Below are 72,089 nucleotides of genomic sequence, written 5' to 3' on the forward strand. Positions count from 1 at the left end.
GGTAACTCGGGCGGAATCACGTCCTTGTTTTCCTATAGGACTTCACGGATGATCAATGGTAGGTCATCTGTTTTCTCGATCTCGTCATCTTCCTTTAGTATGGCCAAGTATGTAATGTCCCCTTTCTTGATGCCTTTACCAAGTTGTATGGCCGAGAGTTGTGTGGCATCTCGACCTTTCTCTTTCGGTGCCTCGACCGTGGGGATCATGCAAGGAGATCCTTTCTCCAAGATACAAACAGAACTAAAGGAAGGCATAGGGATAGCGGTTACCTGTCGGAGAAAGTCTAACCCCAAAATGACTTTAAAGTCATCCATGGGAATGACAGAAAAGTTCACTTGGCCCTTCCAAGTGCCTAAGCGTAGCTCGACCCCTCGTGCCACGCCATGGAGTGGTACAGCTTGTGTGTTTACCGTCTTGAGCCATCCTGTGCTCCCAGTGTATTTTAGGCCCAAACGGTTGGCTTCGTCTTTAGACACGAAATTATGGGTAGCTCCCGTGTCCACCATGGCTCTTGTCGACTTCTCGTTGATCACCGCTTCCACATACATGAGCCCATTACTCGATGTTGGTGTCAATGGCTTGGCCTTCAAGGCGTTTAGAACTTGGAGTGACCCCATCTCGGCTTGAGACTCTGTGTCTTGACGATCGACGATGGCAGACAATGAACCAAGTTTGGGACAACTACTCATCGGATGTGGTCCTTTACACAAGAAGCATCCTCCTTTGGGAACGAAGGCCTTTTTCTTCTCTTCATAGTCCCTTCGGCCCGGACGTCGATCACGATCTCCCTCTTTAGTTTGTGGCCTTCGGTGATCTCGGTCTCGGTTGCCTTGGTAATTCTCCCGCCGTTCTCCCCCACCTTTGGCTAGATACTTATCTTTATTTTTTGTTGCATTGGTGTGGGAGTAGGGTTGGAAGTCGACAAGTGACTCGGCGATGGCAATGGCCTCATCAACCGTTTTAATGTCCCGACGGTGCATCTCTTGCTTGGCCCATCCTTGTAGTCCGTCAATGAAGTAGAACAAGAGATCTTCTTCGGACATATTGGGAATTTGAAGCATAAGGGTTGTGAATTCTTTCACATAGTCCCGCATGATACCCCGTTGCTTCAACTCCCGCAATTTTTTGCGAGCCTCGTAGACCACATTCTCGGGATAGAAGTGCTTCTTGAGTTCTTTCTTGAACTCATCCCACGTATCTACCCGACAAGCTCCTCGCTCAATGTCGGCATGTTTCCTACGCCACCATAACATAGCAGTATCGAAAAGATATAAGGCAGCGGTCTTTACCTTGGCGGCCTCGTCGTTAAGGCCGATTCCCTCAAAGTATTGCTCCATCCGCCATAGGTAGTTTTCGACTTCCTTGGCGTCCCTTGCCCCGTTGAACCCTTGTGGCTTGGGGTACTCGACCCTCGGGGTGGAGACATGGTTAGTGCTCCCGCTAACGGCGGCTCTCTTGCAGAGCGTCAAGTCCTCCCGCATCCCCTCGATGCTTTCACGGACGGCTTGGATCATATCCTCTAGCTGTATGAACCGAGCTTCCACCTCGTTGTTGGTCTCTTCGGCATTTCCTTTGAGTGTGTCAACTTGCTCCAAGACATGGTCCTCCAACGTCTTGAAGTCGTACTGGACCCTTTCCAGCTTCTCGCCAAACTCTGCCACCATCGGTTCTATGGAAGTGCTCTCGCGGGCCTTACTTTGGTCCCTCTTCTTATTCTTGTTGGTGGGTGCAGCTTCTCTTCCACGTTCCTCAGCAACAATCGACTCGTTCGAATTTTCGGCCATTCCTACAATACACGTGCACGATATTGACGCCTTTACTGGCTCTGATACCAACTGTCACGGACTTAATCGCTCAATAAGCCTCGTGCGGCCTTAGCTCCTTTTCGCCCCTTGCGATAGCTAAGTCAGCCTCACTCGAACTCGTGCTAGAGAAAGGATTGGCAAGGAAACAAAGAAGAAAGGAAAGAACTTAGAGAGAAAGCTTGTTGAATGCTTGAATGCTTACAACTCTTGGATGATTTACAAATGAGGATTCTACACCTATTTATAGCATCCCACCTCCTCAATGGACGGTGGAGATTGATTTGATCCTACGGTAGGGAGAGATTCTCTAGAATTCTCCATTATTTCCTACCTAACATGGAAGACTCTAGAATGCTTCTAGAATATGTATAAGTCTTGAGTGTTCTAGAATAATCTACACTATTCTATCAACCTCCAAGACCAAATGTGGCCCAACATAGCCAAAATAGCCCAAAGTGTGGGGAAAAGGCCCAATTTCGTGACACTTGGCACGATTGATCACCTCTTGGAATGAGGACAAATTCAATACTATCAGCATCTCTTTCAATCTAGGTCGCAAACTCTCCACAAACCATTAACAAGCCTCTTTTTCAGTAGGCACAAGCTCGGATGCAAACCTACTCAACTTGTTGAACTCACATTCATACTCATATACAGAGCGGTTCATCTGTTTCAAATTCAAAAACTCCTGTTTCATCTGTCGAATAAATTGATCTCCAATGTACTTGTTTTTAAATTCATCTAAGAATAAAGACCAAGTCAATTGGTCACTGGGCATCCTCATGGTGACGTTCGTCCACCATATTCTATCCTGGCCCCTCAACAACGAGACAACTCCATCTAACTTCTCTACTTCAGAACAGTGGAGACCATCCAATATGATTTTAAGTCATTTAACCAAAGATCCGCCGCAACCGGACCTTCTTCGGTTTCTCCCTTAAATTCGGGAGCTCCCAAACCTCTCAACTCTTTTGCTACATTCATCCTTTGAGTTGGTGGAGCAGGAGGTTGAAGACGCGTTAGAATAGTGTCTAACGTTCTGAAGAACATATCTTGATCTTGCACAGGCACTCCTCGAGATGCCTGTTCTTCACCTTGCCTGGCCAGGGCAGGTGAATTACTGCTTTCAGCAGGCCTATCTTCTCCCGCTTCACTTCGGGAGCTATTATGTCTGGACATCTAATAAGAATAAACACATTGTTCTATTAGCAAAACAACATACTCATACTATACCATATCAGAAGTTCTCACTATTTGTTGGCATGTATTCCATTTAAAGACTCTATAGACTCTGGTTTATGCCTAGAATCGGCTAAACCATAGCTCTGATACCATTAAATGTAACATCCCCAATTTGTATCAAAACCGGATACGAGTCAGAGATATTATATTGACTTTTAAAACACAACTCTTACAAATAATAGCAAAATACTTGAACTTATATTAAGAAAAATACAATAATATACATATATTAATACAAGTTTATCAAAATACTCAGAGCATACACAACTTAACCCATTAGTTACATACCAACACCCCTTTTCATAACAAAATGACCTACTGATTAAATTGCTTCTGATCTGATAGTTGCATGAGTAATGTTGTCCAACTGCTTAACCTCGATCGTCTACTTTATCGGATCCTACGTGTGAAACACTCACACGCTAAGTCGTCGACTTAGTGAGGCAATATAATAATAATATCAATAAATATAAAGTAATTGCCAAATTGGGATGGGTTGCAATGATAAGATGTATGTAAACAATGCAATAACCAGAACCATGTTTCTTACACATATACTTATCAAATTCACATTCATAAGTTCACCTTAGTAAGTTCATTAGCCCATGGTACCATACAGAGAACCTAATGTATGCGAGTATTGTGAGGTTGTGCACTATGATGTCACCACAACTCATATAATTACACCAAAGTACCACATAGAATTGCACCAGAGTACCGCGTAGAATTGCACCGTAGTGCCATATAATAATGTCCATAAGGACCACATATCATTCCTTAAGAATCATATACATATACTAGGGATCAAGTATGTGTCTCACCAGACTTCACTCATGTTCCAAAGAATACATATATGTCCCGAAGGACCACATATCATTCCTTAAGAATCATATACATATGCCAAGGCTCAAGTATGTGTCTAACCAGACTTCACACATGTTCCAAAGAATACATATATGTCCCGAAGGACCACATAGACCCTCTACCCTTGGCATGCCAACTATACCTATAGTTCTCATTTACATAACATGGGCTTTCACAATTTATCTTATTTGTATCACGTAGACATATTATTTTCATACCTTTATCACATAACTCATATAACTTTTTCTTGCATATTCATGTCCCATAATGAATATGGTATGGATTCATGTCATATATCATAATATGAAATACTATCAAGTATCAAAATATTGAATCTAAACTTATCACAAGTCTAGAACTGAATAAAATACATATTCATGCTATGCATATGCACTCACCTAGATTTCTTTGTCTTTCCCTCGATTGATCCTACTTGTTGATGGTTCCGGAACTCTTTTAGGCTCGTTATCTACATAGTAATTCATTGATACTTATCAGTATACTAATTAATATATTCTAAACTATCATTTCTTAGGCTAAAAGAAAAGCCATTTTCATCTTTTAATGGAGGTATGCATCGATGCACTAGACCATGCATCGATGCATAAATCCTATTCGATGTTTGTATTTAATGGGGATGAATCGATGCACTCCTTATGCATCGATGCCTAAATCCTATTCGATGTTTTCTTTTAAATTAATGCATCGATGCACTGCATGTGCATCGATGCACCTTAAACATTTTCTGGGATTTATCATCGATGCATCGGTGCACAATGAATGTGCATCGATGCACATTGCCCAGAATTGTCATTTTAGCACGAAAATCTCTTCTTAGTCTACTTAACACTTTATATTTCCCCTCTTTATATATCCTTAACTTGCATACTCTTACTTAAACTAATTATTATCCATTCCATACTTTTGAAACTTAAAAATCCAATTCTCCATGTAGAATTTAAGAATCTAACCCAAATTCCAACATGTTCTAATTTGAATTCTAACACCTCATACTTCTTAGTTAGCTTTATGACAAGTCAAATCCCACTTCTAATTCTTATTAGGAACTCTAATCCAAGATTTCACTTTTCTACTTCATTTCTTTGATTCTTCATATTCTCCTCATCTTATGGTTTTAAGATAATCTAAGCTTTCCTTAAGCTTAGTTATCAACTAAGTATCAATAAGAATCCTTAAATTCGTCAAGAATTTAAGCAACAAGAAAACTCACCTTTAGCTTGGTCTCTCGATGGAGAAGAAGAAGTGAAGAAGAAGAGAAATCTGGAAACTTTTGTTCTCTTCATTTGCCTTCCACGTGGATTTAAATATCCTCATCTAATATTTAATTATTTCCCCTATTAAAAGACTCCTTTACCCCTTTAGTTCCTCCTTCTTTGTTAATTGATCCTACACAAAACATTCCCATTAAATCTTTCAACTATTCAATTTATCTACTTTGGTCACTGAATTTTATAATTTCACAATTTGATCACTAACCCGGTATAGAGGATGTTACACCAACTGTCTAAAAGTGATCTTCGAAACATGAGTCCCCAAAGCTTTAAAGTGAGACTCTATGATAGCGAACCATATGTCCATTATCTCCATGAAAATATGAAAGTAAGGAGGAGTTGCACTCACATCCTTATTACTGACTCGAGGGGGATCAACATGAATACAATTCAGTGGATTATCGACATTACGTATCGGATCATCATCTTGAGGTTGAGGTGCACTAGAGGTAGACCCAATTGCTTGCTTCCCTTTTATTGTTCAAGTTGTCCCAAGCTTCTCCTATCTCGATTTGTGAAGAGATTTAAGATCGATAAAGGATGATAAGAGAATAGCGGGGTCTAGTTCAACCTATATATCGACTTTGACAAAGATATGGATAATTTAACCCCTAAACTCAACTTAGGAGTTATATAAACTTAGGTATCAAATTTCTTAGATTGAAAGTTATTTATGGTATCGACAAGCCCACCAAAGATAATTTGGAGAAATTTAATTTATTTGTTATTTTGGAAATAATGAATCCACCAAAGGTCTATGGTATGAAGGAAAGAAAACTTACCTCCGGATGGTCGAAACCACCAAGAGATAATAAGATGGAAGAATCACTTATGAATGTCTAAGGTATTGACACTATTTCTGACCATATAAGGGGAATCAACATGATTTTTCTCATTATCAGTACCCTTAACCTATAGACCTAAATATTGGGCTATGAAAGCGACATCGATGTGAATATATCGCCCCATGATATAATTATGAATACCTACAATGCAACTTTGAGCTTTATCAAAGACACAAATAACATTGGAATAGAAAATTTGAACAAGCTTTTGAATGACAATCGTTTTAATCTTAAAAGTGTATTCTAATTCCAAGATTTGATTAGTGGAAGACATTTAAAATTGAGTTCAGTAATGGTAGAAAGGGAGGGCATACGCTTACCCCTAAGGGGTAGTGTCTCAAAGTGTTATGTGTACCATGCCAAAGGTTTTGGTGACCAGGTTCATTAAAGTAAGAATTTTGGATTGTGAGCTCATTTGGATTTTGAATGGGATTAGGAATTGGATTTGAAGGTGTATTTTGAGGAGGAGGTGGCCGGGGAGGAGGATAGGATCAGGAATTTGGAGGTCGTTTTGATAATTTAAAGATAAAAATCAAGATAGGATAACTTGCAAAAAGAAACAATATATATGTACACTAACATCAATTCCCAAAACTCAAAATGAGTCTGCAATATTCAAGGTATTTAAGTTCAAATTAAAAACGAAAAACAATGGGCTTAATGAAAAAAAATATAAATGTGTATATATAAATGTGTGTGTGACAAGCGTCATGTATTGTCAAATAATTTATCCTTAATATCAAAAAAATAAACAAATAAGCATAATATAGAGAGGAAGGATTAACCCGTAGGGACTTTGGAAATTATGATATAGAAGGTTCTTGATTCTGATTTGGCAAGAAAATAAAGAAAATGGGGGTATTTTTGTTGAATGATAAAAAAGAATAATAAAAATAATTAAATGAATAAAATAAAAGAGAACAAGAGTTTAAAGAAAACAAGATTTGGAAGTAAAAGAAATAAAGTTGTGTAAATTGTTTAGAAGAAAGATTAATTAAGTAAAACATCCTACGACCTCCTTTTGCCTCAATTTCGATTCATCATCAAAGATGATTTTTACTCTGGGTAAATGTCGGTTATAATCTACAAGGCCTAACCCTTGTAATTTAATTTTTCTCTCTCTCCAGTAAACCGACAATCCAAAATTAATCTTTGAAATTCAGTCATTCTTTGGACTAACTACAATTATTGTCGCCAACACCAATACAATTTCAGTTTTAGAAAAGCCCAAATCGAATTTTGTTGTCTCAATGAGAATTGAACCTGATCTTAATTTCCCTTAGCGGACCACTGCTAAGTGTGATCCCAGGAAGTCGAACTTGCTACCAGCCGATTCTTCCTCCTAACTTTAAATCAGAACAACATCCAGACTAATGTCGACTTTTTGAAATAAAAGTGTTTTGATTATATAGGAAAGCCCTATTGTCAATCGAATTTTGTATAAAATTGAGAATTTAACCTTAAGGTAGTATGTGCTTTTCAACTCTCATGATTGGAATTGAGTCATTGCTTAATCCTTTGTCTTATAAGAAAATTAGCTAAGCATGATAAAAAATCATACTTAGCATATTTTAAAGAAAGTAAAAATAAAAACTTGTAATGTAAAAATGAAACGAAAGAAAAGAAAGAAACTTTATAAAATAGAAAACAAGAACAAAGCTAAATTGTATATATGTTTCAAGCTTTACCCTGAGAGTGTATTTATAGATTTCTAAAACCCTAAAAGCGAAGTACAAATGGCTAAAGATATATCTTGAAAATATTCAAGTAAAATCCTAAAAACAAATGATAATTCTAAATTCAAATTTAAATTGATCCTAAGTAACCCGCCCATCCTTCTAGAATGCTGTCTGGACCACCTTCTTGAAGCTATTGGCTGGACCTTCTAGAAACTGCCATGTAGAACATCTTCATGCCCTAAGTTATGCCCATTAATCCATCATTGACTCAAAAATAAAAATGCAGAACTTTACCTTTTTAGTGTTGTTTCTAAAAGTTAAAGTCCTGCATAGAAAACCAATAAAAATACCCAAATCAGCAATATCAAGTAATCAACAAGGAGTAATTAACGACAAAAAAAAAAAAAACTAAATAAATAACTCATCAATATGTAATTAAAACAGTGTATATATATATGTATGTATGTATATGTATAAGTATGTAAAGTGTATATATAAGTTCAAAATAAAAGTGTATGTATAAATGTTATATATTTATATATATATACACACACAAAAGAAATTTTAAAACAAACATATAGTATATATATAAATATGCATTTGAATATCACAAAAAATCAATTTTTTAAATTCAGAATTATATAAAATAAATTTTTTTTTGAAAATTTGTAGTGAAAAACGGTAGATTAAGGTGAGAAAATCATATAAACAATGACCATTGACTAATTTAATTCAAACTAAAAAGAAATTAAACCTAAAATAGAAAATAGGGTTTTGAAAAAGTTTTACGTTGAATCACTATTTGAGATAGAATGATGATGAATGCAAGAATTTGATGAAGTTTACAGGAATGAAACTTGAAAAACGATGTGATTTAGACCCAAAACCGAGCGATTTGATGAGATTTTAGAGAAGAGACAATGGGTTTTTGATCGACTATTGTTGTTAGGGTTTGATAAAATGAAAAAAATTGGGAATTTTGACCTTTAAAATGCAAATCTGACCTCGAGTATCGGTACTCATTTAAATGATTATCGATACTTTTACACATAAAAAGATGGTATCTATACAGGGTATTGATACTCCTAACGATGCTATAAGAACAATATTGGTATTTGATGAATAATATCAATACTAAGGAAGAACAATATTGGTACTGTAAGAATAATATCAATACTAAATGCACAAAATGGTTTTAAAAAGTTAGCTAATAAGTCACAAGAAGTCATTTTTATCACAAATTAAGCAAATACAATATATATGACCATATGAGACATAGAATTATGACTAAGATACCATAATTCATTTATTTATATAATGTTTAACAAACAAACACTTATGAAATCTAAAGTTGCATGAATTTCTAGTTAGAGTGCACCAAAATATCAAAAATATAATGAATATTTTAGGGCATCAATAATGGTGTAGGTAACTCTAAATTAACAAGGAAAACATGTTCAAACAAATAAACACACATTTAAGCATACTTTGAATATTTTATCAATTTTAATGTAAAATCCTAAAGCTAAACTCCTTTTTCGGTATTGGACCTCATAAATCTCTTAAACCGTTTGGCAAACATTACCATCTCTTCATTTTCATCATCTTAATTAGAATCACTCCCATCTTTGGAAGATTTGAGAGAAATGCCAATTTTCTTATTTTTCTTTGTCTCTTTTTTTTTTTACCTTCTTCTTCCTTTACTACCATCTCATGAGTAAGTAAAGACCCATTAAGCTCATCTAGGTTGAGGGTCTTTAGATTCTTAGCTTCAACTATAGTGGTATTCTTGGATTGCCATTAATTGGGAAGAAATGACTTCTCCAAAGCCTTTGAGACTTTTGAAAATATTTAAAAATAGATCGATCATGCTTTTAATATCCTCATCCAGTCTCATCTTGAAGTTTTCATAACTATGATTGAAAAGACTAATCTTTGTTTCTCTTACCTCATTTATTCTTTCATAAGTAACTTCAAGTTTGTCTCAGATTTCCTTGGCATTGAAATAAGATGAAACTCTTCCATATTCATCGGGGCTAAGTGCACACAATATAATGTGCATGGCGTTAACATTAAGTTGGAACAATTTTCTTTCTTCTTCATTCCACTCCTCTATATCCCTAGTTGGAGTAATGTGACATATCATCATGATTCTCCATGCTTCCAATTTACTTTCTTGAATGAAAACCATCATCTTATTCTTGCAATAGGTATACTTGAATCCATTGAAGTAAAGAGGCTTGTTAATAGGTTAGGAATCATTGACAATGTCGAAACTTGATGTAGAGGTCATCAATGACATAGATCACTTGACACTTCTATGATCTTCTCAACAGGTGGCTAAACCTTCTAATGGATCTAACTCTGATACCAATTATTGAGTCATTCAAACCAATGGAATGGCCACGAGGGGTGAATTGACAATTAAAAGATTGATGAAAGCGTTTTGCAAGAAAATGAAAAATTGACACAAGCAATTTTAGAGTGGTTAAGCTTCTCTAATGAAGTATATATCCACTATCTTAGGTTCCACACTAAGGATTTCAACAAATTCACTAATTTGTTCAAATGTTTTAGGACAAGGTTTAACCTTATAACACACTTGAAGAAATGAAACAAAGTACAAAAGTGTTCTTTAAAAGAAAAATGAATGCTTGAAAATATTGACTTGAATTTTTTTACTCTTTTTGATTTCTTTGGGTTTCTTTTTTTATATATTATCTTCACATATAACTTGGATAAAATTTCCTACAATAAATACTGCCCAAATGCCTTGAGTACCGTACTCGAACATGGAGTATCGATATTACCTACATTAAATACAAAATCTAGTCGTTGGTGAGAGGGGAGTATCATTTCTCCAACTAGAGTATTGATACCAGTATCAATACTTAGAGAATATCAGTACCAAAATTTCCTATTGAAATTTGCATTTTTCAAAAACTTAAAGGGAGTATCGACACTCCTATTAGAGTATCAGTACCACTATGCATTTTTACACAGTTAGTATCGATAGCAGTATCAGTACCACACGAACAATATATGTACTTTATTGCAGTATCAATAATGCAGGGTCAAAAATTGGTTTTTGACTCAATTAAAATATGAAACCATTTGTACAAATGTTTGAAAAATTAATTCTAGTATACGACTTGAATATTCGAAAGAGTAAGGAGTAAAAATAGAGATTTTAACCTTTCAAACAATTTCCATATTCGAATGATTGAATTGAATATAACTTGAAAAACGAATAAAATATAATCTTAAAATTTCTTTAAAAATATTTATTTTTGGTATATTAAAATATCAAAGCATGGTTCAATATTATTAAAACTTTCATTTTTTAATGTATCAACTTGGACAAGTTAACATTACAACGCTATACAAATTTCCATATCTGAATATAACAACTTGGATAAATTAAACATTAAAATGTTATTCAAACTTCCATCTTTGAATGTAACAAATTGGAGAAGTTAAACATTCAAACATTATTCAAAATTCAATATTTGAATGTAACAACTTGGATAAGTTAAATTCTACAACGCTATTGAAAATATAGACAATATTTTGTAAATTAAAAATATAACATGTAAATTATATTTATATTAGAACTAAATCATAATAAATATAAAATTAACCAGGATCTAATCATGCCAAATCATCAAGAATAAAATAAATACTAGATACAGAAGTGTACTTGAATTAATTGATATATTGAAATCCTTGAATTTTTCTTTGGTTGTGTTCTTCCAAGAAGATACAATTCCCTTAAGTATAAACTCTTTGACAAGAATAAGGGTAAATACGATATTGTCTATTTATTGGGGATTATAATCCCTTTATATAGTTGATTTAATAATCATTTATTTTCTATATTTATAACTCTGCCCCTCATCGAAATATAAATACAAATTTAATAGTATCTACACTTTTTTCCATGAAACTTCTAATACCTTATGATTTTATAACATAATTGGTCACTTAATTTATTTCATATTTTATGATAACAATATACATTATAAATATGTACCCATAATTATGGATTTTAATCCAATAATCTCCCACTTGGGCAACATATGTTTCCTGATAAATGCATAATTGTACGAGCACAAATTTTTTTATCATACAATAGGTATTCTATAATAATCTCATCTATCAGCTGTATCCATATAGGGTCAAAGCGGTCTTCGTCATATCAATCATGACTAAACCCATCAATGATTACGTCTACAAAAACAAACAAATGACATAGATCAATCTTAGAGTGTAGCATGGAAATTACGTGCAATGTGAACCGCACATATGTATTTCCAACTGGTCCTCTTTAATCATTAGTGAGATCAAATTATACCAAAGCCATAGTGGATAAACCAAAACAAATTTTATTTATGTAGAAAATAACTTTAAAATAAATATCCTTAAACTAAAGTTGTGTTTATAATAAATGAGCATTAAAATTACAAGCTCCAACTAAAACTAAATATCCTTAAATGATATTACACCCACATGATTAGCGTGCTCATGAAAGACATTGAGTGATAGTTATTTAGTAAGTGTGAATTTATGAGTTTGTACCAACATGCTCTATAAACACATAATCACTCTGAATTTTCTTTAAAAACCAGAAACATAATGTCTATGTGCTTAGACTGAAGATGGTTTTTTTACATAGGGAAAAAAGATTGCAACTTAGTTGTTACAAAATAACTCAAGTGGTCTTTCTTATCAATCCATAATTAGCAGTTAATGTGAAAATTTTTTGCATTAATATTCCAATAAGCTGGATTCCATAATTCTAGTGATCTCTTACTTACTAGACCTTTGATATGTGAGCATGTAACATTTTTGTTCTTAAATATATTGTATGAATCAATTTGGTTGCTATCTAATGATCCATATCCAAATTACTTAAGTATCTTCTTAATATACTAAAATTATATGCTATGTCTTAATGCGTATAAACATGAGTATAAATTAATTTTTTATTTATTTTGAAGAAGATGTAAACTTTTGCATTTCCTTAGTTTCAAAATCATCCTTAGGGAACTGATCAAGACTAAACTTAGTTCCTTTAGAAATAAGGGGTATTATTTGGTTTACTCCCACTGGACTTATAATATATACAATTATCAACCAAATTCACTCAAAACCAAATGAGATAATCACTTGGTAAAGTTTGTTATACAATTAACGAGAGTAATACTTGAACTTATAAATGGGTTTCCATAATTTGCATATTATTAATTTTGTATAATTAGATACAATTTTCTAATTAAATCGTATAAAATATTTCATCAATGTTACCATTGAGAAAAACAATTTCAAAATTCAACTTATGTAAATCAAAATTAAATGTGAGTAGCAAGTATCATAATTATTATGAAAGATTCTTTCAATAAAATCAAAGAGAAAGTTTCAACAAAATTAATGCCTCCTTTCTGACTATATTTTTTATACACAAGACATGTCTTATACTTATCAACTTCGCCATTTGTATCCATCTTGATTATAATATTGGGAAGTTATGCTGTGAGGTGGTTAAAGTATGGCTAAAAAACGGTGTGACTGGTTAAACAAGTGACCGGTTAAAATCGATACCGAAAATGTTATATGATTTCACCAGAAATATTATTTGAGATGGTAATAATAATGGTAATAATCGGTTATGTTATCGTCCTATGTAAAATGTGCCAGAAAATATTGACGATAACATAACCGGTTAATTACTGGAAACATTATCAAGCATAATAACATATTAGGCAGCGCTTATGTAACGTAATAGGTAGCGCCTTTTTAAAGCTGACGGGCCTTAGAAATTCTACGATAAAAAAATAGGTTAATTACTTAATTTACCATTAGTATTATCAACATATTAGGTAATGCCTAAAATGTTACCAAAGTTTAAGCTGATAGAGCCTTAGAAATCCGAAGATAACATAACTAGTTAATTACTGGAAACATTATTAAGCATAATAACATATTACATAGCGCTTATGTAACGTAATAGGAAGCACAATATTAAAGCTGATGGGGCCTTAGAAATCCACAATAACAAAATAGGTTAATTACTTAATTTTTTTATCAGTATTATCAACATATTAGGTAACACCTAAAATGTTACCAAAGTTTAAGCTGATTGAGCCTTAGAACTCCGACGATAACATAACCTGTTAATTACTGGAAACATTATCAAGCATAATAACATATTAGGTAGCGCTTTTGTAACATATTAGGTAGCACATTATTAAAGCTGATGAGGCCTTATAAATCCCATGATAACAAAATAGGTTAATTAATTAATTTCTTATCAGTATTATCAACATATTAGGTTATGCCTAAAATGTTACCAAAGTTTAAGCTGATGAAGCCTTAGAAATTCGAAAATAAAATAACCGGTTAATTACTTGAAACATTATCAAGCTTTATCAAAATATTACCATGTACATTGTTTACGCATATTATCATTATACCGATTGACTTTAACCGTTTTCATTGGAAATTAATCTATTACTTTAAAGTAATAGGTTTCCAAATTATAAGTATGGAATATATACACATATATATATATATATTGATACATTTTACGTGCAGATTGTTTAAGCCTTTATGTGGAATTAACCAAAGTTAAAGATGACGGAGGCTTATAACCGACGATAACATAACCAGTTAATTACTTGATTTGTTATCAAGCTTTATCAACATATTACCGTATACATTGTTTACGCATATTATCATGATACCGATTGAATTTAACCATTTTTATTGGAAATTAACCTATTACTTTAAAGTAATAGGTTTCAAAATTATAAGTATGGAATATATATATATATATATATATATATATATATATATATATATATATATATATGTGTGTGTGTGTGTGTGTGTGTGTGTTTCTATACATTTTACGTGTAGATTGTTTGAGCCTTTATGTGGAATTAAAGTATCGAGAACGATATAACAAAGTATTGATACATATATAAAAGTTTACGCTATTATCATTACACCGATATACTTTTACCGTGTACATTGTAAATTTACATATTACTTCTACAATGCTCTTTATATATGGGTTATCAGAATGTTGGATTTACACATAAAGACATCTACAATGATCTTGAAAGAGGTAAAGCAAAGGAAATCGTCAATGGGGGTGTCAATACACTAATTGCTTACTTTAAACCAGTACTTGGAGTATCGATACTTGAAATTTTGAAACCTATTTCTTTAACGTAATAGGTAAATTAACAATGTAAATGGATAAGTCCATTCTTTCTCAGAATCCCTCCATGTTTTATACAACTACGAGCCCTTTCCATATGTTCCCTTTTATCCTGTACTTGAACATTGCCAAACAGTCTATAGAATAGAGCCTCCCGTAAGTCGTGGCCGGAATAAGTTCTGTAGTTGAGATTATCTAGGTTAATCATGTTGACTGCATAGCCAATAAAACCCCCTTGTATGATCCAAATAGTAAGCTAGGAATTGGTAAGACAAGCTTTCTTTAAGGGTTTAGGGACTCAACCTCTCCCAAGTAAAGACTGCATGATTGAACATTACATACAATAGTTGTATTTAGTTCTTGAAGAATTATTCTTCATTGTATATAAGGATAGTTTTAATGATATCTGTTCACATTTCGAAGCCAATAAGTATCATGCATGTAGTATCCTATATCCTCGAGGCAGAGGACAAGAAATCTGGCACTTAAAGATTACCAAGATCGGTAGCTTCTGCTTTGTTTGAAGACCGAACCTAGAATCAACTTCTCCATTATGCCTATAATACTCAAGAGAACCTACCGAATGAAGGGATTTGCACACATCCTCGAGCATTTTATGGAAAACCCCAAGTATGGGTTACCCTGAACATCTCTGTTGTAAGATTTTAGTGGAGTACTTGGGGTTTCCCATAAAATGCTCGTAGTTGTGTGCAAATCCTATCATTCAACAGGTTCTCTTTAGCATTATAGGCATAATGACAAAGTTGATTCTAGGTTCGATCTTCATGCAGAGAAGAAGCTACTGCTCTTGGTAAATCTTTAAATGTCAAATTTTTGATCCTCTACCGCGAGGATATAGGGTACTTCATGCATGATACTTATTGGTTTCGAAACATGAACAAATATCATTACAACTATCCTTATATACAATGAAGAACGATTCAAGAACTGAATACAACTATTGTATGTAATGTTCAACCAAGCAGTCCTTACCTGGGAGGGGTTGAGTCCCTAAACCCTCAAAGGAAGCTTATCTTACCAATTGTTGGCTTACCATTTGGACCCTACCCTCTGGGTTTTATTGGCTATACAGTCAACAATATTACCAACTTCCTGCATTCTTTGGCATTCAGTCATACTATCAAGATTTGAAATTTGTAATCAATTAAAAGTTCTTAAATACTTTAATCCAATTACCATTTCAATAACAATTACAGAAATACTTTGATACTTACCAGAAGTACATATATCCAATTTTCTTCAATGTTGATACTATCGGGCTCCATTTCGACGTCATCATCTTCGCGAACAAATATTGAAATTTCTACCTATAATAGGTCCCAAATGCTTCTTTACTTTGAAAACCCCAAACTCAAAAACCTAACCCCTATTTTTGAATACCGTAATACTAAAAAAGTAAGGTTTCAACAACATACCTAATCACATTTCAACCAACAAAGTCATGGAATATCACAAAAACACCAACTTATCACAATTCATGCTATTCGCTATCAAGAACATCCTAACCTAAACAATTATGTGTTCCCAAGCAAGCATAGCATTCCACAAATATTCAACAACACAAAGAAATTCAATGAAATTTCCGACAAATCCAACCAACACATACTAGCATCGAAACATAAAGATAAGCAAAGGGAAATTCAATCCTACACTCTACTCCCCCTCACTTAAAGCATTTTGCCTCAAAACGTAAAACTAAAGTGCAATAGAAGGGATAGAGTACTCCCCAGATTTCATGTCAGTTTTGCTAACGTGCACCGGTCTCCATTTGAGTGTGCTAACGTGCGCCGTTTAATGAAACAGTGAGCATGGCTGGGGTATTATTTTTTCTACTTTGTTTGACCGTTCACTACTCAGTAGTCTCCAAAATTAGCACTGTTCGAATCATAATTTTGTAAATCTTCGTCGTTCAAGTTTGAATAAAAAAATTATGTTCCAGCAAAATAAAAATTAAATAAAACATGCTCGATTGAAATAAAAAATAAAACAAAAATAAAAAATAAAAATGTAATTAAAAAAAATGGGTTACCTCCCATGAAGCGCTCTTGTTTAACTTCGTTAGCTCGACGACCTTATTTAGACTACAAGTTCTTCTAAGTCGAGATCTTCAATTAAGCAAGCTTCACTATTCGCATAATACTGTTTAATCCTGTGTCCATTGACTTTAAATCGAGAGCCCGGATCATCTTTCGACTGCGCCATGAGGAAATATTTCAGTTATCGTATAAGGTCCGCTCCACTTCGATCGAAGTTTTCCTGTAAAAAGTTTTAATTTTGAATTAAAAAGAAGAACTTTTTATCTATAGAAAAATATTTAAAAACAATATTTCGATCATGGAATTCTTTTGTTTTTTCCTTATATATTTTGGTGTTGTCGCAAGCATCTCTCTGGATTTCCTCAAGCTCTTGTTTATGTAACTTTCATGTTTCGCCAACCGCTTCTAACTCCATTTTGCATTGTTTTACGGCTCAATATGCCTTGTGTTCTAGCTCAACAGGTAAATGGCATGGCTTACCGATCACAAAGCGATATGGCGACATACCGATAAGTCCTTTATATGCAGTTCAATAAGCCCATAAAGTGTCAATTAACTTTAAGCTTCAATCCTTGCGATTTGGCTTAACTATTTTCTCAAGAATCGTCTTTACTTCACGGTTTGAAATTTCTGCTTGTCCGTTCTTTTGCGGATGATAAGCCGTGGCAATTATGTGATTCACTCTATGTTTTTTCATAAGTACATCAATTACTCGATTGATGAAGTGTGTGCCGCGGTCGCTTATTATCGCTCTTGGTGTACCAAACCTAAAAAAAATACAATTCTTTAGAAATTGAACAGTAGTTTTAGCATCTTTGTTTCGAGTGGGTTTAGGTTCTACCCACTTCGAAACATAATCAACCGTAAAAATTATAAAACAATTGCCAAAAGAAGAAACAAATGGACTCATATAGTCAAGTCCCCAAACATAAAATATTTTGCATATATGTATAGGATTAAGGGGCATTTCATTTCTTCGACTCAAATTACCTGCACGTTGACAATTATCACAAGACTTGCAAAACAAGTAAGCATCACAGAAAATATGAGGCCAAAAGAATCCGCATTCCTAAATTTTATGAGCAGTTCGCTTTGGTCCAAAGTGTTCACCACACAAATAAGAAGGAAAGAAATTTAAAATTGAGCTTACCTCTCTTTCAGGAACACCTCGTCGAATTACCTGGTCTGAACAATGTTTCCAAAGATATGGATCATCCCAAATGAAGAAACGAAATTCTCTCTTAATACGGTTTACTTCGGCTCTCATTAAATGAGATGGTAATTTATATGTAGTTAAGTAATTGACTATATATGCGAACCAAGGTATTGACGTTTGTGCCATCATCAAGCTTTCCTCCGGGAATTCTTCACGAATGGGGGGATTAACTGTAGTGATTAGAAGTCGGCTTAAGTGATCGGCTACTATGTTCTCACATCCTTTTTTATCCTTGATTTCCAAATCGAACTCTTGGAGGAGTAAGATCCAACGGATTAGTCATGGTTTCACCTCTTTTTTGCTGAGCAAGTACTTCAAGGCTGCATGATCAGAGAAAACAATAACTTTAGTACCAAGAAGATATGATCTAAATTTATCTAATGCAAAAATAATAACGAATAATTCTTTTTCGGTTGTTGAATAATTCCGTTGTGCGGAATCTAAGGTACGGGATGCATAAGCGATAACGTGAGGCTCTTTCCCGATCTTTTGTTCGAGCACGGCTCCAACACTTCCATCCGAAGCATCACACATAACTTCGAAAGGAAAGTCCCAATTTGGCGGTTGGACTATGGGTGCAGAAACCAACTTTTCCTTACGTCGAATGATTCTTGGCATTATTGGTTGAAATTGAATGCTTTATCCTTCTATAATAACTCGCACAATGGTTGCGCCACCTTAGAGAAATCCTTAATGAATCTACGATAAAAACCTGTATTACCAAGGAAAATACGAATCTCCCTCATCGTAGTGGGGTAAGGAAGTGAACATATTATATTAGTTTTTGCCTTATCTACCGCAGTTCCTTTAGATGAAACAATATGTTTTAGAATTAAACCTTTATCAACCATAAAGTGATACTTTTCATAATTCAAAACAAGATTAAATTCTAGGCACCGACACAACACATTTTTTAGGTTTAATAGAAACTCATTGAATGAATTACTATAAACAGTGAAGTCGTCCATGAAGACTTCAATACCTTTTTCAATAAAATCATAAAAAAATACTAATCATACATCTTTGGAATGTGGCAGGTGCATTGCAAAGTCCGAAAGGCATACGTCGGTAAGAGAAGATGCCGAAGGGGCATGTAAATGTCGTATTTGCTTGATCTTCAGGTGTTACTGGAATCTGGAAGAAACCTGAAAATCCATCAAGACAACAATAGTGAGATTTACCAACTAATTGTTCTATCATTTGATCTATGAATGGAAGAGGAAAATGGTCTTTTCGAGTTAAAGAATTCAACTTCATGTAATCAATGCAGACTCTCCATCCATTCTGAACTCGTGTTGGTACAAGTTCTCCTTCAGAATTTTCGATCACAGTAACTCCTATTTTTTTAGGAACTATATGTATCATAGTTACCCATTTGCTATCCAAAATTGGATATATAATATCTGCATCTAGAAGTTTTTATATCTCCTTTTTTACCACTTCCATCATTGGTGGATTTAGCTGGAGTTGACCTTCATGTATTAGTTTTGCGCCTTCTTGGGTTTTAATTTTATGCATACAAGTAGATGAACTCAACCCTTTTATATCAGCGATGGTCCATCCTATAGCCTCCTTGTATTGGCACAAAACCATGATCAAGTCCTTTTCCTCCTCCTAAGATAATCTTTTTGATATGGTTACTGGCAGAGTGTTGTTTGGTCTGAGGAAGGCATATTTTAAGTGATCCATCAACTGTTTTAGCTCAACTTCGGGTGCTTGCAAAATAGAAGGTAAGACTTTAGGCTTAGAAGAAATCAAATTCAGTTCGGTATGGTCAGAATTCACATTTTTATCTTGATCCTCTAGCTCCCTGCATGGATCAAAGGAAAAATTAGTCCTTAAAAATTCATCATCCAAAGGATCAATTAAATCGACAGAATTTAAACTTTCTACTTTATCAGGATATCTCATTGCCTTATATATGTCAAATTTAACAATCTCACAGTCAAATTACATAGTTAGGATTCCACTTCTCACGTTAATTTTTGTGCGTACAGTGCTTAGAAAAGGGTGCCCCAGTAGGATATTAGAGGGCGTGCTTGTATGATCATTCTCCATGTCGATTATATAAAAATCGGTGGGAAATATCAAGTCGTTTACCTCTACGAATACATTCTCTAAGAGTCCTTTTGGATAGACCACCGACCTGTCGGCAAGCTGTATTGAGATCTTTTTATTCTTCAAAGGATCATTAGTAATCATTTTATAAATAGATAGAGGCATTACATTAATTGATGCACCAAGATCGCACATTGCTCGTTTTATCTCAAACTTACCAATTTTACAAGGGATTGCAAACATACCTTGGTCTTTTAGTTTAGGTGGTAACTTTCGTTGGAAAACGGCTGAGACATGCTCTCCTAAGTTTACTTTCTCGATTCTGGTAAGCTTCTTTTTAGTCATACATAAATCCTTAAAAAACCAGGCATACCTTGGAACCTTCCGGATAACCTCAAAGAGAGGTATGTTAACTTCCACATTCCAAAGTATGTATAATATTTCCTTTTCCTCGGTCTTTTTAAACTTTTTATCTAATCTCGATTGAAAAAGTAGTGGCACGTCATAGGGAGATGGTGTCGGGCCATTTATTTGTTCTTCGTTATTCTCTTTCTAGGACCCTGAATCATCATTCTTCTTCTCTTTTTGGGTTACTTTATTTGATGGAACACGTGGCGCCACTACTATACCGCTCCGAAGAGTGATGGTGCTGACGTTCTCCCTCGGGTTTACTTCAGTTTGAGACGGAAGCTTACCTTGTGATTCCAAGCGGTCTACGGTTTGAGCTAGTTGGCTCATCTTCTTGTCTATCTCTTGTAAGTGGGCTTCAGTACAATTCTGGAATTTTTCCTGGGAAAGTGCTAACCTCTGGAAAATCGTCTCTAATGATGTCTTCTGTGGCTGTTGTGGTGGTGGAGGTGGTCTCGCTTGATAACCTTGATTCCATCTTGAGTTCTGAGCATAACTGAAGTTAGGATGATCCCTTTATCATGGGTTGTATGTATTGCCGTAAGGATTGTAATCTCTTTGGGGTGGTCCCGAAAAATTCCCAAATGCATTGATTTGAGCTGTTGTGTATCTTGAATCAGTGGACAACTGTCTATCGGATGATCATGTAATGCACATATTCCACATAATCGGTTTTGTCCTGTATTTCCTCCAACAAGAGAGTTTACGACTTCAGTTAACTTATCTATTTTATTTTCTAAGGAATATGAACTTATCTCATGAACCCTTCGTGAAGGTTCATTATTTACGCGGAATTGTTGGGAATTTTTTACCATCGTGGATATTAAGTCCCTTGCCTCAGTGGGAGTCATATTCACCAAGGCTCTGCCGCTGGCAGCGTCGATCATCTTCATTTCCAGGGGAGATAATCCTTCATAAAAGTATTGAAGGAGTGTTTGTTCCATTAACCCATGCTGTGGGCAACTAGAACATAACTTCTTAAACCGCTCCCAGTAGTCGTAAAGTGATTCTCCATCAAGCTACTTGATTCCAAGTATTCTCCTTCGTAGTTCACTTACCTTTGCCACAGGGAAAAACCTATCAAGAAAAAGACGAGTCATTAGAGCCCATGTAGTTACAAAATTAGGGGAAAGATAAAATAACCACTCCTTAGCCGAATCGGCTAGGGAAAAAGGAAAAGCTCTAAGTTTGATTTGGTCCTCGGTTACTCCCTGTGGTCTCATGTTGGAGCAGACCATATGAAATTCCTTGAGATGTTTGTCTGGATCTTTGTTTGGCAATCCGTGGAATGTATGGAGGAGATGAATAAAGCCGGTTTTAAACTGGTACGGAGTTTCTCCTTGGGGAAAACTAATGCACAAAAGCACTTGTTCAGTGGGTGCCGTGGCTAACTCCTGGATAGTAGGATCGGCCATCGGAATTGGTTCTTTATCAATGGATTCACCTGAATTTGATTCTTGTTCTGGATTTGTTTATTGTCTCCTTCTTTTCCTAAGCGTCTGTACGTGGAGTCTCCTAGCTTTGGCTTCGATCTCTGGGTCGTACTCCACTAATGCTCCCGAATTAGTCCTGGTCATAAATCAAAAGCAAACAAAAATTAGTAACTTTGGCGAAGTCCCCGACAACGGCACTAATTTGACAACTATCATTTTTTATGTCAAATAAATTCCTTTTTCTTGATTAATAAATAAGGAAATACATAGTATAGAAAAATAAGGGTCGAATCCTCAAGGACTTAGAAAATCACAAATTTATGTTTGAATGGTTTTAACCAGGCGAAAAATAGTAAAATGGGGGGGGGTTTGTAATATGAGATTTAAATAGTAAAAAACGATTAAATAAATTAAAGCAATTAAAGTAAAATTAAGAGGATGAAGATTGTGAATAAATACGGTAAAAATAGCCACAAGCCTTGCTTTAACTCAATTTCCTTTAGATCATCGAATAAAATTTTTCCTTCGGCATTCACATCGGTTACTTTGTCTACAAGGGCTATCCTTGTGACTCTATCTTGTATACCGAATACACAAGACAATCTTTGATTCCGACTTCGAAAATTGATTCTATCAACATCAATTGTCGTAGATCAATTACCGTTTAAGTTCGTGGCGACCGACTCGAATTGTCCATAACCGTCAATTCCAATCTCAATTCCCTCTTGGTGAAGCCATCTCGCCAAGTGTGTTCCCATCAAGTCGAATTGCTTTCTATAAGCTGAATTTTCCTCCCGCACATTTAATCGCAACAACCTCTTGACCAAAGTCAATCTTTAATTTTGAAAACTGTTTTGATTTTGAAAAATAAGCGCTGAGATTGAGAGAGATATTTTGAAGATATTAAGGGTCTGTTTCAATTCTCCTGTTGGAATTAAGTCATCGCGTCAGCTCTCGGCTGATGAAAAATTTAGCTAAGCATGACAAAAGTTATACTTAGCATATTGAAAACAAAACTTGAAAATAAAAGAAAAATGAAAAGAACTTGAAAAGTAAAAAGAGAAATCTTTAATAAAACCATATAGAAAAGAAGATTGTAATTTGAGTGATGAGTTTAGGCTTACCCCAAGTGGGTATTTATAGCCTCTCAAAGCATAAGGATAAACAAGAAAATAAAATAAAATAATCCTAAGATAATTGTTTTCTAATTTTAATTCAAACTTAAACTAGTCTCCTAATGCAACTCTGTTCGTCAATCTTCCAGAAGGCGTGTGAAGGAAGTCTTCTAGAAACCGTTGTTGACTAGACCTTCTAGAAACTGTCACGTCAGACCACGTTTTGCCCAGAGTCGTATCCATGTCTCCAGCCGTGACCAAATAATAAAAAATACGGAATGCGCCATTTTTGTCACTAATTCTGGAAAGTAAGGACCTGAACGAAAACAAGCATAACATGACCAATTTAGCAGTAATAATTCAACAAAATCGAAGAAATAATGAGCAAAGATTAACGATTTTGAACACTCATCAGTTAAGATCTATAGCGATATTTTTTTACAAACGCCGCTAATTACCTTGTCTTTAGTGACGTTTATTTTGTCAAACTCTAGTATATGTTATGATATTTAGTAACTCTTTTCTGTACAAACGCCGGAAATGTTTACACCATTAATGGCATTTCCTTCACAAAACGCTGCAAAAAAACTAATTCTGGTGGCTTATTTACAAACGCTGCTATGGTTAAGTGATTTCGCATATATCATTTTATACTTTATATTGCCCAAATTTAATATCATGTAACATTATATAATAAATAAACTTAAAATTTACAAACACCAATAAAACCGCCCCTACAAATCTGTTTTACTGTAGTGATCACTAAAGACACCCACTTTTTACTCCAGTAGAAAAATCAAATAACATATTAAAATTGATCAAGAAACCCCGACTGATTGACCCGGAGCTACTTCATAAGTATTCAATACGCCACTCACAAATTCCTGCAAGAGAAAATTAAATTCGACCTCTAAAACAAAAAAGAGGAGCATGACACCACTTTGGACCCCATTAGTGCCACCACCATAGTCACTCATACGATGCGAACCGGAGGGAATGATGAACTCAAATTCGTAGTTCTCTCATCGTATCTTACGACTAAATAATACTTTATTGACCTTAAGTCCACGAGTTTTACATTCAAAGGTCACATCATTCGTCAAGAGTGGATGGTTCCCCTCTACCTTCTCCCTTTAATTTATTAACAGTTTTTGCGACTCCTCGTCATCGTTGTAAGCTAAAAGAAAGCTAACTAAGAGAATGCATCAATACATAATTATATGAAATAACGCGCCTCCAACAATTAAAATTTTCGAGACGTTTCTCTATCCGGCGACGGAGAGTGTAAATAGTACACCTCAAGGGGTGTAACTAATTTCGAAAAAGTAAGTGTTTATCTTCCTTGAATCATATGAAATACCAAATTGTAGAATCGCCACCAATATTTTAATTTGGTGAGATTGGTCACCAAAATGTCATATTATTCTAATAATATTTATAAGAATAATATTAAAATAATAAAACTCGGGTTTGCTTACCAGAAAAATGAGTTCGGGAGTCGGTTACATATGGGGAAGGATTAGCACCCTCACAACACCCAAAATTGGTATCGATATTTATTAATTAGTGTCTTTGCAATAAATTATAAATTTGTTCTTTAAATTTACATAACTTAATATAAATAATTACTAAATGATATTAAAAAAATCTATTATTAATAATATTATTATAATTAAATTATAAATTATGTAAAATAGTAATAATTCTAAAGTATAAATACTTATAATAATTAATCATATAATAATGATTAATGATTAAAAAATAAGATAATAAAAATTAATTAATCTAATTCGAAATAATACTAAAATAATGTACTAATTATGTAATTTACCCTAATTCACTAATACGAGACTAAAATAGAAACTATTAATATTTAAGGGACTAAACGTGATATTTAGCTTAGATATACGTATATATATATTAGTGACTAAAATACAAATAACTAAAATTAAAAAAATGAATTAAAAGGAATAAAAAAACATGGTTTCGTTACCATAACTGAAGTTTACAAAACTTGAGGCACTGCGGACTTAGTTTGACCATGTCTAAATTACACAAAAGCACCTCTCCCAAAACGATGTCGTATGGGAGAGAGTATAAATGCCCAATATTCGACCCAAAGGGCCAAGCTTCTTCATTTTCTCTTCTTTCTTCTCTCACTAAATGAGAGAACTCTCTCAGTTCTCTCTAAAAACCTCACCGGAGGTAAAACTGGCCACCGACCAGTAGCAGGTTGCTGTCGTGTTTTTCCATCGCCGGCCACCACCCATGGTGGCCGAAAAACATTAAACCTACCCAAAATGTAGATAGAGACTCCCTCTACCCTAATCCGAGTTTCTTCTTTACTTAAAACTAGTAAATCAGGCTAAATCTTTGATTTTACCTTTGGTAAAATAGCTTTCCGGACGACGTTTAGGCTTCGATGAGGGTAAGATCTCCTTTCTTCTCTTCGTTATTCTTGCTACTATGTTCAATATTTGATTTTATCAACATTTAAGCCTGCAAATCATATAAAAAAGAATCATTATGATGTTTCATAAAAAAATCTATTAAATGTTAATAACGTTTAAACAGACAAGTCTCGGATCACGACACTTTATAATAATCCATCGACTAAGAGGAAAAATATTGTACCATTTCCAAATCTCCTCTACAAGACCAATTTCTGCATAACAACACATCCACTAAACTTCTTCATACTAGAAGTTCCAGAAGAACACCTATGGAGGTAGGATATCACACACCTGACACCCCTTGAGAAGTCACAGTCTCTTGACATGACATCTAATAGGAACATGTGACCTACTAGGGACAAATATACTATCATTTGACCATGTCCACTAAACTTGTCAACGTGCGAATAATCATAATAACCCTACATTTGACAATAACACTCAGGGTCGTTATAAAACCCCTTGATCAAGACTCAGAGAGTGAACTAAAACTTTTCCTTCATTCATCTCTCTTCTACTTCCTTATAGAAGAAACAAAAGACTCGAATAGCTACCAACGAAAAATCAACCACTGACTGCAACTCTATGCTCAAATCAAATAGATTAAACCACCAACGATTGACATAATATATTTTTTTCCATCAACAAATATTATTTCAATAAAATATTTCATAATAATATAAATTTTTACAACAACTACCCCACTGCTATGCTATCCGCATCTCCCGTCTAATTTGTCTAGAAGAGTTGATGTAATGATGAACAACAAATGTTTGTCTTGTGCAAAAGAGGTTAAAAGATGTTGACATATTGGTAATTATGGACATTTGGCTTCGATCACCATATCATACTTCTAAGAATTTGGCAGAAAGATTTATATACCGGCAGCGTTCAAATGATTTCAATTTTGAGTTCAGATTTTAGTCCTACAGTTAACTTCATTAAAAGGTGATAATCGAAGTTTATTAAGAAACTGAAAACGCGAGTGATAATACCAAGAAATGGAGTTTGAAGTGGTTTATTCTGCACAAACCCAATGCGCTGAGAAAGGGATGTATCGGCGAGTAGTAAGTGAATGAAGTTTGTTTGCAAACGATGAGTGGAAGACCGAGTCTGCCATTAATCCGTACAGGCCATGCTGTTGCACTGAAAAACATGGCGTTTTTGCATTTATGAAATAATGGGACCATCACATTCCTCTCTCTCCCTCATGCGCTCTGATTGCTTATAATGAGGGGTTTTTTTTTAATGGCTTAGTGTTATCCAGACCCTCAAAGTTTTTTTTTTTTTTTTTTTGAAAATCAATGTTTATACAATGACCTTGAAAAAAAATTCAAAGTTGGTATTTTAGAGCTGAACTTGACTTGCACTTAACTCAAAGACAACCTGAACCCAAATTGAACTTGATAATGTGATAATTCAATATGACCTACATCTTACATGATATAAACTCAAATTTAAAATTAACTTGATAAATAACTAATATTACCTGATATGTTGTCAATCTGATCTGTAATTGAATCAACCTATAAATGATCCAAGCACTATGATATTTATCTAAATTTGTATTTATCTGACTTGTAAGTTATAATTAATAAAGAGATTATAAAATTATGCTATTATAGTACGAAAAATTAATTCTTTACTATTTAAGATACATAATTAACTATAATCATTAAATTAATATCTTTATTTTTTTACCTATAAACTATAATGTACAAATATATTCAAAAGTTCTATTAAATTAAAATTATATATTTTTTATTTAAATTAACCCATAATTATTTCTATTTTTTAATTTACTCTCCTACACAAACACAAGTTACAATTTAATATTCATGAAAGACGAAAAATAATTCACTTGAAAATGATCCGACCTGATACCCGTTCGTACTCATTAAGATTTGATCTAAATTTTATCCGTTAATGACATGAACCAGTCTGAACGAAGACTCGACCTGAAGTCCATCTGAACCTAAATTAACATGATATTTAATTGATTTATACCTAAACCATTTTGACCTGAACAAATATTGAACATATTTGAAATTAACTTGACCTAAACTCGAATTAAATATTATTTCAAATCAACTAAAAATGATCTGAATCTGAGTAGATCTGAACTTAACCTGATCTGATTTAAACCATTGGATTAACCTGATTTAATCCGTATTTGATTTAACCATACCTAATATTATTTGATCTAAGACCTAAATGATTATCTGATTTCACATCCCTATATAGAGCCATCCAACCAACACTCAAGAGCATGAATTGAGCAAAATAGCTATTAGATAATGACCCAAGCTAGATCCCTTCCCTTCACCGGCGGCTCTCCATCCAAACTAAAATAAATGAACTTTCCATCTCAAGTAAATGTTCACTTGTTCGAACCACCGAAAATCACTACCTTACCTGTTGCACATCAACAATAGCATTTGTTAACTATTTATAACAAATTTTATAAATTACTTAATATAAAAAGTTCTCAACTATATCTATTTTTCTAATTGAGTGCTTAAACTTTATTTCGGTCGTATAGGTTTCTAACATTACCAATGTTATCATTTTAAGTGTTTAATCTATGACGACTGTTAAAAAAATCTTTAATCTAACATGTGTCGTGTTTATATTTTTTAATTTTTTAAAAAACTTTAATATTATTGTTACTATTTTTAAAAAACTTAAACCTTTTTTAATGTAAAAAAAATCTTAAAAGCCCTAATTCCAATCCCTTTACTCCTATTGTCGACTATCTTCGGCCATCCATCCGTCGTCGCCTACCCACTGACCGACCATCATGCTTGTCGTCATCTAAAACCCCTAAATTTCTAAATTTTTAAACTTAAATCCCTAAAATCTCAAATACTTAATTCCTAAATCTTAATCAATAATAGCCACCCGTCGACGAAATATTAGACGGAAACAACAACCATGTTGCCTCCACATTCATTTACACCGTTGATGGTGGTCAATTGATTGGTGGCACGATAATAAGCGATTGATGTGAAATAGTAGTTTTTTAACATCTGTTATGATCGAGACATTTAAAATGATAATATTTATAATATTAGATATCTACACCAGTCGAAAAAAGTTCTGGCACTTAAGTAAGAAAAGATGTATAATTGAAATAATTTTTTACTTTAAGCCTTAATAAATTACTATCCTATTGATGTGAATAATAATTTGTTTTTTGGAATAATGTGAATTACAAGCGGTAATATTTGTTCTAATAACTCTCAATCATTTGATAATAAAAACTTAAATACCTTGTAGTCGCTATTGCTCTAACCTAAAACCTTCCAAAAATAACATTCATCCCTTTAATCATTGAAATAATTTGATTCGTACACGTGAATAGTATTTTTGTAACTCCATATATAAGAGTAAAATTTCATTTCTTGTTAATCCATCTTACTTTTGTTTACCTCTTGAACAAGTGACAACCGATAAGAAATTATATAGATTTTATTATATATTTTTCTCACAACTACATGTTACTTTTACCGGTTTACAATTTACATCATAGTTAGAAGTTTGAATAAGTTGTATTTTAATTTTCTCTAGGTTTCCGATATGCAATTTCTAATTTATATATATTTTTTGCTTTCTAGAATTACATTATTCTTTAAGAGAGGATTGTTATTTTGGAGGTCTAAGATTTGAGTATTAGAGATTATTGTCAAATAGTTAAAAGTTTTAAAATAAATATTATCACCTGTAAATACTCTAGATTAGCCCCAAAAATTACATTATTCTTACCAATTATTTTCCTATATAATGTCTATGAATCATTCAAATCTTCCAACCCCTAAATGAAAAAATAACACGTGTTTAAATACGTTTAAATTTATATTTTTCAAACATTATAATATAATAATAACAACAATAATAATTAGATAATGTAACTAACATATTACTTGAACAATATATCACAGAAACAACGAATTTTATTAATTAAATTTTATCTGTCTTGAGTGAAATGAATTGAATTATTTAAATGAAAAACTATATAAAAGAATCTCACATTATTATGATAGAGAGTTGTTAATAAGATTGTGTAATACTATAGCACCCTTAATCTTAAATTTCATAAATCAAAGGTTTAGGTTGATCCAATAATGCAGTCGGAAAAAAATTGTTCGAATAATATACTCGAGAGATTATTTGTTCGAATGTGGTGAATATTACAGTACTCATTAGGCTCCCCGCGTCTCCCCAAGGTCGCATGAAACACCATGCGACTCCCCCTTCCCGGACCACCATGCGTCTTTCCCCATGTGATTTTTTGCAATAATATAGGCTTTTACTTTGTTATATATATATATTATATAATATAGGCTTATATTTTACTTTGCTATATATATATATTTCTAAAATTATTATTGGGGAAAGACGCATGGTGGTCCAGGGGAGGGGAGGGGAGAGTCGCATGGTGTTCGATGCGACCTTGGGGAGACGTGGAGAGCTCAATGCAACTCCGATGTGTACTGTAGCATTCAATCCATTCGAGTAAATAAATTCTCAGGTGCACTATTCAAACAAATTTTTTTTTTGACTACATTATTGAAAAAAAATCACCCCAAAGGTTTAAGATATATTAAATACAAACTTGATTAAAGATATTTGTTTAGGTGAAAGATGATAGGGTAATTTAATTAACCTCAGGTCTATAAAGAGAATGAGAGATTTTAGGTTAAAAACTAGAGATCGGTAAATACAAAAATGGTTTAATGCAGAAAGGGAAGGGCAACCCCACCATCATTTCCTGGCCTCTTCATCATTCCAAATAGTCCAAACACAAAATCCAAATGAAAATTCGTTTTTAAGTGTTTGTCTTGTAACAGGAAAACCTAACAACATTTTCTGTACAAGATGAACACTTGATAAGAACACAGACCATCATTAGTATTAAATGCTCAACAAACTCGATCATTTTATCTCCCCATTGAACCAAATTAAAGAACAAATTACATCACACAAATTGCAGGATACAACACTTACCAAAAAACAATCATTTTTTGTATATATATATATATATATTGGTTTATATGTTAGTGTTCTTTGTTAGATTTGTTCGGATATCAATTTCAACTTCACCTTGGGTTATAGCTGATGAAATGTAACTCACAACAAGGTAGTTCTCCTCAGCTTGACACCGCTGCTTGCAGGCATGGCATGTAATTTGAAGAATGGTGGATTTGATTCGATTTACTGCATGCTTCTTTAAAGATTGAGCCTTTGCCAATTCAGATTGTGATTGTTGCCTGATTCTCATTGCCCTGGCAAGCTCATGCTCGGCTAATTTCATCTGCCTTTTCGCTTGTTGTCTCGCATCTTCGGCATAAGCCTTTTCCGCCATCGCCAACCTTAACCGCTGCGGCACTGCTCGCGTCGCTGGTTTCTCTTTTGTTTCTTCCTTTTCCGAACCGATATTGGATGAGCCGATCGAGAGCTGTAATTGGATCGAATGATGTGTTGGAAATAGAACGCTCACACAAACAACTTTTATTGAAACTCAAACAAATATTACAAGAGTACTCTCACTCGAAAACAAGAACTACAACTCACTCTTATAAGACTTTGCTTCTTCACTCACTTAGAAGCTCTTAATTTTTCTTGATGCTTAAAACTAAAATGGGAAGGGGTATTTATACTACTCAAGAACAATCCTACACCACACAAATAAACTAATTTAAACAATTACAAATTCAACAAATATCTAACTCTCACCTAACTAAATTGATGTAAGCAATGACATCATTAATTAAATGATGTAAGCAATGACATCTTTAATTAAATGATGTAAGTAATGACATCAATTTAGTTTGGGTTTGGGTTTAGGCTCCCATAATGGATCAAGTTTATGATCCAACACCCTCCCTTAAACTTGATCTCGTGACCCCTAGTAGGTTCCTTAATCTTAAGAAGTCTTCGCTGGTCAGTGGCTTGGTAAAAATATCAGCAACTTGATCTTGTGACTTCACATATTCAACTTCCACATCTTTTCTTGCAACACACTCCCTTATATAGTGGTAGCGAATATCAATGTGCTTGCTTCGATCATGGAATCTGGATTCTTCGCTAAGGCAATGGCTGACTTGTTGTCGACACAAACCTTGGTAGGCTCTTCTTGTATCAAACCAATCTCCTTCAATAGATTTCTAAGCCAAATTGCATGACAAACACATGAGGTAGCAGCAACATATTCCGCTTCACAAGTGGATATGTGACAATCGGTTGTTTCTTTGACATCCATGTGAATGCAATATCTCCCATGAAAATACGAATCCAGTAGTGCTCCTTCGATTATCTATGTCTCCACCCCAATCACTGTCGCTATATCCAACAAGCTTGTAATCATTAGAAACTGAATAGAACAAGCCAAAGTCAATTGTACCTTTCAGATAGCGAAGAATTCTCTTTGCGGCTTTAAAATGGGTGGTTGTTGGGGATTCCATGTAGCGACTAACCAATCCAACTGCGTGAAGAATATCGGGTCTCGTGCAAGTTAGATAGCGTAGACTTCCTACCAAACTTTTGAAGAATGTTGGATCTACACTTTCGCCTTCTTCATGTTTGGTCATCTTGATCCCGTATTCTGCCGGTGTGCTTATTGGCTTACAGTTCTCCATCTTGAACTTCTTCAGTATCTCCTTTGCATAGCTTTCCTGTGAAATGAAAATTCCATCATTTTGTTGCTTAACTTCAATGCCAAGGTAGTACGCCATGAGCCCCATGTCTGTCATCTCGAATTCTTTCATCATCACTCCTTGAATTCATTAAACATGCTTGGGTTGCTTCCAGTGAAGATCAAATCGTCCACGTAGAGGCACGATCAAATATCTTCATCTTTGATCTTGATATATAGAGCATGCTCGTAGGGACATTTGTTGAAGCCATTCTCTTGGAAGTACTTGTCGATTCGGCTATTCCATGCCCTTGGTGCTTGTTTTAGCCCGTAAAGAGCCTTCTTCAACTTCAACACCTTGTCTTCATGCCCTTTGACTTCATAGCCTGATGGTTGCTGAATGTAAAGTTCCTCTTCAAGAACTCCATTTAGGAAGGCGGACTTTACATCCATCTGTTGTATCTTCCACTTGTTTTGAGCTGCCAAAGAAATGATTAGTCTGATAGTCTCCAATCGAGCAACAGGAGCAAATACCTCATCATAGTCAATTCCAGCCTTTTGACTATAGCCTTTAGCAACTAGCCTCGCCTTGTGCCTTTCAATCTCTCCTTTGGCGTTTTGCTTTGTTTGTACACCCATTTGACACCTATCGCCTTATGTCCCTTGGGAAGTGAGGTAAGTTCCCATGTGTCATTCTTCTCGATGGCCTTGATTTCTTCGTCCATCGCATCTCTCCATTCTTTTCTTGTACCGCTTCTTGAAAGCTCACTGGTTCACAATCGGCAAACAGACAAAATAATGTAAGATTATCTTGTCGTTCAGTTACCTCATAGAGATGTCTAAGGCTTCTTGTGCGTTGCACAACTCTTTCACTTTGACTCCCACTTGACGATGATGAAGGTGATGAGTCTCCTTGAGTGGTTGATGTTGGTGAAGTGGGTGGAGTTGCAAGCTCTTGTTGAGATTCATCTAGTTGCTCCCTTTGTCTGCTCATCTTCTTCAAACTGAGGAAAGAAATTGAAGTCATCTGTATGAGAGTTAAAATCCCATTCTCCTTCTTCGTTGAAGACCACATCTCGACTAATCACAAACTTCTTATTGTCTGGATTGTACAACTTGTAGCCCTTCGAATTAGCATCATAGCCGATGAAGATAAAACTCTCGCTTTTATCATCAAGCGTTCTTCTCTCGTCTGGTACGTGAACATGGGCTATACTTCCAAAGGTTCTCAAGTGGGAAATGCCAGGCTTTCTTCCACTCCATGCCTCTTGCGGTCTTTCCCCATACACTTCTTGTTGGAGATCGATTTGACAAGTAGACTGCACACGATACTGCTTCCGCCCAAAATTCTTTGGGTAGTTTCTTGCTTTTGAGCATGCTTCGTGCCATGTCGAGGATTGTTCTATTCTTTCTTTCTGCCACACCATTTTGCTGGGGGGATCTAGGAACTGTCATTGGTCGACGAATTCCATTTGCTTCACAGAACTCTTGAAACTCCCTGGAAGTAAATTCTCCACCTCGATCGGATCTCATGGCTTTGATCTTTCTACCTTTCCGCTTTCTCTCTCCACTGCTGCTTTGAACTTCTTGAAGACTTCAAAAACTTCTGACTTTGTTTCAAGAAATATACCCAGGTTTTTCTTGAAAAATCATCATGAAGAGAAGAAAATAGTTATTGTTACCGAGAGAGCTTGGCTTGATCGGTCCACACACATCGGTATGGATGAGCTCAAGTGGCTTCTTAGCTCTTGTCTCTGACTCCTTTGGAAGCTTTTCCTGAATTGTTTCCCGACTAGACACCCTTCACAGAGTTGGTCAGGATGGTTGATGTGAGGTAGTCCTTTCACAATCTCCTTCTTAGATAATAGCTCTAGACCTCCAAATTGAGATGCCCAAATCGAAGATGCCAAGCCATGATGCATCTTTGTAGCAAGCTTTCAGGCACTTTGCAACATCATTTTGTATGTTGATCAAGAACATTCTATTCTTTGACATCGGCACTTTAGCAATGAAGTTATTCTTATCATCTTTTATAGAAAGATATAATTATCATATGAATATCATAACTTCTCTACCAGTTGCCCTAAACTTAAAATGTTACTTTTCATATTGGGCACATAGTAGGACATTTGAAATAAATTGATGTCTCCCATCTTTCAAACGGATAAGAATGTACCTCTCCCTTTCACTGCTATTGTGGAATCATCTCCAAACGAAACATTTCCACTTACTGACTCGTCTAGCTCCACAAACATGTCTTTCCTTCCACACATGTGATTGCTTGCACCACTGTCAAGATACCAGGAATTGCTTGGACACCATCAGTTTCCTTTCGTGCTAGAAGAGAGTTTCTTTGCCATCTGTCTTTTTCCTCCACGTAATTGGCCTTCTCCTCAATTTGTTGTTGGGAGCTCTACATTCTGAAGCATAATGCCCAAATTTTTGACAATTATAACATCGAATTTGAGATTTGTCATACTTTGAGTTTGGATTCTTCCACGGCCTCGTGTTGAGCTTTCTCCTTTCTCATAGTTGTTGTTGGAATTGTTATGTTGTAATTCCAGCCTCGTCCACGACCTCGACTTCCCCTCGTCCATGGCCTCTACCTCTGCTTTGGCACGTTGGTTTCTATCATTGCGTTGGCTCTCATGCATATCCTTGAGTTGCAGCTTGAGGAGTTGCTCAGTAAACTCATGCTTCTTTTATGCTTCTCTTCGTATGCTTGCAATGATCCTTGGAGCTGTTCGATCTTCATTTCTTCCAAGTCTTTAGTTTCTTCAATCGTCACAACGAACGGAGTATCTTCTCTATCCTCACATCGTCTAACTTTTCACCATTTCTTTTTAATTGATTAGAAAGCTACTACTCTTGAGAAATAATCTGAAATAGACTCAGATGCTTTCATGTTTAAGGATTCGAATTCACCTCTTAATGTTTGGAGACGAACCTTCTTCACTTGCTCGGATCCTTTGTAAGAGGTTTGCAGCTTCTCCCACGCTTCCTTGCTAGAGCTTGCACTTGAAATCTTTTCAAAACCATCATCATCTAATGCTTGATAGATGAGGTAGAGAGCCTTCTTGTCTCTCTTTCTGAATCTTCAAAGTTGTCTTTGATCTGGTGTAAGAGTAGCAAAAACATCATCATCCGCAGGCTCATTATAGCCTTTCTCTATGATATCCCACACATCTTGTGATCCAAGAAGTGCCTTCATTTTGATACTCCAATTGTCGTAGTTGTTGTTGTTGAGTGTCGGAACTTGGAATGGTGCCATACCATTTGCCATATCTCTCAATATAATGAGATTTTAAAAATCCGATTGCACGGATGAATCCGAAACGATGAAAAAAAAAACTTTGGAGGGACTTGGACAACTCGGTCAAGGGCTCCAACTCGGCTGAATCGGCTCAACTCGGTGAGTCAACTCGATTTTCTGGCAGCAGTCTTCCGGCGGTGCGTGGCGGTGCGTCAGAACTCAGATTGAGAAAATTCTGGCGGCGTCGTATTCCTCTCGTCGAGACCTTCGATCTTTCCAACTCGCTCTGATACCACTTTGTTGGAAATAGAACGCTCACACAAACAACTTTTATTGAAACTCAAACAAATATTACAAGAGTACTCTCACTCGAAAACAAGAACTACAACTCACTCTTATAAGACTTTGCTTCTTCACTCACTTAGAAGCTCTTAATTTTTCTTGATGCTTAAAACTAAAATGGGAAGGGGTATTTATACTACTCAAGAACAATCCTACACCACACAAATAAACTAATTTAAACAATTACAAATTCAACAAATATCTAACTCTCACCTAACTAAATTGATGTAAGCAATGACATCATTAATTAAATGATGTAAGCAATGACATCTTTAATTAAATGATGTAAGTAATGACATCAATTTAGTTTGGGTTTGGGTTTAGGCTCCCATAATGGATCAAGTTTATGATCCAACATGATGATCATGGTTTTTAGGGGAAACCGAGACCTCGGTTGGATTTGGTGTGGTTAAGAGTTGAAGTTCCAAGTTGTGGTGATGCGGGGTTTTAGGGGAATTATCTTTCGTAGGGCTCAACAACAACATGGTACCTATTGTCTTTTCCAACTCCAAACTAGGCCATGGAACCGTACTGAAATTTGTATCACTGGACGGATTGAGGCTCGAAGCTGTTCGCGACAAGCAAGCCAGTCGTGATGCATGTGATTCTGGCTGGCCACGACTCATTTGGCAAGCATCTTGATGTTCAATGAAGCTCTCAACCCTACAAAAATGAATAATAATTCAATGACACACACACACATATTTATATATAGTTTAACTGTTATATGATTGTATGTAGGAGAGGAAATACTGAAAGGGCTTGATCTGCATGTAAACAAAGCTTGCAAAATGTTGGATTAAGGTTCCATCAGTCGAAAAAACAAAGTAATATTATCTTTTTCCTTTCTTTCTTACTTTATGTCCTTTTGTTATTCCTTTCCAGTCAAAACTCAGGTCATCAGCATTAAAAAGGAAAGGGCCTGCAATTCAATGTGTAATGATCATGGTTTGGGGCTGGTGAATCTTTTTTCATCCTAAATACTTTCAAAACAAAAAACAGAAAAGAATCATAAAAAACCAACAGGTTGTGATATGAGAGGCAAGGATTTAAATAACGCCGGTTATATAGGGCCGTCGTCATCCGCTATCGTTATTATATGACTGTGATATCCAATCGAAAATGCGACAGCAGCGGCAATTTAAATCCCTGGGAGAGGAACAAAAACCTGGAGAAAACTCTGCCGCAGTCACAAGAATGGCCTCGGGTGCCACAGGTTTTAAGATGGGCCTTGTAATCGGACTGAACAGCATAGCCCTTGGAACATCTCTGGCAAACCCATTGCTTGTGGTTGCTGTGCTTCCGCCTGAAGTGTTTCTTGATCCCCACCAGATCGCCAAGAGCATGGCAAGGGTCGTGGTGCAGGCAACTCGGCTCGGGGCACACGAACACCCTCTTCCTCGCCACTGGGGTCTCCCTCTTGAGAAGCTTCCATGGAACCTTGTGTCGCCGCCTGTGCATCTGCAGGTTTTGGTCCCGTTGGAATCCTTGGTTGCAAAACTCGCATATGTAACGATCTGATTCCAGCAGTCTTTTAGGCGACAGAGAAACCACCTCCGCATCTGGATCTAATTACATTTTCCCATTAAAAACACAAACCAAACATGAATATATATATACATATACACATATAGTCGTATAGATACGTACCAGGTGTTCCTGCAGGTCTTCTTTTCTTCTTATTGTTGGTAAATAGCTCCAAAGAAGGAACTGAAGAACAATTATTTGCCAACATGGATAATTAAAGCTCAAAGCTGCTTCTGATCTGAGGATAGAGAGAGAGAGAATTAGAGGTGGAAAGAGAAGTAGAACATACCAGATGAGATTAGAAGAAGGAAAAGAAAAGAAAAAGGAAAAAAAACTAAAATTCGTTTTCTTTCTTTCTTTAAAAGGGCTTTAAACCATTCAGCTTTTCATTCATCTTTTTGCTTTGCTCTCTCTTTATATCTTCATCTCCATGGGGTTGTGTCTTGTAAGTGTAGTGTCAATGGAAACTTGTTCGAAAGGAAGTAAAAGAGATACGGTCAATGAATATTGTCATTGCAGTCACATTTTCAATTATTTTGCGTTTATCGCGATTACGAACATAACTGATGTTATTATGATGATTGTAGGTATCGCAGTCATACAATAATAATTTTGAATGATACCACTACCACTATATAATATACCGTATTTAAATTTCTAGTCCCACAAACTGAGAGATAAAGATGAGATGGGCCAAAATTAAGAAACATCCCATAAAGAAACAAAGCTTCATAGTTAAACTCTGATATCACACAGTAATATTTTTTGCTGTACAACCGCATGCATTATTGATACTAAAATACAAGCCACCCTTTCCTTCATTTTTCCAAATACTCAAGCCAATGCACCTTCCCAATTTTCTAACCCTTTTCCGAAAAAATAAAAACAAACTGTTTTATTGTTTGAGTACTTTGTTTATGTACCCCATTAGATCCTTTTCTTTTACATATCTTTGTGTGTGATGTATACACTAATTTATTTTCTTTAAAAAGTTATCCACACGCGCGCGCACACACACACACACACACACATTACTATATTTTATAAAAAAATAAAGTAAAAGTTCACTTCAAACTCAAGCCGGTGATGTTCAACATGCTCAATTCTATCGATCAACTTTATGGCTTGCCTAATGGAGATGTTATACATCATGTACGCGCTTTCCTTGAGGTGTGTGAGTCATTTAGGCAACAAGGTGTGCACGAGTATGTGCTAAAACTAAAATTATTCCCATACTCTTTACATGATCGAGCAAGAGCGTGGTTGAGTGGAGTTCCATCCGGCTCAATGGAATCTTGGACTGACTTATGCAAAAGTTTTTACTTTGATATAACCCACCTAGTTCCGCAATAATTTTACAAGTTTTCGCCAAGGATGTAACGAATCTATGTATGAGTGTTGGGACATATATAAAAGTTTTCTTTGAAAATACACCAGCCATGGATTCAACAAGTGGACCCAAGTCGTCGTGTTCTATAATGGTTTCAATGCACCTACTCACATGATGTTGCATGCTTCGAAAAATGGCACTTTACTTGAAAATTTGCCTGAGGAAGCCTTTGATATCCTCGATCGGATAGCCAATAACGACTATTAATTCCCATCTGCAAGTCTTGGATCCGGTAGGAAAATATCTGGGGTATATGAACTTGACGGTAAGGATTCAGTTTCTGCCAAACTTTCTGCCATAACTAACATGCTGAAATTTTTGCAACATTCCAGTGAGGTGAAAGAAGTCAAGGCAACAAACTCGGCATGCATTCTTTGCTGCGACAACCATCATGAGAGTGAATGCCTAGAAACCAAGAGTCCGTCAATTTTTTGGGCAATTTTAACAGAAACAACAACAACCCCTACTCTAATACATATAATCCTGGATGGAGACAATATCCAAACTTTTCGTAAGGTAATAAAGGGAAAAACAACAACTATGCAGGCAACTTTAATAGGCCACAGTAGAATGCCTCTGAACATTTAAGTTTGCAACATCAACAGATGCCCTGGCAAAATAATAATAAAGGTAATGCATCTTCGTCAAATTCTAACTCCCTTGAAGCTTCACTGTAGGAATTTATGGCCTCGACAAAAGATTTCATGGCTTCAACAAAGACTTTGATACACAAGCATTCATCGACAATCAAGAATCATGGTGCTTTTTTGTAAAGCCAAGCAGCTCTATTACAAAGCCATAGTTCATCCTTGATAGAGTTAGAAAATCAAGTGGGCCAAATTGCCACGACAATACACTCTCGCCCGTAAGGAAGTATCCCTAGTGACACTGAGGTAACTAAGCCTTATGGGAAGGAGAAATGAAGTGCTCTTACACTTAAGAGTGGTACTCAAATAAATTTCGATGATAAGTTTGGGGGAAATGACCGAGAAATTTCTCACCAAGGCACTACACATGAAGAACCAGAAAGTTAAGCTGAAGAAGCTGAACATGAAGATTTGTTTGTGAAAAATGAAAAGGATGAGCAGTCGACAAGTCAACCCAATGATGGTGGAAATTTATTGCCAGGGCAAAAGTTATACCCCCATCCGCAGCAGATGAAATCAGACCTCCACCGCCTTTCCCTCAGTGGTTGAAGAAGCATAATGATAAGATCCAGTTCAAAAATTTTGTTGATGTCCTTGATAAGTTGTATATAAATGTCCCACTGCTTGAAACTATCGATCAGGTAACTTTTTATGCCAAGTTCTTGAAGGATATTGTCACAAATAAGATAAATGTGGAAAAAATAGAAAATATTGCCATGGCAACAGAGTATTATTCGACATTGAGTAAATTTCCTCCGAAGCAAAAAAATCCTAGAAGCTTTGTTATACCATGCTACATCGGTGATAAGTATGTTGGGAGAGCCCTTTGTGACTTGGGGTCAAGTGTAAATATGATGCCCAAGTCCATATTTTTGAAACATGGAATGGGTAATTCTTGAACAACCACCGTAATTTTGCAACTAGGAGATCGATCACATGTTCGTCCCAAGGGAAAAATTGAAGATGTGATAGTTAAAGTGGATAAGTTAATCTTTCCAACAGATTTCCTTATTTTAGATTGAAAACCGATGAAAATGTTCCTATTATTCTTGGGCGTCACTTCTTAGCCACATGGTGCATCTTAATAGACTGTGAGAAGTGAGAGTTTACTATGAGGATGGCCGATCAAAGCGTCACTATCAATGTCTTCAACGCTCTTAAGTATGTTGATGATTCTAAAGAATGCTATTGCATTGGAAATATAGAACCCCAAAAAGAAGACGGGACAAAATTTTTTAGTCAATGCAAAATTTTACATCTAGACGAATATGGTACTATGTGCAAATATAACATTGCCCAGATTTAGGAGTGTAAATTTTTTTGTCCTGACGATATTTTACAACTAGAGAGAAACAATAGGTTTGGCTCAGGTGAATTTTTTTAGAATGACGTAGGTAAAAATGTTTGCCTAGGAAAAAAATTTCTGACTGAAGCAAAAGTAGGATTTACTGAAGATAGAACAAATGAAGAGTTTGAGGACTATTCACTAGAGACAAAACAATCTAGCTTACTTCAAGCTAGACCAGGTATGTTATTCAAACCCTTGATTTCAATGTATTTATTCCTCCAAAACCCTCGTTACAGCATACACCTCCCTTAGAACTTAAACATTTGCCATTACATTTGAAATACATTTATCTAGGGAGTGACAATGCTTTACCAGTTATAGTTTTTGATAGTCTAACCCTCAAGCAAGAGGGTAGTTTGTTGAATGTTTTATTACATCACAAAAAAGCTCTCGGGTGGACTATTGTATACTTGAAGGGAATTAACCCTACCATATGCATGCACAAGATCCAGCTAGAGGAATGTCATAGTAATTCTATAGAACCCCAAAGGAGACTTAATCCTATAATGAATAAAGTGGTGATGAAGGAAATTATCAAATGGCTCGATGCTGGGGTGATCTATTTTATATCTGATAGTTCTTGGGTCAGTCCAGTTCAATGCGTGCCGAAGAAAGGTGGCGTAACCATGGTAAAGAGCGAAAATGATGAGCTTTTGACTACAAGAACTGTCACAGGTTAGCGAATATGTATGGATTATATAAAGCTCAACAAGTAGACAAAGAAAGATCACTTCCCCCTTCCTTTCATTGGTCAAATGCTTGATCGATTAGCAGGGGAGACATTTTACTGTTTCCTTGACAATACTCTAGATATAATCAAATCATCTTAGCACCAAAAGATCAAGAGAAGACCACCTTCACCTGCCTATATGGCACGTATGCTTTTCAGAGAATACCGTTCGGACTATGTAATGCCCTGACAACCTTTCAGAGATGTATGGTGGTCATTTTCTCTTACATGGTGGAGGACTTTTTGGAAATATTTATGGATGATTTTTTCGTGTCAGGTGATTATTTTAACTAATGCCTCGACAATTTACGTAAAGTGCTAAAGCGATGTGAGGAGTCCAACCTTGTGCTAAACTAGGAGAAATGTCACTTTATGGTGACAAAAAGAATTGTGTTGGGACACAAAATTTCTCGCTAAGACATCGAGGTTAACAAAGCCAATGTAGAAGTAATTGAGAATTCACCTCCACTTACCATTGTGAAGGGCATCAGGAGTTTCCTAGGAAATGCAATATTCTACAGACGTTTTATCAAGGATTTTTTTAAAGATTTCAAAGCCTTTTTGTATATTGCTTCAAGTAATTGATGAATGCCTAAGTGCATCCACTGATCTAAAGAAAAAACTTACGTCGGCAACAATTTTTGTTCCACCTGACTAGGAAATCCCTTTCGAGCTTATGTGCGATGCCATTGACTACGCAGTAGGGGCAGTGCTAGGGCAAAGAAAAGGTAAAATCTTCTATGTCATTTACTATGCTAGCCTTACCCTTAATGATGCACAACTTAATTATACCACCACTGAAAAAGAATTGCTGGTTGTGGTATTTGCCTTTGATAAGTTTCGGGCATACCTTATAGGAACTAAGGTCATATTACATACAGGCCACACTGCCATTAAGTACCTAGTTAATAAAAAGGATGCCAAGCCTAGGCTTATTAGATGGATACTTTTGCTGCAAGAATTTGATTTAGACGTGAAAGATATGAATGTACTGAAAATGAAGTAGTGGGTCACTTATCTAGGCTAGAGAACAAAAACATTTGTCATGACATGAAATAAATTCAGGAGGATTTTCCCGATGAGAAAATATTATTTGTAACGGCAGTGTCATGGTATGCTAACATAGTTAACTTTCTTGTTAGAGGTATTATGGCTCTAGATTTATCTAGTCAGGGCAAGAAAATGTACAAACATGATGTACGCCATTATTACTGGGGTGAATTGTTTCTATTCAAACAATTAGGAGACCAAATAATCTGAAAATGGATCCACGAAGAAGAACATAGGGAGATCATATTTCATTGCCATACATCCCCGTGTGGATGGCATTTTGCTGGAATGAGGACTGCTGCAAAGGTCCTCCAATCTGACTTCTACTGGCCCACCTTATTCAAGGATTTGCATGACTTATATAAGTCATGTGATCACTGCCAACGTACTGGGAATATATCGTAAAGAAATGAGATACCACATAAAAATATTTTGGAGGTCAAACTCTTCGATGTATGGGGAATTGATTTTATGTGACCCTTCCCTTCATCTTTTGGTGGTCTGTACATCCTCTTGGTAGAGGACTATGTGTCTAAATGGTTGGAAGCCATGGAAACACCTCGAAATGACTACAAGACTGTGCTGATGTTCTTCAACAGAAATATATTCATGCGTTTTGGAGTACCACGATCAATTATGAGCGATGAAGGCACTCACTTCGGCAATAAATTAATTGCCTGAGGCACTTTAGGCATATCGCATAACATTTAAAAAGCTTATTGGGATGTCTCCATTCAAGTTAGTCTACGGCAAGGCATGCCATTTTCCTATGGAGTTAGAATACAAGGTGTACTGGGCCATCAAGAAACTAGTGCAACTTGCTAGGGAAAGAAGATTGTTGGAATTAAACGAGATGGATGAATTTAGAGCTCAGACGTATGAAAATGCTCGCCTTTACAAAGAAAAGACAAAAATATGACATGAAAGAAAAATTTTGCCAAGGAAATTTTTCCCAAAACAACAAGTATTGCTCTATAATTCAAGACTCAAGTTGTTCCCAAGTAAGCTTAAGTCCTGATGGTTAGGATCGTTCATAGTACATCGAGTACATAGCCATGGCGCGATCGAAATATCGAAGTTGGATGATGGAACTACTTTCAAGGTTAATGGTCAAAGGCTGAAGGGATATAATGGAGCACCAATCATGTGAGATAAAGCGATGTCACTACTCCACGATGCCCAAGAGTTTGCTCATATTTCCTGAACAAATTTTGTTGCACAGGCAATATAATTTGCACTTTTTATATAAATTATCTATTTTATTTTATTCTGCGTGAGTTATTTATTTTTATTTTATTTTGTAATATTTCTCTTTTTAGTGCAATGTGTGGCAGGTGGTAACTTAGGGTTCAAGTTCATATATAGAAGTAAGCGAAACCGTCATATAAAAAATGATTTTGGTGGCACTTTTGAGAGTGAAAGATATTTTTCCCATTATCTAATTCCTTTTTTCTCAAACCACAAATCTTTCCCATTAATACCATAACTCTTTTTATTTCACTTTTTACCTATTTATACCCAAGAAACTGCCCACCTTCTAAAAAATCGTCCACTTTACTCTCTCTCTCTCACCGACCTCTTTCAATTACTCTTTATCTTCTTCTTTTGTTTTCTCCCCTTTCACTGAAACCCTTCATAGTTGTCATCCTAAATATTTGTTGACTCCATAACATCTGTTATCAAGAGAAAGATGGCTCGCTCTAAGTGAAATCCAGGTGTGTTCACTTTGTCTGTCGCGACCACACATTTCCAACGCTTCCAACGTACTGAGGCTGAGAAAATATTTAAGGCGTTGAGAAAATATTTAAGGCCCTGCAAAAATGACAAGTCTACTTTGAGGATGGTTTTGTCTTCCTGACTGTTGACGAGTAACCGTTTGGGCCAAAAATAATGGACATTGTCCAAAAACACAAATGGGAAAAGTTTGCACGACATCCAAAAGTTCTTCTATTTCACCCCCTCAGCCATCAATAGATATTTCAAGCTTAGCAAAGCCAAAAATCAAAATAAGAAATTTCTTACCGAGGTAGATTCTGAGACATACGATGGCGTGATGGAGGATTTTTGTTTTGGTTGGAAGAAGTTTCAAGGGAATTCTACAATTTGAAAGAGTGTGGAATGCTATAATTCGAAAGAGTGTGGATTGTCGAGCCCTTAAACCGATCATAAAACTGTGGAACCACTTTTTAAAGGGCAAGTTGATGCCCATGTCGCACAACACCATAGTGCTACTAAGACGATTGATGTTGTTACATTCCATTATCGACGGGCACTCAATTGATATGGGTGAGATTATCTTCGAGTAGGTCTACGAATGTGCAAAGCGGACCAGATGTAACTTGTTTTTTCCCAATTTAATAAACGTTTTATGCAAGAAGAAAAAAGTCCCTGAGGAATCTTTGGATGAGTTTATCAAATCAAAGGAATGCATCACCAAAAAGAAGGTGTCAGAGCTTATGAGCTTTGAAGATAACGATCCGATTAAAGGATGGGAAATATGAGCTAAATCTATAGCCGCGACGAGAATGGCGGTTCTGATCACCAACACTCGGGAGACACGGGATCACCTGGAACGTTTAAAGGGTCACATGTAGACCTTCTTCAATTATGTCAAGACTAGATACACATAAATGAACAAGTTCTTCAAGGAACTACTACCAGTTACCAATGAAGACCTGCAACCGTTCGCTGAAGAACTATTCTAAAAATAAGCAACCATAGTCGGTAACATATTTTTTGTCTCGATACCAAACGTTCTACCATGTTCCTTAGTTGATGTCACCCCTCTTGACACACACGTCTCTCCCATCCATGCAGAAGGTCAGGGTCAGAAGGACGAGCACATCAGCTCGTCCTCTTCATCTTTAATGCATACGCATGAAATCCCGCCTGAATTTTTCAAAGATAAAGATTTTATCCCAACCATCGATGTTGTTGAACTAGTTACAGAGCATCCCAACCGTATTCCATCCCCTGAACAACCACAGGATCTCAATACTGAGCTAGTTATCAACCCTAAAACAAGTCATCCCATGAACGTAGCTCTTGAGCCCTCCTAAACCGAGGAGATTCCCCTACCAGATAGTCCTCCTAGGACCCAACATCACCTCAAGAGCTGAACAGACCAGCTTTCTATATCATCGCTTTCATCAGAAGACATATGATCAACTAGCCCCCTCCTCTTAAGCAATGCAACACCCGCATATCCAGCCTAACCTCTGCACCACAATGAGGCACCAAATTTCACTTGTATTTACATCATTATTTTAAAGTAATTTCCCTTGCATTAGATTCATACATTTAGGATAATACACTTCTGAAGTTTGGGGGAGGTATTGTATCTCAAAACTTAGTTAGTGTTATTTAATAATGATTGGTTGAAATTTTTTGTCATGATACGAGTATATTAGGATAGTTGTTGGAATAAATTGAGGATGCCCGATGATGAAAGCAAATTCTTATTGCCTAGGCCATAATTTTTTACGAATGTTGAAAGAGAGAGACGACTCTAGGACTTGATACTTTGTGATCTTGTTAACTCGATTTTTTCTTCTTAAGGTGCTTAGAAAATTTTTAGGCATTAAATGATATAAAAGATTAAGTTGAACTCTTTAATGTTTTAAATTGTATTGAATTGCAAATAAATGCCTCAGCATAACTGTAGAGGGGAACTCCTCTATATGTTGGCAAGATATGGAAAACTCCTTAAATAAATGGCCACCTTAGCATATGAGTGAATGAAAGTAGCCACGAGATGACTCTACTTGACTAGCTCGCGGGTGGAAGGTATGCTCTCTTTCACCTAGAGTATGGGATAGTAGGTGTGATGAGCTTACTCCCCTTGTAGAGGTGTAAATAAAAAAACAACACAATGTATGAAGTTATATGTTGAATAAATAGGAGTGAAGTTGTTCTTAGTGAATAATTTGATGCCTTGGCGAAACAGAAGAACTTACTTAGGAATTTTCTAAAATGTTAAAACATAGAATAAATACAATCAAACACACACACTAACAAAGAGTCTTGACGTAGGGAAAGGTGCTTAACTTCTTGTACAATCTTGCATGTTGAGGCCATACATTTTACTGAGGGTTGAAATTTTAAACCACATGATTCACCTAATTTTTACTTTTCCGTGGCACTTAATTTTTATACCGCGTATTATCCATTACTTGAGGACAAGCAATAACTTAAGTTCGGGGGTGTGATAACTCTGTAAAAGACATTATTCTGGGTCTTTTTACTTAGGTTATTGTTTGTCTAAAAGCTATTTGTCATAGTATTTTAGTTGTATATAGTTGCATGTAGGACACATTTGCATGTGATAGACAAGTTTTGTCGAGTTAAACTTTATCCAGTTTAACTGATGCTACTGAAGAGGAAGGTATTTTGTTGGTTGTGTTGATGGAGTAAATGACGAAGGAAGAATCCATTTGTTGAGACAAATCAATTTTCTAGGACCATCGGAACTTAAGAAAACGACAGTGAGGAACATATTTTCTTGCCTAGGTGAGAGATATCATGCAAGTCTGACCTAGCTTGACGTCACTTGCCCAGCTTCAACCTTACGTGCACTCATGCCCTTATTAAGTTAATTGAGACCACTGCCAGCTGTTATATCATTCACAAAATAGGTATAACATTAAGAGTATTTACGAAATTTCTAAGGGAACTAAACCCTATAAATTCTCACTATAAATACCCTATTATAACTCGTCAAAAAAGGGGAGAGATCAGAATCGAGAAGCAGAGAGAAGAATATACCTGAGGCCTGAAGTAGGCGGCTGCTGCGCTCACTTTCACACCGTTCCCCTCTAGACCATCCATGGTGCCCTCCATAGCCGAACTTCATTGGAGCGACAGCCAGGCCTCGAGAGAGGATGGTCACCAGAAAAGGCGTGGTGTTGGTCAGAATGTCACGACATAACTATGATTTTGGGAGTTTTTCTTCCTTTATTTTTTATTTCCATATCGTTTAAAGGGATATACTTAAAGAATGATTTTTGGATGATATTGTAACATCCTAATCATCGAGTCAGTGACCAGAATGGATTATTATCAAATATGGATTATTAACAAGGGCATTATGGTATTTTGCATGGAAGAATATTTTTATTTTCTTTCCTAATAGATAAGTACATAATTAAAGAGAGATAGTCTGGAACCTTTATTCCTTGTACGAAGGTAAGATTTTTGTAATTTTGTTGGTTCCTTAAATTCTTGTATAAGATTAGAACAACAAGTGGAGTGAATTAGAAATAAATTTATAAAATGGGTTTTAAGATGAATTTTTGATATGGTGTAGTTGTTATAGTTTTATGGCTAAATTTGACTTGTCAATGGTCTATTAAAGGATATAGAAAGTTCATAATGGATTAAGAGTATGATTGAAAACATGGTATGATAATTAGATGTAAGTGTTCTAGTGAGATTTTGTATGTTAGGGAGTAGTAAGTGAAGACAAGTTGGTTTGGATGCATAAGTTTGAGTTTAAAGGCTTAATGAGGGATAAAAGTAAGAGAGTTAGGAAAATTTTGGTTAATTTTCGAATTAAAATGACAATTCTGGGCGTGGAGTATCGATACTGGAAGAACAATACCGATACTTCAAGGTAAAAATCAACTGAATTTGAAGAGTAGTATCAGTACTGGTTGAGTAAGGTATCGATACTGAGTTAGGAGTATCGATACCAAGGGTATGGTATCGATACCATTTTTGAGACAAATTTCCAGAATGCCAAAATGGTATCGGTATCAAAGAGGGGTATTAATACCATAGAAGGGAAGTATCAATACTGTAGTGTGAGTATCGATACTATTGAACATGAAATAAGAAATTAAGCATTTCTTTTAGTTTAAGTTGTTATGATTGGATATAAGTGATCTGGATTACGGTATTTATTTCGATTGTTTGGTGTAGACATTGAAAAATTCAACTTTTGGTTAACTTGACGTTATAAGTATCGATACAAAAACGTTAAGGTTTCAATTAGGACTTCAGTGAGGCAAAGGTGAGTGTAACTACATCGTTTTGTATTTAAAGTGAGGAAGGCTTACGATAAGCCAACCTCAGTGTTTTCGATCGAAAACCTTTCACTTTATTTTATGTTAGATTTTACAATGTTTTATTCACATTATATTATGTAAGCTATGTTTTATAATTATGTGTATATGACTATGGAAATGTGACCTTCGAACATGTGTATCCGAAATGAACGAATGTGAAAGTGCATATATGAATAAGAGATACTTCGAATAATGAATTGCAATGTGGTTAAAAGCCCAAGGTATATATATGAGGATTAGAGGTATAGTTGGCATACCAAGAGTCGAGGGTCTATGTGGCACTTCGGTGCAAATCTATGTGGTCATTCAGAATAATTATGTGGCACTTCGATACAAACTTATGTAGCACTTCGGTACAAATCTATGTTTTCATTCGGAATAATTATGTGACAGTTCAGTGCAAATTATGAGATGTGATAACAGCACTAGTGTGCAACCTCAATGTACTCAAATACGTAGAGTTCTTAGTAGTATACGTTGGGCATTTGAAAATAAGTTATAAAACAAGTAATGTATAATAACATAATTCTTTTTATGGCAAACCTTTGAAATTCTTATGGAATGTTTTATGAACAAATAAAGATTTCGTCTATAAAGTTAGTACTCTTTAGTTTTGCCTCACTAAGTCATCGACTTAGTGTGTGATTTCCTCACACGTAGGTTTGAAGAAATCTAAAGGTTGAAGTGTTGAGGATAGTATATTCCCGTGAAAATCAGATCACGACAAATTGAATGTAGGTTTTATTTTTGAAAGTTTGTAAACTGTTGGCATGTACTACCCGTGTAATTTAAAATGCTCTGATCTATTTTTTGTAAACTCCTACTTTTGTACTTATGTAAATATTAATGTGAATTTTATTATCTTATTTTAAATTAAGGGTTTTCAGTTTTTATTTATGAGTAATAATTTTAAATTGTTCTTATTTGTTAATTATCTACGATTTGAAAAGTCAATGTGACACTTCGGATTCGTATCGGGTCGGGTACGAGTTAGGGGTGTTACATTTAATAGTATCAGAGCCATGGTTTAATTGGTTTTAAGTTCAAAATAAAGTTGTTTTTGATTTAAGAAGTGAACATACCAACTTTTAAGTAAGTATTTCTTATCTGATAAGGTGATTAATATGTTATCCTTGCTAATACATTAGTGAATTAATCTTATTAGATGTTGGATTTTGAGGGATCTCGAAGTGAAGTGGGTGATAGAATGGAAGAAAGTTGTAACTCACCTGCCCTGAGTAGGTAGGGTGAGGAACAAGCACATTAGGGAGTTCATGTGTAAGATCAGGGGACATTCTTCAAGACGTTGGATGCGATTCTGACGCATTTCCAACTAACGACTTCCTTAGCTCCTAAGATGAATGTTGCTAAGGAGCTTAGAAGTCTAGGAGCTCCGGAAGTTAGAGGCGAAGCTGAGGATGGTCCAGTTGCTATTGATATGTGGCTCAATGACATAAAGATAATGCTGGAGAATCTCTATTATTCTGAAATGGAGAAACTGGATGGTGTAGTTTCGTTACTATGAGGTCAAGCCAGAATATGGTGGTCTAATGTGATGATGCAAACTTCAAGGGACCATGTGACTTGGCCATTCTTTTTAGAAGAGTTTAAGAACAAATACATTGGGGATCAATTCATTCATCAGATGGAGTAAGAATTCATGAGTTTAAAGCAAGGGAATCACACTGTATATGAGTTCGAGTGCGAATTCAACAAGATGAGTCGATTTGGGGAAGAGTTGGTCCCTACAGAGAAGGACTTCTTCATTCCAAGAGGTAGTGAACCGAGCTAAAGCTCTGGAGAGAGCCCAAAACGAAAGGTTTGCAGAGCAAATGACATAATGTAATAAGAGAACTGGTACGACGTTCAGTGCCTCACAATAAAAAAAAAGTTGAGGTTCAAGTTCTCGACCTCAGACTAGAGCAGAATCAGCAGCATCCTTAGGTAGAGGATCAAATCCTGGAAGAACCAGACAAACTCGCTCAGTGGAATCCGGAGTGGATAAGCCAAATCTATTTCAGCATTGTGGGAAACATCATAGTGGCATATGTCGAAGAGTCTCCGCAGCTTGTTTTAAATGTGGAGAGGCATGACACTTTATTCGAGATTGTCTATTGATGACGGGAGAGCCTGCCCAAACAGAAAAGATCCACTGCTGCACCTATGAGAGGTAGAGGTCGAGGTAGAGGAAGGAATCAATATGAGGTTACCGCTCAGCCTGAAGTGCGTTCCACTGCTAGAGTGTACAATTTAAAGACTATTGAAGATTGTTATGATCCTGAAATCATTGCAGGTACTTTTCAGATAGCTGGTAAATTTGTTTTAGTTCTAATTGATCCAGGATCAAATTATTCTTATATTAGTAGTTAACTGGTGAAAGACTTAAGAATTCCATTAGAACCTATTAGTAGCGAGGTCATTGTGACAAATCTATTAGGATATAGTGCTCGTGTGAAAAAAATCTGTCGAGGGTGTTCCATATGGATTCAGGGAATTGAATTCCCTTATAATCTAATGGAATTACCCTTTAACGAGTTTGAGGTTATCCTTTGTATGGATTGGCTTTACCATTATCATGCCACTGTGGATTGTCGACTTAAGAAGGTTCTATTAACAAGTCTTGATGTATTAGAAGTTAGTGTGGTCAGCGAGAGAATTAATTCCTTAACTAATGTGATATCGATGATGTCAGCTCAGAAATTATTGCTACAAGGATGTCAAGCTTATATTGCCAATGCAATTGATGCTAGAGCCAAAGAAAAGAAGTTTGAAGATATTTCGACAGTCAGAGAATTTCTATAAGTATTTTTGGAAGAATTGTCAGGATTACCTCCAGATAGGGATGTTGAATTTCAAATCAAAGTGATGCCAGGATCAGCACCAATTTCAATAGCCCCTTACAGGATGGCCCCAAAGGAATTGAAAGAGTTAAAGATTCAGTTGCAGGAACTTTTAGATAAAGGATTTATCAGACCCAGTGTGTCACCTTGGGGTGCTCCAATTTTATTTGTAAAGAAGAAAGACGGCTTGATGCGCCTTTGTATTGATTATCGACAACTTAACAACGTGACCATAAAGAACAAGTATCCTCTTCCAAGGATTGATGACTTATTGATCAACTCAAAGGAGATCAGACCCAGTGTCACCTTGGGGTGCTCCAATTTTATTTGTAAAGAAGAAAGACGGCTTGATGCGCCTTTGTATTGATTATCGACAACTTAACAACGTGACCATAAAGAACAAGTATCCTCTTCCAAGGATTGATGACTTATTTGATCAACTCAAAGGAGCTGATGTGTTTTCAAAAATTGATTTACGCTTAGAGTATCATCAGTTGAAGATACAAGAAAAAGATGTTCCAAAAACGGCGTTTAGGACTCGGTATGGTCATTATGAATTTGTAGTAATGTCATTCGGGTTAACTAACGCACATGTAGTGTTTATGGACCTGATGAATAGAGTTTTCCAATCGTACCTTGATCAATTCGTGGTCATTTTTATTGACGACATTTTAGTGTATTCAAAGTCAATGGAGGAACAAGATGCCCATATTCGTATGATTCTTCAAACGTTACAAGACAAGAAGCTTTATGCAAAGTTTTCTAAGTGCGAGTTTTGGTTAACGGAAGTGGCCTTCCTTGGACATGTGGTTCAACTAAGAGAATTCGACTAGATCCTCAGAAGTTTAAAGTTATGTTGGAATGAGAAATTTCAAAGAGTGTGTCAGAGGTTCAGAGTTTCTTGGGTCTCACAGGTTATTATCAAATGTTTGCCAAAAACATTTCGATGATATCTCTGTCTTTAGCCAAATTGTTAATAAAATATGTTTCTTTTTAGTGGACTCTTGATTGTTAGTAGAGTTTTGAAACATTGAAGAAAGTTTTTACAGAAGCTCTGGTGTTGGTGCAATCGAAATTGAACAAGGATTTCATGATTTTTAGCGATGCTTCCCATAATGTTTTGTGATGTGTTTTTAATGCAAGATGGAAAGGTAGTCTCTTATGCTTCAAGACAACTTAAGCCTCATGAGGAGAATTATCTGACACATGACCTTGAGTTGGCTGTAATGGCCTTTATATTGAAAATTTGGCGACATTATTTGTATGGTGAGCGTTGTTACATTTTCACTGACCACAAAAGTTTAAAGCATTTGTTGACTCAAAAGGAGCTAAATTTAAGGCAAATAAGATGGATTGAGTTACTCAAGGATTACGATGCAATTATAGATTACTACCCGGGGAAAGTTAATATAGTAGCTGATGCTCTTAGTCGGAAAACTTTTGCCGCTTTACGTAGATTGGATGTCCGAATAGTGTTAAAGGATAATGGTACATTGATGGATGAGTTAATGTTGAAACCATTATTGTTAAAGCGGATTAAGGAGTTGCAAAAGAATGATGATAAGTGTTTAGCTTGGTTTGGACAATTAGAAAATGTCGAACTCAAGGACTTTGATGTAAAGTCAAATGGGTGTTTACACTTCAAAAATTGAGTTTGTGTTCCCAATGATGACGAGTTGAAAAGAGAGATTCTGTATGAAGCACATTGTACTCCCTCAACTACGAACCCTAGAGGAAACAAGATGTATCAAGATTTGATAGAGCGTTTTTGGTAGCCATGCATAAAAAGAGACATTTATAATTTTGTATCAAAGTGCCATAATTGTAAACAAGTAAAAGCTAAACATTAAGTGCATTCAGGATTATTGAAACCGATCTTAATTCCTCAGTGGAAATGGGAAAGAATTACAATGGATTTTGTAACAGGTTTACCTTTGTCACCAAGCAAAAATGATTCAATTTGGGTAATTGTGGATCGCCTTACAAAGGTTGCGCATTTTATTCCCGTACGAACAAATTTCTCTATGGAAAAACATGTTGAATTGTATATCAAGGAGATAGTGCGACTTCATGGTGTTCCAATTTCAATAGTTTCTCATAGAGATTCCAAATTTACTTCAAGATTTTGGAAGTCTTTGCAAGGAGCTATGGGTACTCGATTAAGTTTTAGCACTGCTTTTCATCCTCAAACTGATGGACAATCAAAGCAAACGAATCAAATTCTAGAAGATATGTTAAAAGCATGTGATTGATTTTGTTAGATCGTGGGAAAAGTATTTGCCGCTTGTGGAATTTGCATATAATAATAGTTATCAATCAAGTATCAAGATGGCACCATACAAAGAATTGTATGGAAGGAAATGCAGGACGCCACTTAATTGGTATGAATTGAAAGATCAAGAGGTTCATGACCAGACTTGATTAAAGAAGTGGAAGAAAAGGTTTAGGTGATTCAGTACAATCTTAAAGTGGCATCAGATGGAAAAAAGTCATATGCTGATTTGAAAATGAAAGAAATTGAATTTCAAGTAGGTGATATGGTTTTCTTAAAAGTATCACCTTGGAAAAAAGTACTTCGTTTTGGGCGTAAAGGAAAACTGAGTCCTAGGTTCATTAAACCTTGTGAAGTTCTGAAGAGAGTGAGACCAGTGGCATATCAGTTAGCGTTGCCACCAGAGATGGAAAAGATTCACAATGTTTTTCATGTATCTATGCTTCGGCTGTGTCGATCAGATCCTGCACACATCTTAACTTCAGATAAAATAGATGTTCAATATGACATGTCATACGATAAAGAACCGGTGCTGATTCTAGCGTATGAGAACAAGCAGTTAAGGAATAAGATGATTCCACTAGTTAAGGTTCTTTGGAGAAACCATAAAGTAAAAGAAGTTATATGGGAGCGTGAAGAAGATATGAAGAAGCAATATCCCCACCTCTTTGTGCAATGAAAATTCGAGGATAAATTTTCTTAAGGGGGAGATTTATAACATCCCAATCATCGGGTCAGTGACCAGAATGGCTTATTATCAAATATGGATTATTAGCAATGGCATTATGGTATTTTGTATTGAAGGATATTTTTATTTGCTTTCTTAATGGATAAGTACATGGTTAAAGAGAGAGATGTCTGGAACCTTTCTTGTTTCTTCCTCGTGCCCGTGAGTTCACTTGTGCAAAGGTAAGGTTTTTGTAATTTTTTTGGTTTCTTAAATTATGAGTTGGTATTGAAAGTTTGGGTCGTATATAAGCTTAAATAAGGCTTCTATAGGATTAAAACAACAAGAGGAGTGAATTAGAAATGAATTTGTAAAATGGGTTTTAAGATGAATTTTTTATATGTAGTTTTTGTAGTTTTATGGCTAAATTTGACTTGTCAATGGGCTATTGAATGAGATAGAAAGTTCATAATGGATTTAGAGTATGATTGAAAACATGGTATGATTTTTAGATGTAAGTGTTCTAGTGAGATTTTGTATGTTAGGGAGTAGTAAATGAAGACAAGTTGGTTTGGATGCATAAGTTTGAGTTTAAAGGCTTAATGAGGGATAAAAGTAAGAGAGTTAGGAAGATTTTGGTTTATTTTTGAATTGAAAATGACAATTCTGGACGTGAAGTATCGGTACTGGAAGAACAATATCGATACTTCAAGGCAAAAATCAAATGAATTTGAAGAGTAGTATCGATACTGGTTGAGTAAGGTATTGATACTGAGTTGGGAGTATCGATACCAAGGGTATGGTATCGATACCATTTTCGAGACAAATTTCCAGAATGTCAAATTGGTATTGGTACCAAAGGGGGGAATTGATACCATAGAAGGGAAGTATCGGTACTGTAGTGGGAGTATCGATACTATTGAACATGAAATAAGAAATTAAGCATTTCTTTTAGTTTAAATTGTTATGATTGGATTTAAGTTATCTAAATTACGATATTTATTTCGATTGTTTGGTGTAGATATTGAACAAAGTCAACTTCCGGTTAACTCGAAGTTATAAGTATCAATCCAAAAGTGTTAAGGTTTCAATTAGGACTTCATTGAGGCAAAGGTGAGTGCAACGTCTTCGTTTTGTATTAAAAGTAAGGAAGGATTGCGATAAGCCAACCTTAGAGTTTTCGATCGAAAACCTTTATCTTTCTTTTATGTTTGTATTTTACAATGTTTTATTCACATTATATTATGTAAGCTATGTTTTATGATTATGTGTATATGATTATGGAAATGTCACCTTTGAACATGTGTATCTGAAATAGACCAATGTGAAAGTGCATATGTGAATAAGAGATACTTCGAATAATGAATTGAAAATAATTAAAAGCCCAAGGAATATGTAAGAGGATTAGAGGTATAGTTGGCATGCCAAGAGTCGAGGGTCTATGTGGCACTTCGATGTAAACCTATATGGTCCTTCGAGACAATTATGTTGCACTTCGGTGTAAATTACGAGCTGTGGTGACAACATTAGTGCACAACCTCAATGTACTCAAATACCTAAAGTTCTCAGTAGTATACGTTGGGCATTTGAAAATAAGTTATAAAACAAGTAATGTATAATAACATATATTCTTTTTATGGAAATCCTTCGAAATTCTTATGAAATGCTTTATGAAATAAATAAAGATTTCATCTATAAAGGTTGAAGTGTTGAGGATAGCATACTCCCGTGAAAATCAGATCAAGACAAATTGAATGTAAGTTTTATTTTTGAAAGTTTGTAAATTGTTGGCATGTACTACATGTTTAATTTGAAATGCTCTGATCTATGTTTTGTAAACTCCTACTTTTGTACTTATGTAAATATTAATGTGAATTTTATTATCTTATTTTAAATTAAGTGTTTCCACATTTTTATTACGAGTAATAATTTTAAATTGTTCTTATTTGTTAATTATCTATGATTTGAAAAGTTAATGTGACACACCTCATATTCATATCGAGTAGGGTACGGGTTAGGGGTATTACATATCTACCACGCAATAACTGTTTTATTTGGTATTGGATGATTCTTGAATGATACTTTGTTCAATTGTTAATGAATGATGCGGTTTTTTTTTATACTAAGTGTTGTTTTGTTCACTGTTTCAATAATTTACCTTGACGCTGTAAGAGCTTTTGAGAGATTGTTTGGTGCCACGGTAAAACAAACCTAGTCTTTGTAAGAGCCTTCGAGAGATTGCTAATTTTTAGGAGTATATGTCTAATATTGAGAGAGTTAAGGTAGATTTACGTGAACAATGGAACTAATCCGAGAAAATGAGGTTCTAATCCACCTTAGAGATAAGGAGATGGTTTTATTCGACTAAAAAGGTAAGTACTTGAGTGAGATAGTTCAAAGGATATATTTTACACTGAGTGGTATTTCCGTAACAACAGTTTGACAAACCAAGGGTTGTAGTTCACGCTGAGCAGTATTGCCATAGCAAAAGTCATGAAGCACTCTAGTAAATCCTGTCGGGCATCACAAGCACAGTGTTCTAAATCTTCATAAATGTAGAATAAATTGTCACCGTAGCAATTCCAACCCAAGTGCTCCGTTAGAAGTTCGATAGTGTGAGGTTTTTTGATGAATATTTGATACTTATTAATTTTTATTGCTTTGAAAAATTTTATTTGCTTACCTTTGCATATTTTTATTTCCTCGACCAAACTTTTATGTTCTCCACACTTTACAAATTTTCTTGCCTCGACAATATATTTCCATCTGCTCGTGCACTTTATTACTGTTTAGACAAGAATCGTAGGAGTAGTTAGTGACACCTAGGTCTAGCAGTTGCAAACATAAAAAATTCCCATCAATCCCTGTGGAGACGATATCTCACTTACTACTATATTACTTGCATCAATTGTGTATACTTGTTCAAAATTAAGTGCCACAACACATACATTTACACACGATTAGTCGGTGGCCACTTCTTGATCACCTAATCCTCTCTTTTTAAACCCACATCAAACGACCTATTCACCCCCTCTTACACTCCCTACATAATTGAAACCCTATAGAGAAAGGTTCTATCTTTGGAGTTTATGGGGATTTCGATGACTCGGTTAAGCAACCATGCTCAAAATTGAGGGGTAAAGCTTTTTTTTTTCTCTTTGCTTTTTTGTTTTGGTTTTTATGGCTACCTTGACTTCTCCTCTCTATTTATTCGAAAAAATCCCCATCTGTTCGAGTGGGTTCTCCATTTATCTTGTATGTGGATTTGGTGGTTTTTTGTATTACCGAGAAAAATAGGGTATGAATGTCCTATTTTCGGTGGATTAACAACCCTACATTTTATTTAATATTTCCTCTTTGTTTGTTTATATGTGAAAAGTGTTTTTTATGATTTTTTGACTTATTTTGGCCCCTTTCATGATTGACATGTGATAACCAGCTGAAACAACAATGTTAGAGTAATGTGACCTTGACAGCGACAGTGGCAGGAGCATACCGTGATTGCAGCGGCGGTAGCAAGAGTTGTTAGCGGCGCAACAAGTGGTACATCAGGTCTATGGTTAGGGTAAAACCCTAAACACCATTTCATCTGGGAGCAAGGCGATTGGAGAAGTTGAAAACCCTAATTGCATTGGGTTATCCTAATTGGGCTTAGGGTTTTCAGCATTTGAGCTTTGCTAATATGGGCTTGTATATAATTGGGTCTGATATTGGGTCATTTGGGTTGTGTTTAGGCCTCCCATTGTAACCCAATAATAAAATGAAAAAAAAAAAGTCAATACATATATATATATATATTTAATTATTTATCATGCATTTAATATACTAGCACTATCCTATTAATATTCTAATAGTAACCTACAATGTGGCCACATTAACAATTACCAATTTTAACAAACAAAACATATATGACTTAATAAACAGAGAAATATTATTAAATAAAACGATGTAAATAAGAAACTCAAACAAAATGTAGTATCTACACAAAGTAATAATGAAGAATCTAACTAAAAATAAAAGAAACATTTTTAGAATATTGGGTTACAAAGAAAAATCAAATTAAAATTGATATTTAGTTACAATCCAAAAACAACTCATGTAGGATAAAAAATTAAATTAGAAAAAAAGTAAAGGAAAGAAATATATGGCTAAAGTTAAGCCGACTTTAAGAGACAATTGAATTGGAAAGAAAATAAATTAAAAGGGAACAACCAACGAAATAAAGTAAGTCAAGAATATAAAAATAAATCAAAATAAATGGAAAATGATAAACGACGGGATGGACCAAAATAAATCTAAAATGTAAACACGGGATGGAATCAAACTAAAAAGTAGGTAAAAGGTCAAAACGAATTGAAATAAAAAATTAAATGGTTAAATAGAAAATGAATAAAACAATAAAGGGGACAGAAATAAAATTTTTCAAAATAATATTATAATAAAAAGGACGAATGTCATTATCTCTTACCCATGTGAAAACATGTGTATCTCATAGGGATTCCAACGAGTCATTGGGTCATCTAATTGAACATAAATCCCAAAATTTAAAAATACAAATTCATTTTTTCCTTCAAAAAAATAAAATAAAATAATATTTTTCATTCAAGGTCCACCGTCAATTTTCATCAAGCAATTGAAACAAGAATGGTCAAGCAATTGAAACAAGAAGAAGACAAGTGAAACAAAAAAGATCACCTTTCAAAAAAAAATTCCTCTTTTAATACTTTTGTTCTTCAGAATACAATGGTGGTTGTTTTCTGTTTTTCCTTTTATTTCTCTTTTTTTGTATTTTTACTATTTTTCTAATGAGATGAAAATTATTATTATTTATAGTTGAGTCTCTCTACATCCAATGGCTTAGATTATTTACATTGACGGCTAATATGTATCAAAATCATCCAATATCCTCATATATATATATATATAAGTAAATAACATCCAATTTTATCTAATCACATCAATTAGCATAATATTTTCCTTTAATTTGAGATCACACTATCTATGACAAGATTCTCTCATAATATTCTTTGATGTGATGACACTTTTCTTTTCTCCGTGTTTGGTGTGAACGGGCTCTCTAGCATTCCCAAGAAAAAAACTTATTCAAATAAGTTTGGAGCCTAGACAAAAATTGTGTATTACAATATAAATTCTTTATTTTTTTTCCAATGAATATATTCTCATTTCCTACGGTTTTTTTCAATAATTTATTTCATCTTATCCAAAGGTTTTAAATCTATGCAAAATAAAAAAATACACTATGTATTAGATCATATCTCGATAATTTTAATTGTCTACTTCCACTCATCCAACGATTCTATTTAAATTGTAAATCTTTCTAAGTTTCTAGAATAATTGGATGATTGAAAAAAAGACTAAGACAAAAATTAAGAAATGTTAAGATGTTTACAAAAAATAATAATGAAAAATTCTCATCCAACGATCTTAAAAAGATAGAGAATTAGTTTTCATTAAAAATACATCATAATTAAAATTATACTTTGGGTGTGTTTTAATACTATAGATTTTTTTTACTAATATACATTTGATAAATTTTTAAATTACAAAACTACACATAGGTGTGTTAGATAACACACCTAATTGGAAAAAATGTAATTATTGGAGTAAATATTATAAATTTTTTATAAGTGTTTCAGCATCGTAGAGTAAATACCAAAAAAAAAAATGTAAGTTTAATGTATAATTAAATAATCTTGTAATTTTAATTCCATAGGCATTTTCTACGTGGAGTATATATCTCAATCGTTTTTTCGTTTAAACTCAGAAAAAATTCAGTCCAATCCTTTAATCAATGAAAATCGACGATCATCATTACAATCTTAATGTAGTAATTAACGATGTAACGATTCACATTGCCAGCGTGATAGTCCATGATGAATAATGATATTGTAAAGGAGCTTAATTAATTATTTTCGAAGCGTTGAGAGTTGAATTGCATTTTTTTAGAAAGTTAGAGGACTGTTTTAAATTTTAAGAAAAAATAAAATTTATTTTAAAATATAAAAAATTACTAAAACTGTAAAAAAAATTAAATAGAAAAATACTGAAAATAGAAAATAAATTATTTTAAAAATAAAACACTAAAAATATTATTAGAAACAAAAAAAATAAAAATATCACAAATTATAAATTGATAAATTATAATTAGTATAAATAAAAATTTAACAATATTTATAAATTATTAAAACATTAAAAAAATTCATAAAAAATATTTAACTATCTCTGACAAGTCTAAATTTATTTCTATTTTATTAAACATATTTTTAATAAAAAAATATAATATTTTTATTTTTTAAATATCATATATATACACACTTTGGGTTTACCTATATTAGTATTCGATCGTCGGTCGGAGTTTAGCAGAGGCCACCATGACGGTGGCCGGCGTTGAAAGCCTTGAGGCTTTTGTGGTGAGTGGTGCCGCATGGTAAGTGGGGAAGAAAGAAAACAGAGAAGAAAGTTACGTGGGGTTTTAGTTTTTAATTTTTGGGTAAATCATGCATTAGGTCTTCCATTTCTACTTCATGCTATTGTCACCAAAGTAAAGGGTTAATCACGCGTCAAGTCTCCCAGTTTCACCATGTTTCACATTGTGGTCATTATCGAGAGAAAATCACCGCTAGGCCCCCTATATTGTAGCCTTTGTTGCACTTTGGTCACTCATTTCTTATTTATTTCGAAAGTGCATGCAGATTTTACTAACTTTTAATTTAGTCACTATCATGCTATGTTTTTTATTTCAAGTCAACTACTAACTTTTATTTTATTTCACTTTAACCATTGCTATTTATTTATTTATTGTTTCTAATATTCGATTCGACCTTGTGGTGACCATATCGGGGGTATGATCCACATTAATATGTTCAGACTCTACTAACCACTAACCTTTTTTATTTTATTTTATTTTATTTATTTTATTTTTATATATTTGTTTGAATTATTCGATTCGACCTTGTGGTGACTTGATGCAGGGTATGATCCACATTATTATGGTTCGGACCCTGCTAACAATAACCGCTAACTTTTCTAACTTACTAGCATTTTAACTTTTTATTTTATTGTTCATATTAACATTAACTTCTTTATTTTTATCGTTCTTACTAACTTACTAACATTCTAACTTTTATTTTATTGTTCATACTAACATAATGACTTTTTTATTTTTATTGTCCTTACTAACTTACTAACATTTTATTTTTATTGCACAAACTAACCCGCTGATTTTCTAACATTCGAATATTCAACGACCTTGCGGTGATCCACCCTGGGGGATGATCCACATTATTTATGGTACGGGTTAAACGGTTAAAAAAAACCCCCTAACTTTTAAATTTATACAATTTATTTCCTTTTTTATTTATTTTTATTTTAATTATTTTCCCCACTTTAAATTCCAGAATTTTTTTTCTGATCTTTAATTTTCCTGCATTTTATTTTAGCCTCTTTTAATTTCCAGCATTTAATTTTTTGTATTTTCATTTTAAGTATCTTTACACTTCATTTTATTTTGGTCACTGATATTGCCTGTGGTATATTTATTCCTAATGCCTATACTTTTCACTATTTACATTTCAACCTTATTTATTTATCCTCTTATTTGGCTAGTATTTTAATCTTGGTTGTTGGTTTATAGAGTTTGCATGTTGGTCATTTGTTTACGCTAGTAGGCTACCGATGTTTGAATCGTATTTTAGATTCGAAATAGAACTTGGTCATCTTTATTATTGTTACCCATTTATGTACATATCTTCAAATCTATATTATTATTCAAACATTATTTTTTATATAAATCATCATTTTTTATATATAGAAAATATAAATTTTATTGTGAGAGAAATCTATAAAGACATCTCCCAACTACAAGGGAAAGTGTGTTTTCGAAGATTTTTCGCACAAAAGTTTTTTTGTATTCTATTGTCTTCTTTGTTTTACATTTTTTATTTTATTATTTTTCACCTCGTTTTATTTTTATTTTGTTTTATTTTATTTTATTTTCATTTTTATCTTTGATATGAGGAAAAATGTGAGATAATGTCTTTTTTTGTAAGGGGAATCTATATGAAAGTCTCCTAACTACAAAGGAAGTGCATTCCCAAAGATTGTTCGCACAAAAAAGGCATTCTTTTATCTGAACATTTCTAATATTTAATATAATATTATACTCTTTTAAGCTATATCATCCATAAAATTAAAGAAACATCATTTTGTGAGGGGAATCCAAGAAAAAGTCTCCTAACTATAAAAGAAGTGCATTTTCAAGGATTGTTTTGTACAAAATGATGTGCTTTCTCTTATAAAAATAATTATAATTTTTTGGGGTTAAATAAACAAATTTATTCTATAAAATATATTTTGGGCTCTTTAATTTTTTTGTACCCACTCCATTTATCATTTTCCATCAAATTTTTATTTCCTTATTTGCAAAAGCAATATTGTTTTAGTTTTTTTTTTTTTGAAAATTTACATCTTTTAAATAAATTTGAATAAATAGAAGGACCATAATTTAAATATATTTTCGAGTTTGTAATTTCCCAATATTTAAACATCATATAATCGTTAAGGTACCAAGACTTAGGCGTTGTGGGGGTGCTCACCCTTCTCCAAACGTAATCAACTCCCGAACTCTTAAAAATGAATTTTTGGTAAAACGCAGACCATTTTTTTTGTCTTTTAATGATTTTTCTGAACTCATTAAAATGATGTTTTAGGTTTTCAACCTACCTAACTTAATGGTTGGTTTCGACTCCAAAATCAAATTGTTTCAAGCTTAAATTTCATCATCTTTCCCCCGAATTAAATTTTTAAAGTCTAACGGATCCCCAAGGGAGATGTTATGATAGCTTGGCGATTCTACTGGGGACAAAAACTTCTTTAAAGAGATGGGGGAACAAGGCCCCCCAAGATGGGATAGACCGGTAGAGTTAAGTTTGGTACTCGACCTGGTTTTACCACCTAAGTTTAAGATGCCTGAGTTTGAGAAGTATGAAGGAAATATATGTCCCATTGCACACTTAACAATGTTCTGTAGAAGGATGAATGGCTTCGTTAGAGATGACAGACTCCTGATACATTACTTTCAGGCAAGTCTGACAGGATCCGTCGGAAAGTGATACAACCAGCTGACCTGGGCTAAAATAGGGTCTTGGAAAGATTTAGCAAATGCCATCAAAGAGCAATATCAGTATGTCACCGACATGATGCCCGAAAAGGTTACTCTCCAGAATATGGAAATGAGGAACAACGAGAGTTTTCTTCAATATGGGCAATGCTGGAGGGATATTGCTACCCAGGTCCACCCTCATTGGTCGAAAGAGAGTTCATAACCATGTTCATTGATACGCTTAAATCCCCTTATATTGATCATATGCTGGGGATAGCTACGAAAAGTTTCTTCGACATAGTTTTGTGTGGGGAAATGATAGAGAGGGCATTGAAAAAAGGCCAAATTGTTAGTGAGCAAAACTCAATGAAGAAGCCTTTAGCGAAGAAGAAGGAATGAGAGGTAAAGAATGTGAACTTCTCAATAAATCAACCAAAAGCTGGAAATCCTGCACCTCAAGGAACAACCAAGCGCGAAAACAATACTGAAGAAATGACTTTCACACCTATCCCGATGACATACAGTGAACTTTTCCAAGGATTGTTCAAATCACATGTGGTGTCAGCAAGGTATGTGGATACGCTCAAACCACCTTTCCCTAAGTGGTATAACGAGAATAAAACTTGTAAATATCATGCCAATACCTGGGGATACATAATCAAAAAATGCCTTACCTTTAAAAGGGTGCTCGAAGATTTGATCAAGAGAAATATTGTATCCTTTAATGACTCAGAGGCACCATACGTTGTTGGGAACCCTACCGCTAAGATGGGTGTATGAACAAATGATTGTGAGAGAACTGTTGAGTCCAAGGAAAGGACCAGTAGGTCAAAAATCAAAAAATTGCTATGAGTACCATTGTAAGGATGGCCATCTGATCCAAGATTGCCACGAATTCAAGAATATAATCCATAAATTGATGGATGAGAAGGAGATGCAATTCTTTGAAGAAGAACCAATAAAGAATAAAAGAGATGTTTATGCTTCCGAGGATAATTCAGAAAAGATTGATGCAAAGATGAAAAAGCCGATTCTAGTTATATCCAAGCCGAGCTACGAGGCAAACAAGGGGAAGCCGGTATCGAAAGTAGTGATAAATACACTAGTACCATTTGCCTACAAACACAACATAAGTGTCCCATGGAGTTACACATGTCAAATCACCACTCCCGAGCACAAGGAAGGTGAAGTTGATGAGGTTGGGGGTTTCACTAAAAGTTGTAGGTGTTATGCTCCTGGCCGAACAGAAAAGGCTAGAGCCATTGTAATCAATGAGAATGAAAATAAGATGAATGAATTTTTCAAGATCGAGGAGGCTCAAGAGTTTCTAAAATTCTTGAAGCACAGTGAGTATAACATTATGGAACAGCTCCATAGAACCCATGTATGTTTTTAATACTATCTCTTCTTCTGTATTCAGAGGTACACCAAAATACGTTGATGAAGGTATTGAATGAAACTTTTGTAGCCAAGGACATACCAGTGGAATGCTTAGATTGGTGAGAAATATCAATGCAAAATTTTTTATGTATTTTTATGATGACTAGATACCCGATGATGGCAAGGATAGATGCAAGGCATTAAATATAATCGTTCACTATAAGGGGGTTATTGTATATGGAGTCTTAATAGACAATGGATCAATATTGAATGTGATGCCCTGGGCAACCTTGAATTTACTTCCTGTAGATACCTCACATATGAAAGTTTGTGGCAATACTATCTGAGCATTTGATGGCACAAAGAAGAACATCATGGAAAATATCATAACCCCTCTTAGAGTAGGTCCTGTAGCATTTGAGGTAGAATTCGTGGTCATGTACATTCACCCAAGTTATAATTGTCTACTTGGAAGACCATGGATATATATGGCTGGAGCGGTTCCCCGTTTACTGCACTAGAAACTCAAATTTATCACTGAAGGGACTCTAACAACCATCAAAGTTGAAGAGAAAATCATAGCCTCTATCACCATTGATATGCCATATATAGAGGTAAATGAAGATGCACTCGAGTCGTTATTCCAGTCCCTGGAGTTCGTCAACGTCAATGCCAACTTTGTCTCTGAAGAAAAGAAATTACCATCTCCCCAACTCTCGAAGAACACTAAGATGCAGCTGAAGGAAACTTTAGCCCGAGGAGCTATAATTGTAAAATAGATTGGGGAAGAAACTACAAGGAATCACTGAGGGATTGAGTCCTATACCTAGAGAAATTATTTTGGGTTAGGATATAAACCTACCTATCAAGACAGGGTTAAAGATACCCAAAAGCTCAGAGATGAAGAAGGCCAGGCACATGGTCAGGATATTATCTGGGAACCTATCGTCATGCCGTCTATTACTCAGACATTCACATCTGTATGATGAACACGTTGGAGCTTCCATGGATAGATAAAGAAGCTACTGAAATCGAGACCCTGATGAAAGATCTCGTCATCAACGCTGTGACAGATGACATAAGTGGGGAATGCTCTCTAGCATCAATTCGTCCATGCCCTCATGGATACATTCTAAACAATTATACTCTTGAGGAGCTCCCTGTATTTTTTAAACAAATCTCAGAGTAATGCATTATAACAACCTTGTTACTTTGGCCCGAAAGTAATAGGGATCATTTATAAGGGTGTACTATTATTAATCCTTATTTTAATGAAATGATGCATTTCCTTCATTCTTTCCATAGCAAACATTTATTTCATTATTTATGATAGCCATTAGCCTTCGATAAAAAATAGATATTATTGTCTCTGGCCCAAACATATTTATCTCGCTTTGCAGGTCTCCATATATCAATTGCACAAATAACGACGTTTCTGAACTAAAAGTTGATTTCAAAAATGATTTGTGGTTATAGGAATCTTAGGGTTATAAGGATGATGAGGAATGCGAGTTAAATCCTGAACTTGTCAGATTGATTGTGCAAGAAAATAAGCAGATTTTGCCCCGTCAAGAGAAGATTGAGACAGTAAATTTGGGGACAGATGATGATAAGAAAGAGGTCAATATTGGTACCCCACCCTCAGTAGAAGCAACACAGTATATTATACATTTCCTGGATGAATTCAAAGATGTATTTGCATGGTCTTATCAAGACATGCCAGGTTTGCATAATGAAATTATGGTATACAAGCTGCCAATAAAGCCATAATGCTAGCCAATTCAGCAGAAACTTCGGAGGATGAGACCAAATATGTTGCTGAAAATAAAAGATGAGGTTAAAAAATAGTTTGATACTGGATTCCTGCAAGTATACAAATACCCCAAGTGGGTAGCAAATATTGTACCGGTTCCAAAGAATGATGGGAAGGTCCGAATGTGTGTTGACTACCGAGATCTTAATCGTGTAAGTCCTAAGGATAATTTCCCACTCCCTCACATTGATACATTGGTCGATAATACTGCAGGGTACATTCTCTTCTCATTTATGGATGGCTTTTCAGTATACAACAAAATCAAAATGAATCTGGACGACATGGAAAAAATACGTTTGTAACCATGTGTGGCACATTTTACTATAAAGTGATGCCTTTTGGGCTAAATAATACAGGGGCAACGTATAAACGAGCTATGGTTAATTTATTCCACAATATGGGGCATAAAGAGATAAAAGTGTATGTGGATGATATGATTGTTAAATCACAAACTGAAGAAGAACATGTTCAAGTCCTAAAGAAGTTGTTCCTGAGATTAAGGATATATCAATTGAAACTTAATCCAGCCAAGTGTACTTTTGTGACGACTTCAGGAAAGTTGCTCAGATTCGTATTCAGTGAGAAATAAATAGAAATAGATCTGATAAAGTCAAGGAAATCTTGGAATTACCACCCCCTAAAACACAAAAGGAAGTACAGGGATTTTTGGGGAGGTTAAATTATATTGCTACGTTCATCTCTCAATTAACGGAGAAATACAACCCAATCTTCCGTTTGTTGAAGAAGCAAAATCTAGGAACCTAGGACGATAACTGCCAAAAAGGTTTTGACACAACTAAACATTATCTATCCAATGCTCCGGTCCTAGTGTCATCGGTTCATGACAGACCATTAATTATGTATTTGACCGTTTTTGGAAATTCAATGGGATGTGATCTAGCACATGATGGTGAACATGGAAAGAAAGAACGAGCCATTTACTATTTAAGTAAAAAGTTCACTGACTGTGAGACCCGATATTCTCACATCAAAAAGTTGTGTTGTGCCCTGGTTTGGACTACGAAAAGACTAGGGCAATATTTATTATACCACAACACGTGGTTAATATCAAGATTGAAACTTTTGAAGTACATGATGGAATCAACAATCTTGAATGGGAGGATGGCAAGATGGAAAATGCTATTAGCATAATTTAACTTGGTATATGTGAGCCAGAAAGCCGTGAAAGGTAGTTCCATTGCAGATTTTTTTGGAAAATAGGGCATTGGAAGACTACGAACTAGTAAAATTTGAATTCCAAAATGAGGACTTGATGGCCATATATATGATATAAGAAGAGGAAGCTCCGAAAGAAGAAACATGGAAGATGAATTTTGATGGTGCATCAAATGTTGTAAGGTATGAATTGGGGTAGTGTTGGTTTCTCCTGAAGAAGATATTATCCTTGTACCAGCCGTCTCGCTTTTAAATGTATAAACAACATGGCCAAGTATTAAGCTTGTAACATAGGGATTCGAGCTACAATCGAACGCAAAATCAAAATTTGAGAAGTGTTTGGAGATTCCACCTTAGTTATCTACCAACTTCATGGAGAATGAATGACTAGAGATTCCAAATTGGTAGAGTACAAGAATCTAGTCATGGATCTGATAAAATGATTTGTTTAGTTATCTCCCGAGAGAAGAAAAGCAGATGGCAGACTCCTTAGCCACACTAGCTTCAATGTTCAAGGTCAATCTCGAATAATGTCCATCCGAATGATAATAAGAGAAATACCGACACACTATTGTAATATTGAGGAAGATGAGGAGGAAGATGGCTTCCCTTGGTATTATGATATTCTTCAATATGTGAAATATCGAACATACTTTGCTGAAGCTACTGAAAACGTAAAATGAACCCTAAGAAGATTGGTTATGGGGTATGTTCTTGATGGAGATGTTTTGTAGAAAAAGGGAAAATATCAGATACTGCTGAGATGTGTAGACAAGATCAAAGCAAAGAAAATACTTGAAGAAGTTCATGAAGGTATTTACGGGACACATGCAAATGGTTTCATAATGGCTAAGTAAATCATGAGGTTCAGTTACTACTGGTCAACAATGGAAGGGAATTGCATCAGTTTTGTGTGCAAATGCCATAAATGTCAAATCCATGGTGATAAAATACATGTTTCTCTGTCACCACTCCATGTGATGACTTTACCCTGGCCATTTTTAATGTGGGCCATGGATGTCATTTGAGCAATCTCACCAAAGGCTTCAAATCTACATCGTTTCATCTTGGTAGCTAGTGACTACTTCACCAAATAGGTTGAAGAAATTATATATAGATAAGGAACCCCAGAAAGAATCATCTCATATAACTCTTTGAATTTGAACAATGACTTGATAAAAGAAATTTATGCGAAATTTAAGATCAAACATCACAATGCAGCTCCTTATCGGCCAAAAATGAATGGTACAGTAGAAACAGCAAACAAAAATATCAAAAAGATTATCGCTAGAACTACCAAAACATATAGGGGCTGGCATGAAAAACTACTTTTCGCTCTGCTAGCTTACCACACATCAGCCCGAACATCGATTGGGGCAACACCATTTTCATTTATCTACGGGATGGAAGCAGTTTTACCAGTTGAAGTGAAAATCCCTTCTCTGAGAGTAATGATGGAACTGAAATTAGAAGAGGCTGAGTGGGTTTAGAACATATTTGATCAGTTGAATTTAATCGATGAGAAAAGATTGAGAGCTATCTGTCATGGCCAAATGTATCATAAGAGGATGATACGAGCTCACGACAAGAAAGTTAGACCCCGAGAATTTTATGAGGGAGATCTAGTGCTGAAAAAGATCTTACCCATGCAAAAAGACTTCCGAGGGATGTGGATGCCAAATTGGGAAGACAACTACGTTGTAAAAAGGCATTTTCAGGAGGAGCTTTGATTTTGACTGAAATGGATGGAGATGAGTTGCCTAATCCTGTAAATTTTGATTTAGGCAAGATATACTATGCCTGAAGAGAAGAAAATGAAAAGGGGGATCAAGATGAGAACCCAAAATGGATGTCTTGAAGCCAAAGGAGGAATTTGAGTTGAAAATCCGTAAAGGATGTCTCGAATATTTGGGATTTGGCTCGTAACATTGACAGTTAAGAGAGAGGTTCTCATACTCATACATCCTTAGTACGATCTATCAACTTTCACGACAGGCTTGAGATAAAACGATAGAAGAACTCATGCACTTGATATCTAGTTTACTTAGACTTTGTTCTTTTTGTAATGATTGCCTTTCCTTCGTTAAAAGAAATATTCATACAAAAATTGTACCTTTTCACCACTCATTAATGGAATCAATTGGATGATTTTTGTTACCTTATTTGCATATTAATCATACATATAAAAATCTGATTAATAATGGTGTTATATAAAAAAAAGATTATTATGCCTTACTCGGAGAAGAGTTTGAGGGTACGGGAATTTCGAAACAAGTGTCCACCAGGAAACTTATGTGAGCACAATAACTTTAATCAATTGGAGAATCAAAAAAGTAGTTTACGCAAGTAAAAGAGACCAGTCAAAAGAGCCATCTCATTTGAGCTTCACCCTTCCGAGAAAGATCAAAAGAGATCCTAAATCAGAGTTTGTACCAGATATAACTTTACCGAGTCGATTTCAAAGAAAATTCGCCCTTTCGTCAATCAGAGGGTTGGTAATGAAATCGTATCTGGAATCCCTAATAATGACAGTAGAAAACCTTGACGATTTTAATCAAGTGTAGACTACTGGAAGCCGATGAAATTTCATGATTTGAAACCGGATGCACCAAATTACATTGAACATTCATACATTACATCAAATTCACATTAGATCATTTTTAGGAAATGTTGCATATGACATGCATGGCATTTGATTTTTATTGAACAAAATCTATTATCTCTAGATTGACCCGATTTCCTCAACAAGAAGGAACAACGTTAACTCCGGCAAAGAATTTACCTAAAAATGACCAGATCTCTTCAACATGGATGAGCAGTGTCGTCTTCAACATCAAATTATCACCAATATTGACCCGATCTCCTAATTGCTAAGGAGCAGTGTCATCCTCAGACAATTAGATTTCCTCAATGTTAAGGAACCATGTTATCTCTAAATTATCTCCTGATTGACTCGATTTCCTCAACGAGAAGTAACAACGTCATCTCCAGCAGACAATTTACCTAAAAATGACAAGATCTCTTCAACACGGATGAGCAGTTTCATCTTCAACATCAAATTATCTCCAAATTGACCTTATCTCCTCAACGCAAAGGAGCAGTGTCATCCTTAGAAAATCAGATTTCCTCAACACGAAGAAACCGTGTTGTCTCCAAATTTTCTCCAGATTGACCTGATTTCATCAACAAGAAGGAACGTCGTTATCTCCAGCAAACAATTTACCTGAAAATGACCAGATCTCTTCAACACGGATGAGCAGTGTCATCTTTAACATCAAATTATCTCCAGAATGACCCGATCTCCTCAATGCAAATGAGCAGTGTCATCCTCAGACAATCAGATCTCCTTAACGCGAAGAAACTGTGTTGTCTTTAAATTACATCTAGATTGACTCGATTTCCTCAACGAGAAAAAACAGCATCATCTCCAGCAAACAATTTACCTGAAAACGACCAGATCTTTTCAACACGGATGAGTAGTGTCGTCTTCAACACCAAGTTTTTTTCCAATTTGACTGGATCTCCTTAACGCGAAGGAGCAGTGTCATCCTCAGACGATCAGACTTCTTCAATATGAAGGAACCACATTATCTCCAAAGTATTTCCATATTGACCCAATTTCCTCAACAAGAATGAACAATGTCATCTTCAACAAATGATTTATCTGAAAATACACCCAAACTCCTCAACATGAAGGAATAATGTCATGTTTTTGGCAAAGGGCTTGATCCTCAAAGTCAAAACAGTCAGAGAGGCTCAAAAAATTTTGTTTTTTTATCTTTATCCTATTCCTATTACACGATAATGGACAAAGAGGTGCAGCAGTAGACCCTATATTTTGTCTGGGCTACATAACTCAAAATAAGGCGCAATCCCCTGAGCCCAAAATACTCCAGACCTAAGTATGAGGACCTAGACATTTGGGTTTCCTCTTAAACCCCATCGTCACTTGTTCTCATCCCTCAGATCTGGACCCATTTCAATGGTCCAGATCAAAGAAGATAAGTTATCTAGGGTTTACTTTAACCCTAGTGACCAGTTCCACCACCGCCCTCATTTTCCAATACGCGTCCACTTTCCAGATGCTTCACATGCCCGTGCTTGGTCCTCACGTCATGCCGTTCGACCACACTGAGGTA

At 35.1% G+C, this 72,089-nt stretch overlaps 1 protein-coding gene across 2 annotated transcripts; it reads right to left on the reverse strand.

Moving 5' to 3' along the window:
- Positions 1–14,550: 14,550 nt before the first annotated feature.
- On the reverse strand, positions 14,551–37,694 carry LOC120209387 (zinc finger protein SHOOT GRAVITROPISM 5-like). Of its 2 annotated transcripts, XM_039208415.1 has the most exons (6): positions 37,575–37,685; positions 37,093–37,492; positions 36,493–36,587; positions 36,286–36,462; positions 30,742–31,173; positions 14,551–14,607 (listed from the first exon to the last, which is right to left on the reverse strand). In XM_039208415.1, the coding sequence occupies exons 1-5, from the start codon at positions 37,657–37,659 to the stop codon at positions 30,746–30,748; spliced, it is 1,185 nt and encodes a 394-aa protein (XP_039064346.1). In that variant the 5' UTR covers positions 37,660–37,685; the 3' UTR covers positions 14,551–14,607; positions 30,742–30,745. The 2 variants fall into 2 exon arrangements, with proteins under 2 accessions (XP_039064346.1, XP_039064345.1); XM_039208414.1 differs by lacking the exon at positions 14,551–14,607 and having other exon boundaries at positions 30,612–31,173; positions 36,286–36,587; positions 37,575–37,694.
- Positions 37,695–72,089: the final 34,395 nt, after the last annotated feature.

Source organism: Hibiscus syriacus, unplaced genomic scaffold (genome assembly GCF_006381635.1).
Source record: "Hibiscus syriacus cultivar Baekdansim isolate YM2019G1 unplaced genomic scaffold, ASM638163v2 tig00018827_pilon, whole genome shotgun sequence".
NCBI lineage: Eukaryota > Viridiplantae > Streptophyta > Magnoliopsida > Malvales > Malvaceae > Hibiscus > Hibiscus syriacus.

Bases quoted from the DNA above. Each gene is read 5' to 3' on its own strand.
- LOC120209387 (XM_039208414.1), bottom strand. From the start codon at position 37,659: ATGTTGGCAAATAATTGTTCTTCAGTTCCTTCTTTGGAGCTATTTACC. The intron at 36,588-37,092 runs GTTTTTGTTCCT...TCATTTTTGTAG, and splicing joins TGCGGCAGAGTTTTCTCCAG to GGTTGAGAGCTTCATTGAAC. The intron at 31,174-36,285 runs ATCATGTTGGAT...TATTTCCAACAC, and splicing joins TTCCCCTAAAAACCATGATC to ATCATTCGATCCAATTACAG.